This window comes from Pithys albifrons, chromosome 2, assembly GCF_047495875.1.
Source record: "Pithys albifrons albifrons isolate INPA30051 chromosome 2, PitAlb_v1, whole genome shotgun sequence".
NCBI classification, from domain to species: Eukaryota; Metazoa; Chordata; class Aves; order Passeriformes; family Thamnophilidae; genus Pithys; species Pithys albifrons.
Genome location: NC_092459.1, coordinates 22,654,003 through 22,726,091, shown reverse-complemented (window position 1 = coordinate 22,726,091; position 72,089 = coordinate 22,654,003). Strand labels below are relative to the sequence as shown.

At 37.4% G+C, this 72,089-nt stretch overlaps 1 protein-coding gene across 5 annotated transcripts; it reads right to left on the bottom strand.

Annotated features, from left to right (window-relative positions):
- Nucleotides 1-21,660: 21,660 nt before the first annotated feature.
- FAM83B (family with sequence similarity 83 member B) lies at nucleotides 21,661-69,139 on the bottom strand. Of its 5 annotated transcripts, XM_071548485.1 has the most exons (7): nucleotides 68,958-69,139; nucleotides 68,007-68,167; nucleotides 63,663-64,166; nucleotides 35,047-35,211; nucleotides 28,755-28,879; nucleotides 24,730-27,080; nucleotides 21,661-22,104 (listed from the first exon to the last, which is right to left on the bottom strand). In XM_071548485.1, the coding sequence occupies exons 3-7, from the start codon at nucleotides 64,104-64,106 to the stop codon at nucleotides 22,082-22,084; spliced, it is 3,108 nt and encodes a 1,035-aa protein (XP_071404586.1). In that variant the 5' UTR covers nucleotides 64,107-64,166; nucleotides 68,007-68,167; nucleotides 68,958-69,139; the 3' UTR covers nucleotides 21,661-22,081. The 5 variants fall into 5 exon arrangements, with proteins under 5 accessions (XP_071404586.1, XP_071404585.1, XP_071404587.1 ...); XM_071548484.1 differs by lacking the exon at nucleotides 68,007-68,167; XM_071548486.1 differs by lacking the exons at nucleotides 68,007-68,167; nucleotides 68,958-69,139 and adding an exon at nucleotides 64,596-64,667.
- Nucleotides 69,140-72,089: the final 2,950 nt, after the last annotated feature.

Below are 72,089 nucleotides of genomic sequence, written 5' to 3'. Positions count from 1 at the left end.
TCTGCCAGCTATTTAGTCTCTTTCTCAAGGTACCTGATTAAAGCATATCAGGAGAGAACATAAACATGGAGCAGTGTGACCTGAAGCCCTGGAGAGCGTCCAGAGAACCTTTGTGTGCTGAAGAAGAGGAGGTGGATGAAGACAGAGGGTCCCAACGACCCCAGCAGGGGTGGGAACTGGGAGGGGACAGAGGTGGAACTGGACATGTGGACAGTAGTGATTGGATAGGTTATATTATAAAAGCTATAGAACTTAGAGCTTGCATGCGCGCGCGTCGATGTATTCCTGGCTGAGTGGGGTTGCTCATTAAAGTGCCTGTCCATTATCTTATCTCCTACAAAACTTGGCTCGGAGTCTTTTTTACAACTTTTACGGCAACAGTCCCTGTGCTTTGACAGAGCTGCCATGGAACCAGTTTGCACTCAGGAGTGTCACAGCAGGTTGAAGGCGTAGCTAAGAAACCAAGCCCATAGTCTCGTCTATAGCTGAGCACAGCTGAAAATGAATGTTAATTGAACTACAATTACTTTATAACAAGACTTGCATGTCAATTGATGATAGAAGGGAACAAATACAAAACTGATGTCCTGGATCACTGGACTATCCAGCCATAGTATCCCAGGACACAGAGCCAACTGGCTTTGAGATTACTGCAGCCTCTGTGAACAAAGCGTGCAAATCCTAATGGGGGCAAAAGTAAGCAGGTATTCAGAGGCTTTTCTTCATGACTTTACTTGAGTTGAAGTTCTAGCAAATTCACATTTAAACAAAACACCTGTTTTCATAGTGAAAGTAATTCCTCTTGTGCTACTAGCTAGCTGTTAGGCAGCATTCAGTTTAGCTAGACCTGCAAAAAAGAAAATGTGCTCTATGGAGAGGCTAAATAGGTATGAGAAGCAGAGAAAATAGACAGCTGGCAAGGACTGAGACCACTGGGAATACTAGTGCAGATTAAAATGCTGCATGATTTTATGAGCCAGAAGTCACTCTGGAACACATATATGCCCATGGAAGATAGATATCAGAAAATTAAGTTTTAGAAAAGTAAATAATATGGTCTCAAGAATGTTGCTCAGAACACTGTAATAGTGTTTAAAATGTTTGATGAGAGAGACTGTAGAGAGGTAATTCGGTGGCAGTTTTTCCTTATCTTGTAAAACTAAACCCAAGAACCACTAGAGACAGATACACTGCAGAGTTGGGCATTCTGGTTTCCACATTGAAAATCACAGATAAAAACTTGATGATAAGACGCTTGATTATTCTATGAGGTACATTAGTCTAGATTGTAGGACTGTCTGTTAAGAGAAAGTGAGCTTTGCCTTCAAATGTTAAAGAGTACTGGCAGGAAAAGATCAAAACCATGGTCAAAGTTATGATGCTGATAAAACACAGAAAAAATTTATAAAGTCAAAAGGGGAAAGATCCAGGAACAGGAGGCAACAAAACCATATTGTATCCAATGGAAAAAATAATAAATGTTGTAGGTCAGCACAAAAAATATTTTGGAAATATTTTTGTTCTTTTTTTCTAGTTTTGTTTTTTAGTTTTTCTTTAGTAAAACAGGGTTTTTCCAATTTTGACAGACACATTTGTTGAATACGAGGACCTGAATATGAAGTTGAATTTAATACATTATAAGACACTATGAAAGGCATTAATTAATACACTACATTATATTTGCACCTATGAGGAGCAGTTCCAGGCAACACAAAAAAGATGGGGTACTACACACAGTACAATAGTTCAAACTCTAGAGTTGGCCAGAACCTAAGATATAATAAACACATGAAGTTGCTTTCTTCTACTAGGAAAGTGGTACCCTGTGGGTGGAAGAGTGTATCTTTAAGAGGATCCAGACAGTAATACTAGCAGATTTAAGAGGTGACAACATTTAATGGAAGCATATTTCATACCTGGAGATAAAATAATGCCTGCAAGGAAATAGACAACCACCTTGTCATGAGCATCCATACAAGGCAAAATGCAAGGTGTGTGAAGAATATTTTGGTCACTCATAGAAGGAAACTTTTCAGGCCTGAGAAATCACAGCCTGTTTTCCAGAAAAAGTTGTGATAGACTGCTATAGTTTTAAGGTCAAGAACTACAAGGTTGCAACTACCAGCCTCTGAGAGCTAAATCAAGCCAGCAAAGACTGTGATAAATAATGACAGCAGATTTTACACATTGTAGTGTGCTGTTGTTAAGCTCATGAATTAATGGGTCAGAGTACATGCCAGTACATTCAAATGTATTTAGTACCAAACTGGAATCACAAAACAACTTACACCCCTGGGGGTCTCTATCAGCATCAGTGGTCCAAGCTGAAAGGAATATGATGTTTGTCAGGTCTTTTAAGTTCCCATGGTGTGACTATTTTCTAGTTAAGCTTGACCCCAGGAAGTAAGAAAACAATGCAGACTGCAATCAAATAAAGGATGGGAAAGATGTAGAAGGACTGGATCCTGGAGGGTGGAACACCAAATGCAGAAAGGAGGAAGAGGCTGGAAGTGCCATTATGACACCAGTATGTGTACATAGGGATGATGAGAACCTACCTGCATCCACACCTTAATTTGGTTTTACAAGCACTGACTCCTCTGATGTTATTAGTCCCTATGCAGCATACAAAATAAGAACATGCTGCCCACATAAAGACAGAGAGAAACCACAAGGAAGTCCAAATAGGATAAAAAGATCCAAGACTTGACCCTGATAGGGAAAAAAACTGGATGTGGACTAAATCTCATTTTCTCCATTGAGATGGAAGACAGGGACTTCAGAGGTACAGATATGAGATAAGCAAACAGCTTCACAATAAATACAGTGGTGATCCAGCTCAAATGGTAATATTTTCATAAATGGCTTAATAAAATAATACATAAAGAGCCCCAGTTTAGCCCCAAGAGTTTGGTATATAAATATATGCAATTAGGGCAGCACAGATGCACCAATTACAACTCAAAAATTCCTATAGCTACATTTGCTCCACACTGCACTCCAGCAAGTAAATATATTTCAATAAGGCTGACCTGTCATTCTTCCAGTCTCCACTGTGTTTGCACAAGCAGGCACTTAACTCAGTTTTAGGATAAACTATGTATCATCAAAATGGTTGTCTTTTTTTTAAGAATTATCGGGATAGACTTTCTCATTACCAGTGCCATGTAAGAAAATGCAAAAAATTGCATCTGAGTGAAGTAGTAAATGCATTTATTTTTCACAAGAAAATGATGTTTTGTTATCATGAAAGATGACACATCATTCTCCTCTGTCAATTCATTATTGCAAAAAGTTCTTATTCTTATGTATTGTCCAATGTAGACTTTAGATTTTGGAACACATTTAGTGGAAAATATAATAGTAGGCTACAGCAATCACAATTATTAGGGTCATAGAAAAGGGTTTGCAAGCTATCTCGAGTCTCTAGGCCACAAAACATTAACCTAACATGAGAATATTTGAGCAAAGCCTTCAGGAGTCAACAACAGCATCAAAAGCCCTTCCTTGCTAGGCAATTTGTAGGACGAGGCAGTGATACACTGAACAAATAGCATACTATATGTGCACTTGAACAGCAGACCCAAATGACATGTGTCATAGTCAAAATGCTGATTGTAAAGTAAGATACCATGACAGATAATAAGAAGCAGTCACATATTAGATGGATTGAACACCTTGATGCTTTTAAAGAGAGATTATTTTGTATTCTGAACTACAGTCTTCTTCTGGAATAGCAGAAGAATTAAATAATTTTGAGAAATTTCACTGATGAGTATTGGCTTAAAGGGCCTTTCTCCTTACTGCATTGGTGGTGAGAGAAAATAGGAAAATAATTCAAGTAAGAGCCACTCACCACTTCAGGACATGTGTCTTTTCTGCATCAGTGAGTATCTGACTTGGCAAAATGCAGATCTTCAGACTTCTCAGTCTTTGTGAAAACTGTCACATTAATTCAAATTACCAAGTTGAAGAGAATTCACATATCTTTTGTGGCAATGTTGGTATAAGGAAAGCAGGAAATGTCCTTCAAACCAATCAGATGACTGCTGTCTTTTGATTCTGAAAACTGATTTCCAGACTATAGTAAGCAAGAAATTGTTATTTCAATGCATCTTCTACTGTTCTGATAAAAATCAGTGTCTCCTTTCCTTCAGTCCATTCTACACACACCAGCATGCATATATATATATGCACATACATACAGAAATCTAATACAGATAAGTATTAAAAGCAACACCTGATTTTGCCTAGAACTATCTTGAAGTCGATGGCATGCTATTTCAATGCATCTGTTAGCATCTTATGTTATAGAAAGAAAGTTGTTTAAGGTGGTGATCAAATTAAACCATAAGTATTTTCTATTGAAAGAGCATTTTGATTCATCTAGCTATCTCTCTGGAAGAAAGGAAATATTCAAGAATGGGCAAAGAAGGAGCTTATCTAAGACAAGCATAGTACAACAAAACAAGTAAAGGAGTTTAGGGCTTCAATCTGCTATAAAAGATTTTGTTTAACTCGTTTGACTGTGGTACTATCTGCAGAGTTGGAGTTAGACCATAAGCAGAAAGAGACATACAGAGATAAAGAGTATGTCTACACACACAGACAAGCCAGGATTAAATCATATTCCATTTATTATCTCCTGATCTCACACAGTCTTTTTGTGCATAAATTCATAGGAATGTATGGATACTGACTCAACTCCAGAGGACTCTGGAAAGTAAGAAGCTGAGAACATTTGACACCCCATCGCATGTCTAATATTTTTCTTTGTAAATAGATGGATCAAGCACAGGCAAAGTCAGCAGCTTTTCTGACAACATCTACCCCAAATCACCCCTTCACAGGTATAATAATGGTTGTCTAGAGACAAGAGCAGAGTCAGTGTTTGCATTCAAAGGCTTTAAGATGGATGGAGAGGAAAAAGATACATAAAACTGAAAACACACGGTCACACACCAATAGTAGAACTATTGTCACATGATGCACAACTCTTCCCATTCCTCCTTTGTCAACCTCCACAACTGCATCTGGACAAGGTGAATTTTTTAAAAGAAAAAAATATATTAAAACTTTTTTATTCATGTTAGCTTACACATTTTAAAAATTGTCTGACAAATGGCTTAATGAACAAGTTTTCAGTGGCAAGAACACCCATGGGAATGGCAAGAAGCTGTGTCAGGGGAGGTTTAGGTTGGATATTAGGAAAAGTTACTTCATCCAGAGGATGTTTGGGCACTGGAACAGGCTCCCCAGGGAAGTGATGACAGCACTAAATTTGGCACAGTTCAAGGAGCACTTGGACAATGCTCTCAGGCACATGATATGGCTCTTGGAGGTGTTCCTGTGCAGGGCCAGCAGTTGGACTCATTGCTTCTTGTGGGTCCTTTTCAACTCAGCATATTCTGTGATTCTGTGTAATGGTAAGCAGTCATCATTATCTGAGAGTATTCACCATTCAGATATTTCACTTTAAAAGTCACCTTAATTCCGTTATCAGTAAGATAAGAAATGTTGTGGCTGATCCCCTTGTGTTATCCTCATGACTCACCTTGGCTTGAGTTTCATTGGCTGGTGGGTTAATAAACAACATGAAGAACTGTTCAGTCTGTCTCAGTGTTGTTTCAGAAGTCTTGCTGTTGTATACATGCTGTCTTTCCTTTCCATTGGCAGAGCTGGAATGAACTCTTACCACAGAGGGCAAACCTGTCTCCCATTTGGTTACTACTTAGAGTACAGCTTTCTCTAAGCTGGGAATAATACAGTTTGCAAACAATTCAATTATAATTAAGGATGATGTTTACACATTCCTTTCTGGTGTAGAATTAAGGATGAACACAGTCAAGAAAATATCATCTGCTAAGTTCAAGAAGACCTGTAGTAGGGACTAAAACTTTTCATATTCGTGAAGGAATATGTGTTTTCCTGTGATGTCAATAAACTCCCTTCTTTAGTAGAGCAGGCTCACGGGTCAGGAGAGATATATGTATGCCAATGAATTATACTTCTTTCATCTGCAGTAATAAACATGCCCGAGCAGTATTGCAAAGAGATAACTTAGGTCAGATTTCATACCTCATGACTTAATTGAAGGCCTGTTCTTCATTCTGCCCTAATCTTACATCTATTTCCATAAAGATGAAGCTTTTGAATGCATTCATCCCTGAATGACTTCCACTCCTTTGTTATTAGGTAGATGTGCAGCATGCAAGACAATCAGCCCAGAGAAATTCTGCATGTTCATTTTGCTCCAATGAATATGAGCCTTTTCAGACATTTTATAAGATGCACTTTCAGGTGACTCAACAGGGAGTATGCTTAAATGGATAGCCATGCCCATAATCAAGAGGCTTGACTTACAGGCTTCATAGTCCATACTGGGTGTGCCATCTCTGAGGACATCCTAAGAAAGTTTAGAGTAGATGAATAAAAATGTCATTCTAGTGAAATTTTTCCAGTCAAACCTTTTCTGCAACTGTGTTGGCATCATTTCTATGGGCATAGATTTTCCCCTCCTTAGAGATAAACATTTTGTGCTAAGGAGAGTACCAGGTCCCACTTTGAATTGTGAGTATAGAAATCTATTAGGTCATTTCAGAGTAGATTCAGAGAGGAAATTTTAGAAAACCATTGATCAGTTTCACTTTGATATAGTTCGCATTCTCTTAAGAGTCTATCTTGCAGACTAATTATTTATTAGATGTTACTGATACTTGTAGTTGAGATCTGAACCATGTGTTTTTAAGAGAAATACTGTGATTCAACATAAATCACTGCAGCACTTTATTAAAAAGATCAAAGCATATACTGAATCTATGTTCAGAAACATGAAGATGTTATTACAGAGTACACAAAATTTACCAGAGATGTGATAAAATGAATTCTCCCAGCACACAGTGAGTCATATTTTATCTTGGGTTGAGATATTCACAAGAAAGAAAGAAAGAAAGAAAGAAAGAAAGAAAGAAAGAAAGAAAGAAAGAAAGAAAGAAAGAAAGAAAGAAAGAAAGAAAGAAAGAAAGAAAGAAAGAAAGAAAGAAAGAAAGAAAGAAAGAAAGAAAGAAAGAAAGAAAGAAAGAAAGAAAGAAAGAAAGAAAGAAAGAAAGAAAGAAAGAAAGAAAGAAAGAAAGAAAGAAAGAAAGAAAGAAAGAAAGAAAGAAAGAAAGAAAGAAAGAAAGAAAGAAAGAAAGAAAGAAAGAAAGAAAGAAAGAAAGAAAGAAAGAAAGAAAGAAAGAAAGAAAGAAAGAAAGAAAGAAAGAAAGAAAGAAAGAAAGAAAGAAAGAAAGAAAGAAAGAAAGAAAGAAAGAAAGAAAGAAAGAAAGAAAGAAAGAAAGAAAGAAAGAAAGAAAGAAAGAAAGAAAGAAAGAAAGAAAGAAAGAAAGAAAGAAAGAAAGAAAGAAAGAAAGAAAGAAAAAGAAAGAAAGTATCTAGGTTAGCTGTAATTCAGAGAGGAACACATAAGCTAAAAGTTAGATCAGTGGAACTCAGGTCTTTGCTCCCTCCACAAACACCCATACTGGAAACTGATCAAATTGAAACAGAAGCAGGTACTGCTGTGAGAGAAAGGAACACGGAAGAAAACTTGAGTTCACAATTTGTAGACCAAACACATGTCTAAAACCTAAAATTTGTTCACATACCCTATTGAGTCCTTGGAGCTATTGGAAAGACTCACCAGCTGACAGCTCTAAGGCATCTCAGCGTTAGTCCTATAAAACCACCTCATGAATACACATTTGACAGCCATATCATGAGAATATTGAGTGGGATTTTAAATGTGGATATTAAATAATTACAACTTCACACAAAATAGCAACCTTACCAGCACTAAAAGAATATTTATGGATTATGACTGTGAGTAATGATTTCAGTGCTGGTGATCCTGACTTACACAATGGTACAGTAAATCTTCCATGAGGGACAAACACACATGAGACTTCTGTCCAACCTCACATCATTGAAATGCAGAAAAATCACTGTGAAGGCAAGTGGATTTGTTCAGATGTAAAACTAGTGGGAGAAGTAGTTTTCTCCAGATCTTGTGATAATCAGTAATATGCAATATTGACAAACAATGCTTGGCAAACTTTGCACAATAGCTGTACATTTAAGTATAATAAAACACTTTGTCTTCACTATTTGTCTTTCCTGCATGCTGCTTGTAAGAGGTTCTGAAGGGTTAACCACACAGTTAGGATGCAAGTTGATGCACGGAAATGTAGTCAGCTGTTGGATGAAGCATCAAGAAGTGAGCAGGACCATTACTTGAGGCAGTTTTCCTGCCTAGAACAACAGGAAGCCTCATCTCCTGGATATGAATTTTTAACAGCAGACCTTTGAAGTGACTTCAAACACATCAGGTGATCAAAAAAGATAGAGGGAGCAAAGGGAGAGGCCGACTCTGTGTCACGGGAAAGGTTGGGACACAGGGAAGAACAGGCTTGGGTTTGCAGATGAGAGCCTAGCCAGCTGACCTGCTCTCCAAATAACACACCAGTCTCCCTCAAGAACTGTATTATCAACTGCTTTCAGGGAACATGCTGGTTTGTTTCATAGAGAAAAATGGTCTCTACTGCTGATGGTCTCCACCTTGTGAGAGTGGACACCCTGACTTGCCCTGCTCTGAGGCCATGGGGTGAAAGAAGGATCCCAAGGCTCTACCACCATGTTTAAGAGAGGTTGCTCTTTTACAGAAACTGTACCTGGGCTAACTGTGATTTCTCTGTGAGAGCATTTTGATAAAATGCTAGCAAAAAGCAAAAGTATTCTTTGGGATAAGTGCACAACATATATCCTTCACATCCCCTAAAACTTATCCCAAGACATCATTCCACAGAATATTCTTAACATGGAGTGAAAAGGAAGCAATCATTTCCTTCTAATACAGAAAACAAAGTTTAATGCAGCTGCAACATCACAGTTGGCAATTACAAAAACATTAGAGATATAATTAAAGAACTTTTCTGAATGATTTATCCATTATCTCACAAACTTATGAAAAATCTTATTATTAGCATATTTGTAATTTGTAAGCCACACTTTTGAAAAAGGCCTACTTAGAAATTTTAACTATCTGAATTAGTACTTTATTGTGGCTGGAATATCAATAGGACAGAAAAAGCCTTTGAAACCGTCTAAAACTAAATGTGAATTAATTTCATTTAACTGACATGTCAACTAGGCTATTTAATTAAAGGAACATCTATTATTTGGAGAGAAAAAGAAAGGAGTAATTGATACAAATACACCATAAAGCTATTATTTCCAACACAGAACAACGGTGAAACCTTTAAGTATTCATTTATTATTTGATTCCACTCATTGTGCTTCATTTTGTATCTGACTGCACAGGATGGTTTTTTGTGGGGTTTTTTAGTGGAAGGGGGGGTCTGTAATCACTCTGTGGAACATTTGTGATGCTCTGTGGAGCAACAGCAATTCACAGGTCACAAGCTGAATAATGCTTAAACTAAATAAGGAAACATTGAATCTGTCAAAATAAGACAGAGATGGCTTACATAGACAGTCTGCAGATCAAATGAAGTTATAAAATGCACAATACAGCTTGCACATTAAACCCAAAGGTTACAATAAATAAATACTGTGCATCCCTTGAGGATGCTCTCACAAGGAAGACAGTCTGCCAGGTGAGAAGAACAGCAACAGCTCCATGTGCAGCAGCAGGTACAGCTTCAGGCTTCATGCAGGAGGGAGGAAACCGAGGCTTCCTTCTACCCACCCTGCATAACACTTCTGTGACTCCTGTGTCACATGCCAGGAGGGACAAGCCCAAAGTTGCTGGTTGCAGGATTGAGAATACGACACACCACACTGTACTGATGTGCAGCTTCCAGAGCTTCAGCAGAGCCACGATGATGCCGGAGGGCCATGCAACAATCAGCTGTTTGAAAGTACCCAAAATCACAGGACAACAGAAAAGGGATGGGATCATTTCAAAATGATATTTACAAAGTCATTCCAGTCAGTCATGTTTGGCTGTTGTTTATGTTTACTCTTTTGTATGTGCAGCCTTATTTGTAAGTCAGTATTCCCTTTTTGAACTGGTTGGGCTGGAATTTCCACTTCCAGAATGACTGAATGCAGTGGTCAAGCCACTTGGGAAATTTTTCCTAATATTTTCAAGTCTAAATATTCAGAGAAATAGCTCACTCTGGAGGGGCAAAATGAAAACAAGAAACAACAATGAGAAACAAAATCCTTCTTAAAAAAAATGTGAGGTACTGGCAGAGGCTTGGGGATTAATTTCAAATCTTTTGAGCAGATGTCAATGAGGAGACGAGCTGTGTCTTCCAGGCCAGAGGTGTCCCTGGGCAGGGTTACCAACCCTAATCCCCATGCCATATCTCCCAGTGAAAAACTTGTATCCAGGCACAGCTCAACCCTCCTCACCTCTCAGGTTTCAGTGTCTTCACCTGTTGTTAACAAGTGTACCTTGAATGCGGCTCACTGGAAAGCCGTTCCACAGAGAAATCTGCCTTCATCTATGGCCAGTGAGAGAACACGTGGCTGATGAAGGAGTATGGTGAAACTCTTCCTGACTGCAGAAGATGTGTGTATCCTCTACCCTCTTTTCTGGGTGGGTTATCCAGTAGCTGCCATCATCCTGCTCAGTTCCATGGCAATCACCAATACCATGCCTCCTCCCCACAGCATGGCATTGACTTTGCCCTCAGTGCCATGAGGAGAGGAAGATACATGGATCCCTAGCATTTGTCAGCCTGTTTTCTTATTTTGGCAGAAAATTATGAGAACAAGAAACCAAAGCAACAAAACAACAGAGTGGAGTTAATCCTACAAATGAAAAGCAATGTTACTTTAAAAAGAAATAAGAATTACCCTTTTAATGCCATAGTAGATTTATTAAAGCAAAATCAAGTATGCTAATTTAAGGCCATCACTGAATGACTGCAGAATAAGTCATGTGCAAGCCTTCTTAGTTAAAATTTCAAAAAGCCATAGATACTTATTCAGAACTATACTGCTGCAAGTGCTGTAAATTAGAATGACCAATTTACACAGCACAGTTGTTCCCATCTTTTTCACAAACCTGTAAAGTTAGACCCAACCTATTCAAATAAACCAAGTTGTAAGCTATAGAAGTAGTTCCACCAAATGATGAAGAAGAAACTTAGTCATCATTCTGTCCTGAAAGTTATAATGTGTTTAACTCAGAAAATTTAAAATTGAATACATTAGGGGCAATTTAGAATCTCTTTCTGGCTAGACCGAAAGGAAATGAGGCTGCAGCAGCCAGCTGTACCATGGGCACAGGGGAAGTACTACACCTCAACCCTGGTGTGATGCAGACAGGAAGATAGAAGATATTGGGGTGTTTTTTTTCCTTTTGCATTGTAGTTACTATGTACTGGGAGAGCAAAAAAAGACCAGAAACCAGATCAGCTAAAGTACGTGCAGCATAACACCCATTTTATTCACTGATCGAAATTTTTAAGCCTCAAAAACCAGTCTGGTTTCTGTCTGACTAGAAAGTCACTGCAGCCATGTTGGCTGTCAGTATTACTGGTTTTTGACCACCTAAATTCTGATGTAGTTGCCCCTAAGAGGCCCAGATCTTGCTGGCACAGAGACAATCATCACCTTTCTCACATCTCTGCCTTTAAAGTTTCTGTTAAGCTTTCCTCCATTTACTGCATTCAAGGTACTTGGTTGGTCCATTGTGCCTGGTTTCTGTCTCCCTGATTGATATAGAAAGCTTGCATGAAGCTGAGGGAGAACCAGTAGGTCCTCTGGAGTACCCCCATAGGAGCACCACTGCTGAAGATGAGCAATCAGGTAGTAAAACAGGTAAGGACAAAAAAGAATTGTCTATTTATTGAGAAATTAAGTCAGTGGAATAAGGAATCCTGCCTTTCAGTGTTTGTATCCAGCTTCCCTTCTTTATTTTAGCTTAGAGGACAAACAAAAGATACAAAAATGGGTTTGCACCTTGTATTTAGAAATCAAGCCTTAGCTGGCTGCATAAGAAACCTGTGGAAGAGTTGCTTACTCTCCCAAGTGCTAGTCCGGTACTTAATTCAAAAATATTGCTCATCCTGAAAATCAGGACCTAGGACTTCCCTCTCATAGGTATAAATCAGCATGGCAATTGCCTCAGTGTTATTTAGATGTGGCAGCTGTGGGCTCTAGTATTAGCTGGAAGTAATGAATACATTATTGACTGTGTTTTATAGCAAGAAGAGTCCATTCATTTACACTACCTTTACTTTATGATTGGTTTGTAGTTTTTCATCTATACCGGAATATGCATGATGTGCATTAAAAATCCCCAAACTAACCAAACCAAAACCAAAAAGATGTTGGGAAAACTCTGTCATCATGTTGCTGTTTTCTGTACCCATTTATGTGGTGATTATCCTTTTATTGCCTGCATCATCCTCATTCTGAAAGCAAATTAATTGCATGTTTCCTAAGTATTATTTCCTGTAATTGATTACTTGCCAAAGTAAACCTCACAGAACACTCCATTCTAACTTGAAGGTCAGTAAGAAACCATCTGCAAACCCAAGTCTGTTTATTAATATGCCCTTTATTCTGAGGCTAAAGAACAGGGATATCTGAGCAGGCTGTGAACTGTGGCACTTCAGATACTTTAGCAATCTCATTATACCTGCAAAATTGTCTGTAGCTTACATATTTCTCTCGAGTATAATTATGCATTGATGCTCTTGCTATGCTGTACCCATAAATGCCTGGGTAGCAGTGTGGGGAGAGAAGAAATTTCTTTCAGGAAATGAGGGAAATGTGAAGACCAGGACTTTTACCATGATTGCGTGTGTGAAATTGTCCTCAGACAAGGAACATCACAGACCAGACCTGCTTGAGACTTCTTAGAAATGCATACAGGAATAGAGCTATTAACTCACTGCACTGACAAGGTCAGATTCCTGCATCTTATGGTTTTGTGTCACTCTGTGTGCTTTCCAATGGAGAAGTGACAAATCACACCACTTGTTCCTGCTCTGGCCTCCTCAGTGTTTCTTCTTGACACAACAGTTTGCTCCTGTGTGAAAAGGGACATAAAAAAATATTGACAGGCAAGACTTTTTTGCTTTTTCCCTTTTTGTAATACTCAGGAACATGTTTCAGTTTCTCAAACAGCCTCCCCATCAGTAACAACAATCTCACTGAAGCCTCATCAGCAACAAGAGAAAAGTTTTTGGGACTGGGTTTCCTAGCTATTTAACCTGACAGTGCATGAGCCAGGCCAGGACATAGATTTGATCTCAAATCTACCTCTAAATTTGAGCTCCGCACCCAAAATAAACAAATAAGAACAGTTATAGGGAGGATAGGGATACTTACAAAGCATTTGGACAGGAGTCCAATGCAGTTGCTGAGAAGTACTGAAAATACATGGTGAGACTCTCCCCACACTGTGTGCTGAGCCAGGACAGCCTCTGCCTCACCTCAGTGCTGCTCAGTGTGCATAAACTTGGCTCTCTGCTCACATAAATAACAGAGAGCTGTAGCTTTTGTAATTTTCTGAGATTCATGCTTAAAGAGTAAAGGCACAGGTAAGTGTGTTGCTCTGTCTCAAATGCTGGCCTGGGCTTTACAAGATTTTTAGTTGTCACCTTGTTTCATTTGTTACTTTAAAGCACTGCCAATTTGGCTTGCTGCTGGCAGGGAATTAAAATATGCCAACGTACATTTTGGCTGCCTCAAGCAACTAATATAACTTTCCCATCTATGATCCTTTTTCACATTTAATTAAGAGATTTATAGATCTGCACACAAGTATTATGATTTTAATGCTTTGACCCACATTTCCTCTCACATAAAAAATATTTCCAAAGAGTTCAAGGGTATAATGGCTCTTGTTTCTCAGTAAAAGGAAAAAAGTATTCTATCACTTGTGAAGGAATATGCTAAAATATGCTTTATGATATACTTCTTGAAACTTAAGGTACATAAAATTTGCAAAGTCATGCCTCTTGTGTTTATATAATTTTGAAACCCTAGGCAGTCATGGTAATGGAGGGAGTTATTTAAAATTTGAAGGAAGAGGATCTATTAATTAACAAAACCTTTTTGATCTCGGGAAATGAAAAATTTAAATTAAAAAGAATTAAGGGGGTTTTTTCCACACACACACAAAAAGAATACAATAGCGCTTGTTTGGGGAAATGCAACTGAAGTAAATGTTTGAATTCAAACTGTCAACTATCAACTTCATTTATTTTTAATCTCTCAGTGTCGAGATTAAGATTGTTATAAATAATTGGCCTGAAAAATAATCCAAACAAATTACTGGCTTTTTGATTGAGGAAAATATTACCTGTCAACGTAAAGATTAGAGACTGCAAATTTTTACCTACTGAGAAAGTAATTTCTTTTGAATTATAGATCATTGTTGAATATACTTGTTCTCCTTAGAGCGGATCAAGCTGTAAAATAAGTGCATGTGGGAACATATGCATGTGTGTGTTTATGTATATGTACACATATATATATATATAAAACTCTCAAAATATTAGCTCTGTAACAAGTAATACTCCTCAGGAAAAATATATACTAGTATAGATTATGATTTTCACAGTGGGGTAAGAGGTGCAACCTAAGCCCACAGGTTTTCAGTGGAGAGGTCCTGGTAGAAAAAAAAAGTTTGAGCAAGCATGAGACACAAAGGAGGCTTCTGGTTTTCACTGATTTTCATTGCTTTTTTTCTCTATGGCCACATTGGTGGTGTGGGTACAGAACAAAAAAGGACAGAAGTGCTTCAGGTAAAATTGTGCATGAAAAAGCCATAAGGGAGTTTAGTTCAAAAAAAGCTGATTTCTGGAACATCCATTCTAGAAACCTGAAGAGCGAGACACACCTCATTTTGCAGCTGATGTCTTCCCAGCAAGTGAGGACACTATTCTAGATCCATGATTTGTAGTCCTGTCTCTGCCCAATCTGTTTGTAGCATCAAAGCATGATCCCTTAGACCAGAACGTAGAGACTCCACTGTGAGTTACTTGATGGAAAAGAGGTTGAGTACAGTGACATTTCTCTAGAATATTCCTCCCACCACTAAGAATTAGCAGTGTAGGGACCATATGAGCCTGACAGGGGTGTCAATGAAGTAACTATAACCTAGGCAGGTTACTTATTTAAGTGTCAAGTAACCAGTGAACAGATGTCCTCCTAAGGGCTTTTTATGTGAGGCATGAGAATAAAATCTGCTGTCAAACAGGCTTCTGATCTTCCCAGATCTCTTTTCCTCCACTTCTTGTGTATTTTTTCCCAAATGCTTGCCCTGGCCAGGGAAGGAGGAAGAGAGGATATGAATCCTGAGATATGCACATCACCCTTACAGCACTTTTCTGACAGGTGTATTAGTGTAAGAGTAAGTATATGGCAACCAACTACTTTCCTATAGTCTGTATTGATTTCTGTAATGCTTCTAATTAGGGAAACAACCATGAGGAGTTTCTGAGAGTATCCTGACTCCAAGGCCTGGCTGCCTCATTGATTTATTCCACTTACAGGCTGAGTTCTCTGCATCACTTTGACGTAGGCATATACGGACTTGAACAGACTTAAGAGCCAGCTGCCTGTCCCACTTCAGAAAGCACTGAGATACTATTCTGATGAACAAGTTGAACAGAACAATTGCGAAAATCATGGCTAACAGGTTCAAAACTGGCCATTGTACACACACGGAGTAATGGTTAATCATTTTTGTTGTTTAAGTGTTGTCTACTTACTGACATGTATCACAATATAATGTCCCAAGTACCACTAGCCACTACTTCAAGATGAAAACCAGCTGGATGTCACAAATACATTGTAAAAGTTTGTAAACTTTGAGATAGATAGGGAAAAGCCATTTAATATATACAAAGATCTGCAATTTTACAGTCACTGAACAGAATCACAGAATCACAGAATAAGTTAGGTTGGAAAAGACCTCTGAGATCAAGTCCAACCTATGGATGCAAACCTTAGCATGATTTTAGTTTGGAACATGCTTGTATTGTACATGATCAAGTTTGCATACCTAGAAATGGACTCTCCAAAACACCACATTATTTGTAAACTCAAGGCAGCGGAACTGAATGGAGGTAAAATGAGGAGACAGCAATGTCTGTAACCATAGCTATTACCCACATGCAAGGGCAGTGAAGCCCTGAGCTTTCCATCTGCCAAAAGGGGATGACAGTTCTAACTCAGCTACGAGGAACTCTTGGAGAATCAAGTAATTCTGCCATAACTCTAATTATTATAATTTTCAACAAAGTTTCATCAAAAAGTGGCACATTTTAACTTTCAGTAATGAAGGGCATGTAAGTGCTTTCCTGCCAGAAATCCTCTACTCATACATTCATCAGTCTTGTACTCTTTAGGGTATAGGCATAATTTCCTTCTCAATTAAATTGACATGTCCCCAAAATGAAAAGGTTTTGGGTTTTTTTGTTGTTTATTTTTAATATTTACCTAGCAATGATGAAATGGTGCAGAGTTGCTGGCAGGGCAAGTTTAGGTTTGTCCTAAGTGAGGAAAACATGAAGGAAAGGAGACGAGGTAGTAATTATTATAATGACTTTTGTGTGTGGGAACTGAGAAAGAACTTGAGCTCAATTAACCAAGATGAGTTTACTTAAATTACTATGTAAGTAGAAGTTCCTGTACAAGTAGGAGCCTCGGTATTACGTGTCCAGGTGTGTGCATGGGTGCCTGCAGACACCACGCCACAGCACCGACCATCGAAGTTTTCATACGTGGGAAATGAGTAACCACCTCAATGTTTTATAACCTTTACCTTTTGCACTTAAAAGTGTGAACTTCCTCTCGTCCTTTTCATTTCCTTACTTCATTAAGTCTAAATATAGACCATGTTCTGAAAGGCCACTATGTTTTCTACATTTTTCAAAGGCACCAAGAAAATATTCAGGACTCAGATCTATTTCTCATGAGCTATTCTGCAGTAGCATCATGCACTCATGCATGGAGTTGACTGAAACTAATTTTTGAAATCCATGTGATGTAAATTAAACTTTTCAATAGCAAATACAATGCAAAAGGTAGGCAAACAGATTTCTGAAAGATGTTTCATGTAAATAGGGAAGAGGAAATTCAGGTGGAGATAGGAGGAAACAGAAAAGACTATTGAACCTGACACCACCACCAAGGTAGAATTAATAGGAAGGCAAGCAAATGCAAAATAACACAGAAAGGAAGTGATACAAGGCTTTAAAAGTAAACATGGTTTACTAATGCTGCACATCCCTACCCTGTTTCATTTTTGATCCAATTTACCTTCATTATGTTATACCAATATTTTATTCCAGAAATTTTTAATTAGCAATATTGGCTTAACTCCTTTCTCTGTGGGTTGTGTGGACTCTTGGTCCCACAGAAGGTGCAGCAGTTCTGCAAACAGTGGTGCTGTCACAAAACAGCTTTGAGACCACAGTTCACAACATTTCACTCAACATTTCTGATGTCAGCATTTTTTAAAAGATGTTTTAAATTTTGAAATTAGAAATGGAATTACAGCATGAGCCAGTGAAAAAAAGAACACAGAAATGAGCTTAGCTTTAAAAGAAACATTTTATTTGGTAAAAAATAAACACAATAAATTATTTCAAGACAATTTTGGGGTTTTATCTGTACATACACAGTATATCTGTAAATTAGCTGCTATGAAATACAAGAATTTCAGCTTAAGAAAAAAGGATTAACATATCAAGTAGTTTTAAATTAAACCAGCAGCCTTTTACATTTGTCAGTATTGAAATCAACTTGATGGAATTCCCTTCCCATAATCCCTATCCCCCACAATTACCCAGGAATATCCATTCTGGGTCTTGAGTGTTTGTAGCATCCCTCATGCTTGTTTTGTATCATCTAGATGAATATGTCTCAGCTTTTTTTAACCAAAGACCATCTGATTATTATTTTTTCCTGCAGTGTTGGTGCACCAGCTTTCACTTTTAACTAGTAAAATGTAAATTATGAATATTCACTTGTGACTTCATCTTCTGATTTTATTTGTTTTCTTTGCTGTCTGTGGAAATATTTGCAAATGCTTTTTAGTTTTGTCTGGTTGAGTTTTTTTAGTAATTTGAACTCATCCATGTCCCTTTTGAAATTTTATGGATCAACAGGGATCCACAAACCCTGCTCTAAAGAAGATTATATAAACACTGAAATCAGAATAATGATATTTTGACACAAGCATACGTGACATTTGAAAGAAATATATCAGACATGATGTCTAAATGTGGTGTCACAATAGATCAAAAGAAGACATGACCCAAATGAAACAACAAACTATATAAGTCTACAGTTTCCCAAAACACATCAGCTAGGGTTACACTGAGATTTTTATACCAAACTCTAACAAAATACATATGCCTGGTATGCTTTATCCTGGGACTGCCTAGTTTAAAAAGCTAAGCTGCTTTTTTGTTGTTGTTGTTTCCTTGGAACAGTTCTTCAGAGTAACATCCAAGAGCTTTGGAAGCTGTAGACACTCAGTCTGAATTTTGAGTATGGTGATTGCTAAATGAGGCAAGAGCAGGCAATATACAACAGACATTTAAGAGTTCTGTGTTTGAATGCTAATTAATTGGTTGCAGTAATTTCTCAAACACAGTAAAATATTGCCACTGGTGCTTAGTCTTTCAAATATTTCTACTTCAGTTGTCATAAATTTTGTGTACTCTGGAGAGAAAAGAATCATTTTTTTTCCCAGAGTATTTACATATGGAAGCAACACTAATAAAATAAGCATGTATCATGGCCCCTTCATCAGAAATTTTTATTTTTCCCTTCAACTATATTTTGCACTTACCAATTAATTTTTAGATAATCTAACATATTCAGTCAAAGAAAGACGCACAGCCTTCATCGAAGCTTTTTCTGAAGGGATGTCAAGTTATTTTTTGTAAATCAGATTCTCCTCCAGAAATACACAAAGATATTTTGAAAACTTCTGCAATGACATACATGGAAAAAAAAGCATTTATGTCTTTTGAAAGAAGGGGCAGGCAACTCAGGAGGAGGACAAGGATATTGTGAGGCTATGCAGGGAGAAAATTAGAAGGGCCAAAGCCCATCTGAACTTAACCTAGCCACTGTCATAAAACAATAAAGAAGATTTCTATGAATACATCAGCATTCTGAGGAGAATCTCTATCCTCTCTTGGATGTTGGGGGAAACAAACTGACAAAGTATGAGGAAAAGGCTGTGATACTTAATGCCTTCTTTGTCTCTGTCTTTACTAGTAAAACCAGTTTCCTCCAGGTACCCAGCCCCTGATCTGAAAGACAGGGACGAGAAGCAGAATGAAGCCTTCATAATCCAAGGGTGAGCTACCTGCTTTAGAAACACACAAACCCATGGGGCTGGATGATATCTACCCAAGGGTACTGAGATACTATTCTTGGTAAGAGTGCTCACCAAGCCCCTTTCAATCATTTACCAGCAGTCCTGGCTAACTGGGGAGGTCCCACATGACTGGAAGTTGGCAAATATGATTTCCATCTACAAGAAGGACTAGAAAGAGGATCCAGGAAACTACACACTGGTCAGTCCGACCTCTGTGCTGCGGAAGGTTATGGAACAGATAATCCTGAGTACCATCACACAGCATGCATAGGACAAACAGAGGATCAAGTCCACCCAGCATGGTTTTAGGAAAGGCAGGTCCTGCTTGACTAACCTGGTTTCCTTCTATAAGGTGGCCTGCTTAGCAGATGACAGAAAAAGTATGCATGTTGTCTACCTGGACTTTAGTAAAGCTTTTGACACCATTTCCTGTGGCACGATCCTGGAGAAACTGTCTGCTTGTGGCTTGGATGGGCGCACTGTTCGCTGGGTTAAAAAAATGTCTGGATGATCTGGCGGTGAACAGAATTTCTATTGGTGGTCAATCACAACGGTGTTCCTCAAGGTTCAGTGTTTGGACCAGTCCTGTTTCGTATCTATACTCATGATCTTAATGAGGGATCAAGTGCACCCTCAGTCAGTTTGCAGATGACACCAAGTTGGCCAGGAGTGCTTAACTGCTGTAAGGTAGGAAGCCTCTGCAAAGGAATCTGGACAGCAATACTGTGGCCAGCAGAACCAGGGCAGTGATCATCCCCCTGTACTCAGCACTGGTGAGGCCACACTTCAAGCACTGTGTTCAGTTTTGGGTCTCTCACAAAAAGACAAGGAGGTGCCGGAGCGTGTCCAGAGAAGGGCAAAGGAGCTGGCTGGCAAAGGGTCCAGAGCACAAGTTTTATGACTTCACTAGTCAACATCACTAAAACAAAAAAGCTTTTCTAAATAGCAAAGCAGCTCTGTTCTGAGCTCTCCAAGAGCAAATGTTTTCTTCCATCCTGTTTCTCACTACAGAGAAGCATTCTCAGACTATGCAACATCTTCAGCATCACATCAAAATGTGAAAAGTGTAGACCTAACTGTAATTCTTAGAGTTGAAATTTGTGTAAAATTTCAGGCCCTGAAGAAAGATACCCAGACATCTATCTGTAAGCACCTCTCTGAGATGAGTGAAATGGCAAGACGGTCTTTTGAGCATTGCAGTCTCCTCTCTTGTTACTGGGGTGCTAATAGTATGTGTACTTATGCAATTGAAAACAAAATTACTGCACCTTCATGTTGCTCAAACTCTCCCGACTTAAGTGAAAACAAACTCAAAACCCTCCAAATACTGTACCATGCTGTACAACATTGATAGGGGGATTAATTTACAGTAAGTACCACAGTAACCTCACTGATCTCTCTACACAGTTATAAAGTTGCAAAGATAAATGTTGGTTCTATAATTTACCAATAAATGAAAAAAATGTATTTATCATACAGCTTAGCAGAGCAAATTTAAATTTTATTTTTACATAGTTTTGCAATGGATTTTAGTATTATTTTTCTTATGATGTGTTATAAACCATATTTGCTAATACATTTCAGAGAGCTGAAAAATGATCAAACAGTTGTTTTCTCTGAATAATATTTTTTCACCTAGGTACAAACACATATTGCCTGATAAGTTTTTTGTTTCTCTCAAGGTTTGTAACAAATACTACTACCTTTATTTATTAGGTGGAAACTTACTTTTTCTTAATTTATCATCTTTCTTCCCATCAAGTTCATGTTTGCTAGCTTGAATAAAAAGTGCTGTGCAAGGTAATTAATAAGAGAACAACCAATAATTTTGCAATCTGAGAGGCAGTAAAAGCTGTTTATTTATGAAGCTGAAGAAATGAAGCAATTTATTCACTGGGTATTATGAGTGTATGTAAGGGTGGTTTATTGGTGATGCAAACTGTATGAAGAGCCTGTACTGCCCTCTACTACTGATGGTGTTCCCAAGGGCCAGCTCAGCATTGTATAACTCTGACCAACTTTCACACAGCCACCCTCACACACCTATTACAATACTACTGGAATTTTATTTAACGTGGAAATGACATGACATTTTTTTATGGGTTCCACAAACCCAAGCTATGCGGCCAAATGACCGTCACGCATGGCAAGTTATTACCTCACAGCCTTACAAAACTGGGAGTGTATTGGGTGTGTGCAGGGTGTAAAACTTGTAATGTGCAAAGCACATTTAGGACACCTTCAATGAAATGAATCTTCTTGGAAAAGCAGAAACATCAAGACAAGCTTTGGGAAAAAGAAGTTACAAAATATAAACTTTACTTTTCTCTCCAGAAATCTGTACATACTTTTTCTTTGCTGATGCAAGTACCTTCCCGCCCCATATTTTCATTTTTAATTTGTGGACAACTGGGCTCCCATGGAGACATGAGGCAAATCAGACAGTACTGGGTGAGCACTTTCCCACCTTTAAAATACATTCTGGAGGGAACAAATGAACACTTGGTCCTCCCCGGTGTTCTTCCCAACCTTCAAAGCTGTAGCTGCAGGCAGGGCTGTTCTTTTTATGGTGTCAGATAGAGCCTTGTGCTCTCCAAGCAGCATTGGGTCTTGTAACATTTCTAAAATAGTGATGTCAGTACACAAACTGTCTGATCATACTTCCCCTGAGGTCCATGGAATTCATTTCAATTAACCCTGGATCAAGTCTTATTCCTATGGGGGATCTCTGAAGAGATCTGAAAATGAAAAAAAAAAAAAGCTACCTCTACTGAGATTTTTTTTTTTGCATTATCGTCTATAAGCAGGCTCTTCACTGAAGGGACCTAATCTTCTGTATGCACAAAATAGCAGTATATATCTATAAACATGGATGACTTGGGAAATTAAAATATCTGGCTTCTCAGGATTCTCTAATTAGCAATCTATTTTGAAAAATACAGTAAAATATTTCCAAATTGTATCAGTACAGATTTCCCAAAGTTTACTACAAAATGGAAAGCACTGTCCCTTTGAAACTTGCCCCAGGACCCACACTCTCCCTCTCTCATTTCCTCCCCAAATATAGTTCTGCCTACAATTGTATGTCAGTGATTGCAAGAGTATGAGGGAAAACTAAAGATCCTCCTAAAACGTCCCCACACCATTTTTAGCACCACCTGCACTGTCAGTTCAGGTACTATCCTGGGTAACTGTCTGCCCAGGTAAAGAAATATTAAGAGTTTTAAAAAGTACAGTAGGACATTGCTATGGGCTGTGTAGCTGTGGAAGTACATTGTGCCTATGTTGGAAACATGCCTGGAGTACTAAGACACTCCTTGTCTTGAGGCTGAAAATGTTACCTTTGTGGCGACAACATATTAAGTACAAAAAGTACTAACTATGGCATTTCATCAAGGAGTGAACAGAGTCACCAGTGTTCATCAAGAAATTCATAAAATCTTTTCTGTGATCACAGGTAGAGGGACCTAAACTTCCAGCAGAGGATCAAAATGCAGGACTGTCAGTCTCAAAAATAAATACCATCCTCACATTAGAACAGTTACTGCTATGATGCATCAACCTAATAAAGTTGCCCGAGAAACAGTTTGAGTAAAAAGATGACACTGCTTCATTGAAATCACTGACAGTAACTACAGTGACTTCATAGGAGCCAGAGCAGTTTCTCAGTGAAAAGTAGATTTTCATACAAAATTTCTTCTCAGGGCCACAGGTAGATAGCTGATGCATAAAATGCCTTTTTGGTATTGCTTTCTAAAGACTGAAGCCAAGACCTATTCCACAGAGCTGTGAACATAGATCTGTGGAACCTTTCAGATCTAAGAGTGAAGTTGTCTCCTAAAACATGCTCCTGAAACACAAAGACCTTGTATAAGAATACTAACATTTCAGCAGTAAAATTTCCCAAAATTCTGAATTTGGAATAAAACTGTCATGGAATATCTGGCAGCTAAATGGTTATAGAGTCCTTCTAAGACACAAACTCCACATCCAGGAAGGCCTAAGCCAGATGGATGCTCTGGATGCACACTGCAGACAAGAAGTGGATGCCATGCTGCTGCCCAAACACATCCCCATGTCTGTGTTTTTTGTAAGCACTAACTTGTAGTCATCTCTTATTGAGAAATTTTTTATGCTAAAGAGACTCAGATAAACAAAATGTGTCACTTAGACTCCAGTTAGATGTCTAGATACCTTCACTGAAGTTAAAATTTGCTATTATCACCCTTCACTGATACTTTCTTTGGCTTAAGAGAAGTGCCTTATTGTTTGATGTTGTGAATTTTACAAATCTCAGTTTTAGCTGCCTAATTGCTCATGGCCTGTAATATTCATCCTGATATAAAGCTGCATTGCAGGGTTGTGTTTGCAATCTCTCTTGTACACCTAGTCTTAAGAATTTTAAAATTATTTAAAATATAAGGTATAAAAGACGTAGTTGCAAATATATCTGTCAACATTTAAATGACTGTTGCATGTGAAACTCAAAAACTTACCTGAGAAATGGAAATCCACAATTTTTTAACAAATGTAACAAAAAAGTGGGGTTTTTTTAGTATACATTACAGAATACTGGCATGTTATACAAATGTAATCAACCCACTGAAATTTAAACTAGTTGCAAGTTATGTTCAAGGCACCTAGTTTATAAATAGTTTTTTTAATGTTCATTCTACATTCACACTACTTTAACCATGTAAACAAGTCTGTGAAAGCTCAGATTAAGGTCACTTTCAGATTTGTACGCCAAATACTTCAGAAAAATATCATATTACATGGAAAATTCAATAAAGATAGATAGATCCATTTGTTGCACAAACAGTTCAATAGATGCTATGGGGTAAATTATCAACAAGATGAAACCTAAAAGAGGTTTTCAAAAATTAAAGGTAAGTATCATGCAATGTATTAACATACATGTTTAAAATTTGAAAGTCTACATAAATGCTGAAAAAATATAATTTGCTATTCTTAATGCTATCCTATTTTTAAAGGGCAAATCTTTGGAAACAGTATTACCTGAAGTTTAAAAACATAATCTTTTTTGTCCCATGCTTAATCTTACAATATGCTAGAACATATTTTCTTCACAAGGAGATTGTATAAAATTAATCTTACAATATAAACACTATAAACAACTTCCTTGAGACATCTTCTGGCCATGGAATTTCTGTAAAGATTAAAGTATAACAATTCTAGGATAATATTTTTTAAAAATATATACATTCATTCTGATGCCCTAGACCCAAGAAGAAACCCAGGTAATCTCTACAAAAGCTGGCCACTAGTCTTTGTCCAATTAAGATTATGTCCACCTTTGCTAGTCTTGCTATGTTTCAATATAATCAACAAGTTTTACTTGCTTTTGTGTAGGAAGTTCCCAAACTTTTGCATAAATCCTCTCAGCTTGTTCTCATTAGGCTGCAATGGATGGTAAGCATTTGAGTTGTAGCTGACCATGTGATTACTTCTGCCATAATTATTCCCTAGAGTCTTGCTTTTGATATCTGAGAGATGTGAACTGCTGTTGGCTGCATTTCCTGCAGGTTGGCTAGCATTTTCCATCTTGCAGAATGGCTCAAAGCGACTATAAACACGTCTTTCACTCAAACGAGATCTCAGCTCCTCTTGCTGTTTTGAGCTTGCCTGCTGTGGAGTCACTGAACTTGCTCTTTGAAGAGCAGAAACAGGAGCACTTTCAGAAGTAGTATTTGTGGAGACTTCCTTCACATCTTGATACTGAATCTGTTCGGTGTTAAATCTTGGGGTAGATGCATCTCCTGCAGTTTCAATGAACTTAGTTTCCAGGGGGCACAAGAGAGGACACTTTTTATTGCTTTCATCAGACGGAGGTTTTTGAGATTTTGGTGACTTTGGAGACTTTGGAGACTTTGTTGGGCTTCCAGTGACATCTTCTTTACTTCTGTTCAAGCTACCTTGAGAATTTGATGATGTGTTTCTTTTTCTCCTTGGGGAACAATCTGTCTTATTTTCAGAAATCTTTGGTTTTTGATTCTCATCTTCAGAAACTAGTGTGTCAGAACTACTACACATTCTGTAAAAGGCAGGACCTTTGTTTTTTGATAAGTTTTCCTTCTTGTCTGGTGTGAGATTAAGAAATGACCGCAACTTCTGGGATCCTTTCTTTAGAAAACTTGGGGAATTCTTACTTTCTTTCTTTGATGTGCAATCCTTACTAGACTCCTCCTTGCTAGCTTCAGTGAGAGCCGCCATAGATATTGCCTTGCTAGCAGTTGGGCTCTTTAGATCTCCTTTCAGGTTCTTTTCCTCCTGTGGCAAGTGATTGGTCACACTGTGCAAACTTTTAGCACTCTTCAGCATGTCTTCTGGAAGTTTTGGACTAACTGGCTGCTTAAGTCTATGCCTAGTCAATGTGCTGTAAACATAATTGGATGCATGTTTGTTGGCATCAGGGTCCAATATGGACTTTGAATTAAACATGGGAAAACTTCTCCTTTTGAGCATATTTTCATTTTGAATGTTCTTCAGATTTTCTGAATGTTTGTCTGTACAGAGTGTTGTGTACAAATAAAGTGATGAGTCGCCAGTTGCATTTGAATTTACAGTAGGTTTTGTGTTGTCTGCAGTATGAATTCTGTGGTTTTTTGGTGCATCTGATTTAAGTGGGAAGTTTGTGCTAAGATCTTCTAGAATATTATCTGTTCCATTTTCCACACTCGGAGAATGATTAGATGTCCCTTTAGGTGTTGCACTTCCCTCTGACCCAATTATAGTTGAATTTGAAGAACTTGCACAGCTGCTTACTTCCTGCTGTTCAGGTAAAGTTGGCTGAAACACCAATGATGATCGCAAGCGAGAATGAGAATACAGCGCATGAGCTTTAATATTTTCAGCTGTGTCATAGCTATCATATCTGTCACCCAAGGCCGACCCATTAGACTCTACTGGATAATCTGATTGATCATTCAAATAGGACTTTATTCGCCAGTTACGCAGGAATGATTTTGTTGTGTGTTCGAGAGTCGGCATCCTTTGCTGCAGATGGCGGATATGATTGTCTGTCCCATTAAAAGACCTCCGTACAATTGAATTTCTTTCTGCAAGATTTACCTTTGGTCGTGAAAAGTGATCAGCAAAACTTTGCTGGGGTATGTTGTAGTTATTTGCATATCCTCCTCGGAGTGAAGAAACAATACTAAGGCTATCAGATGGCATTTTCCAAGTATTTGATGGATGGTTGGCTCTGTTAATTGCTCTATTGAGCAACAGGTAAGGTGTCCTTTCTGGCTTCTCCCCAGCATAACTGTGTCTCTTCCAGTGCTCATTTTTTTCACTAGGTTGATACTGCTGGACTGGATTTTGCACATTAAAACCTGGATGAAATGGTTGCTTACTATAGGCTTGATTTCTCAAGCCATATTTATCTATTTCATTTACTGCATATCTTCCACGAGTTTTCCAGCAAACGGGATCTATCTTGTGAACCTTGTCTTGCCTACCAAAAAGGTTTATTTGGCTAGAAACTGAAGCCAAAGAAGCCACTGAGTTTTGGTAGGTATCATTATCCCAGAGTGTCCTGCGACTGTTTACCCGCACTAGTTCTGGAGCAAAGGAGCCAGGAACAGAAGAACGGGCATACAGTGTCCTGAACTCTTCATCAAACGATTCAACGAGCTGTCCTGTGATAACTTGAACCATACTGAGGTTGGTTTTTTCAAATGACCACATAAAGCTGAAAGAAGAACAAATGACCATTAGATACAGTTTTTTGAGATATTTACACTAGTCCTTCTGGATAACAAAGCTTTTCCACAAACCCGGGGTTTGTAAAAAAAAAACTTTCTAAATAAATAAATAAAATTTGGGAATGATTCATGTAATTCAGGCTCAGAAAGTCTAATCTAATGCCAATCAAACTCAGCTGAAGACTTTCCACTGTCTTCAGTGGGATCAGGAATGAATCTATAACACAGTAACATTCTGTGACTGAAGAGTGAATACAGGGGGTATAGTTAATCCTGCCTTAGTCTTTGTAGAGATGATTTTGTTCCATTAGATATTTGTACTTCACTGTTCTACATTTGTGAATACTTTTTAAAAATACTTTTTATAAAGGCAGTTAAAAGGGTAGTTATAGACTCATTCCTGCTCCCACTGAAAGCAATGTAAAGTCTCCAGCTGGGTTTGATTTCTGGATGTTAGAAAAGAGGTTTGTTGTAATAACAAAAATAACTTGTTGATTTAATTTTTTTTGCTATTTTCATAATTTTCAGGAAGTAATAGGGTGTTGAGTTTAAATCAAACCATGCTGCATAAGTTTTTTCTACTGATTTTTACAATTAAGAATCATACATAATAGTTGAAAAAACCCCCTAAACTTTCAATTGACTTCAGAGTGACAGAGTTCAGAAAGACTCATCTTTCCTGTTCTTAATCACTACATTCTTTTATAAAGCAAGCTTAATTTCTACAAAAATTCATGATTCCAGACCCTGTGGTGCAAGGCCATAAAGCAGTGCTGTTTTTCAAAATGAAATGAGAAAAACTATCACATTCTCAGAGACCCTAGCACTGTATGTAGATGTCAAAGCATGCAGACTCCCTGTACACTCTCACACTGATTACTTTATGAACTTGGCACTTACCTCACTATCATTTATACATATCAATCTGAATTTGGGGCTGCCTGAGTCTTGGAGCAAATAAAAGGTCAGATTTTCAAAAGCTTACAGTGGTGGAAATCTATGAAAGGCAGTGGCTGTGGATGTGGTACCCAGGCACTATGCTGGCAGAAACTAATTCAGTAGGCCAAAGGAGAAAAGTGTAGCATGAAAAGAAGGAAAATATTTAATAATGTGTTAGCTAAAACTGTCCTTCCTTTAACTTAGGCTTTTTTCAGCTCTGCAAAGCTGTAAATTCTTCCAGCCTATGCTATGCACACATACACAGGAAATCAAATGGAAAGCAGACTAAAGAAATTCAGTCAAACAGAAAGAGTGACTTAACTTGGGAAATTCTGAATTTGACCATTATTGAATATCAGAGAGTCAGACTATAATGTTAGCTTTAGAAGATTATTACATGGAGGAACTATCCAAGACAGCTTATGAAATAAATTTTGGCAGCCTCTTCTGGAGTGAATGTTAAATAAGAACGGTTCAGGCAATATACGACAAAACAGGATTTTCCTTCTTTTTAGCAACCGTCCAGGTTTCTTATTTGTGAAAAATGAACGGAAGGTCTGTTAAGCTAGTTAGCAATAAGTATCCTTGATACCCTTTTAAATTATGGAAAATAAAATGTGCATTCCTGGAAGAATTTTCACAAATAGAAAAAATCCAAATTGGACATAGCAGCAGCACTGAGATGATGGGTTTGCTAGGGACACTTCAGTGATTGATCTTACCTGTAAGAACCATATATGACCTTCTTACAGTCAACAAGAATAAATTTTTGTTCCAGTTTTCCATGGAATTTTGCTCCTGTTTTAGAATAGTAATCTTGTCCTTTCACTGTTCGTACCCTCATGTTCTGAAAAAGACAATCAAAATACTTTACTCGGTCTACTATAGTCCTAATTAGCATCTAAGGGGTTAAAATTCAGAGGAACAGTAGGAGAAAAGTTACATTATTACCTATTCATAAACTCTGCAGGGAAGTAAACTCTGATCAAACTTGCTGCCTAGGGACTCAAAATGGCAATTTAATGCTTTGTCTACACGACTGATGAGACTCCCTAGGCCACAGAAAGTAAATTCCACTTTTCCATACCCACCACTTCCAGAAATGAGGTTCTGGCACAAAAAGTATTCAAGGGAAAGAGATTTTGTACTGTAAAAAAAAATATCTTTCCATCACCTGATGCACATATTTATAGGATTTCCAAGTATCTGAGATTAAATCATAAACAACACCAAGTGCCAGGATTACTTTTAGTTTAATTGAACAAGACTGCTGTATCAATGAACACATACACCTAACTCTGAGATGATCCACTGAATGATACCACCTGGTACCAGAATCCCTTGACATTTCACCAATGGAAAGATTTTCCTAGCAGCTTTGCGCCATGAGATCAATCACATTTTTAAACTGAGAGATGCTGATACAACATCCATATGCTGATACCACAAACCATATGCAACATTTAATTTTGAATTCTATTAAGCTTTATGTTTTCCTCATGTGAACTCAGCAAATGTTACTTGGGAAATTTTACACTTTGGGCCTCAAAAATGAGGTAAATTTTTATCTCAGACTACTGATGAAACTGATTCAGCTAAGAGAATGTCTCTTTTTTTTCCCCCCCTTTCTCTCTCCTGTCACTTGTTTCTTTAACACTATAGGAAAAAAAATTGAAAAAAGTGTTACTACACCTTATGGATGGCATTAATAATAATTTTCAAAAAGTTCTTATGGGGATGTACAACAAAAGCTTTAGCAGAAATTGTTACACAAAGGTGCTTACTTATAGAAAAAATAAAATTTATATACAATGCAAAGCAACTACACCATCTACATCTTGTGGCTGCGAGTCACAAAATGATTCATGAGACATAAAAATACCTTGAAATAAAGCTGTGAATGATCACAATATTTACAGTAGTTTCTAGGTTTGCAAAATTTTTTTCTAGTAATGCTAATTCCAGTGGGAGTGAAATCTGTAGTTTAGCATAAGCAGTAAGAAAACAGGATCTATATGATTATTACATAGCCTGTACATATGGAAATGGTGGAATGTAAGACTTGTGAATAAAGGGCAATGTCTTGCTTCACAGGACTGCTATGAAGATAGGTTGCAAATCACAGTGGACATGCTCTGTAAAGGTCAGGTATAGGTGGATTAGGGCTGTTAATGAAGCAAATGGAAAAGACTGAGTCCATGGTAACTTCAGCAAAATCAGGAGGATGAAATCAATAGGATAGCTCAGGACAGGATAGGACTATTTCAGATGGAAAGGACCTACAATGATCATCTAGCCCAGCTGCCTGACAAATTCCAGGCTGACCAAAAGTTAAAGCATATTATTAAGGGTGTTGTTCAAATATCTATTAAACACTGACAGGCTTGGGGCTTCAACCACCTCTCTAGGAAGCCTGTTCTAGTGTCCTTAAAGAAATGCTTCCTGATGTCCAGTCTAAACCTACAGTGTAGCTTTGAAACATTCCCATGTGTGATGTCACTAGATGCCAGGAGAAAGAGACCAGCATCAACTTCTCCATTTCCCATGCTCAGGAAGCTGTAGAGATGTTTAGACTTACAAGGGCAGTAAGTCTGCTTTATGGATTCCAGTTATATAAGCCTTCAGTGTCTATGAAAGCACTTACACATTTACCAAAAACATGTGAAGTTCTAGTTGTTAGAGGCCATAGAAATCTTAAGAATAATGTTTACTACAATGTAATGAACTTTATCTTTCCACACAGAAAATTCAAAAAGTTAGGAGAAAACATCCATGAAATGAAAGCACATTTCCAGATAACATATACTTCCTAAATCAGTATATATTTCAGTTCTTGGATCTTATGGTTTAACTCAAGCTATCCAAGCTCTTTACATTTCATTCACCATTCAGTGAGCTGTTACTTAGCATTTTTGTCAAGCTGCGTTTGAACACAACTGCAACTCACTTAAATGCACAAAGAGAGCATTTAAGAATTACTTTTGTTTGTGAACTGCCTTGCAAATATGCCAAAACATAAAATTTATCTCTTAATTAGATAAATAAAAGAGGTATTATCTAGAAGTGCTGTCAAATTTAAAAGGTTAAGATTTTAAAAGTGAAAATACAGGTGTATGCTTAGGTCTATTTTCAGAAACAGCTACAAAATAATTAGTAATAATTTGGAACCTCAGGTCCCTTTCCACAGCACCACTACTCAGCTGGGTCTATCCCAGCCTGTGCAGCATTCCTAGATTATGTTTTCCCAGGTGCAAGACCTTACCCTTGTCCTTGTCAAATTTCATAAGGTTCCTGTTAGCCCATCCTTACAGCTAATCCAGGTTCTCCTGCAGGGTGGCTCTCCCTTCTGAAGTGTCCACTTATCCACTCAGTTTGGTACCACCAGCAAATTTTGTTGGAGTTTCCTTAATCCTATTTTCCAGATCACTGATGAAGATATTAAACAGCATTGGGCCCGGTATTGATCCCTGGGGGATTTCACTTGTGAGAGATTGCTAGTTTGAAAAAGAGCTACTGACCATACATGTGCTGTGCAAATGCTAAGTAGTTTTCAAGTTTGTTTCTATTCTGACTTTGAATCTGATTCAGTGATCACTCAAGACTTGACTGAAGTCTGGCCCTTACCACAGAAATTTGCTTACAGACACAATAACATGCTGTGCATGACTACTCAGTAACCAAATTTGACTTAGATGTGGAAGTACTGGAAAACTTTTGATGATTTTGGTAACACTGGTGAGAATAAACAGGCTGCAAGCAGGTCTCAAGAACAGCTCCAACTATGCATTTAAACATTCATATCTGGGAGCAGACTTCACAAAAGGAAAGTAAAACAATTCATCAGTGATTCTATTTTCTCCTTCCTGCAATTCATTAAAAATCCTGAGAGGAGTATCAGGAGATAGACAGTTCCTGCCAAATTGCTTTTGATATTCTCCTGTAGTAAAATGATTCTTCATTATTGACAGAGAAATAAAAATAGGTTTCTGCAGAGCACAGAAGTCTCTGCCACATGTCTCACTTCATATCAAATAAAACACAAAGATCTGTGTCAGATCTTTGTCAGAAACTAGGCTTACTTCTTGTAGGCAACAACATATCCTAAACCACCACTTTATCATTTCTAATTCAAAATGCATTGATCATTCTGGTGGCTCTGGGGATTGTTGTCTTGCTGCTGCATTCTGCAGCACAAATCTGTTTCACAGTTTGTTGCTGGACCTATCACTAACAGAGAAAACAATCTCAAAAAATTTAGTAATTAGTTTCCGAAAAATCACCTGAAAGAAAGTTTGAATCTGTTAAAACTCTTCACCTTTGATGCAAAGGAATTGCTGACTGAACAAGTCAGACCAGTGATAAAGTTCATCAAAAGAAGGTAACGTAGAGAAAAAAGAAAAACAGAGAAATGCAGTTATTACTAAGGACAAATATAGTACAATCAGGAAACAAAAGAAACCAGGGGAAGAGAAATGGGAAAGTATAGGAATGAAATTATTTATCTGAATTGAGTTCCAGTGGCAATGTTAAGGTGAACATTAAGTAAACAACCCTCAAGAAAACAGGTTGCAGGAAAGACTAAAAAACTTCTAACTTCTTATTCTCCTGGAATTCACAAAATAGTGACAGAATATACAGTCTATCCATTTCCTCAATTATATCTTTCAATAAAAAGGGAAACATGCCCTGATATGAAGTCAGACTACAGATGAGAAAAGCTGGTTGCGCAGACATTCAATGCGGACTTGTGAATAAAATCCCTTTTTTTTTTCTTACAGAGAGAAGACTACTTAATTGTAAATCAGAATTAAAAAATACAGTTTTGGCTATAATTTCATCTCATGTTTTACTAATTCAAAGGGAGACAAAAAAAGACAATGTGTAGAGTCCAAAAAGGTTTACAGAAACTCATCATAAGTGTATGGCCTAAGAAGCATCAGCCACACTCTGACAAGACTGAACCAAATCATGCTAGAGAATAACAAGACCAATGTTGGTCCAACATCTCCAGGAAAACAAACAGATCTATACAACTTTGTCCTGCTCGTGCCTTCATTGAACAGAAGGAGAAGACTGAAAGCCGAGTAAAAAAAAGTTGATGTTTAATTTTTTTCTGAACTGTGAGGTGACGGGAAAAAGGGAAAGGGAGAAAGTATCTTCAAAGCACTGACTGTTCTTTATGTTCAACTGCAGTTTATCCTCTAGAAAGGCAGAGTAGTTACTGCAGGAGTAGTAAACTGCTATTCTCAGAGCAACAGTCACTGGGAGTAGCACTTGGATGAGAAGACCATTAATTTGAACAACTTTATTACAAGCTAAACTGGAAAGCCAGCACACAACAAGATTACTGCTTAGCTCTTTGGCATATATTTTTTATTTTCTGATAAAACTGCAAGTACTCTAAGTAAACTTTGCAGAGTGAAGATGTATTTTATTTCTCCCACTGTTACAAAACAGAAACATATAAAACACAATGTCACTGAAGAGGCCAAGTCCAAATTCTCCAATCCACACTAATCCATACAAAAGACACTCTAAATATGTATATTAACTCTTTCAACTATGGGTCTATAAAACTGTATTAAAAAGACAATCTTGAATCCAGTCAAAAAAAGCTAAACTTTTGAAACAGTTGTAGATACATATTGCATTGAATTTAATTTGAAAATGCATACTATGGAATTTTTGAGATACCACTTGAAAGGCATGGTTGTAATTTCTTTTGTTTTGGAAGGACATGTATAGACATATGTATAGACATAGACCATTTATTCCATGTATAGACATGTATTCCATGTATATAGACCATTTTTGGCAACCTCTATGGCATAATTAACCCAACTAATCAGCAGATGGTGGTATCTCAAGTTCCAGATACTTTGTCAGTATATATTGCCAAATACTGGCTTCTTGAAGGCAATCACGACCAGCATTTATAGGACAACAAGGTTTTGGTGTTTCTTTCCAGAAGTTCCCACAGCCCTGTATATTAGGCCACCAGAGAACAATCCCACACACTCATACACAGGAAAAAAAGCATGGAAAAGGGAGTGGGAATACTTTTAAGGACTCAAGTCAACACTCCAGACTAAAAATGGGTATAAAATACAGGTTTGCTCTAACTGTGTACTAAAAATTCCTCTTTATCCTTACAAATACACCCACCTCTATCTGATTTTTGGACTGGGTTCTTAATATAGATGCTGCTATTTTATAATATTTTTGCCTGGCATGCACATGGCTTAACTAATTACAGCAGCAAGGAAATGCAAATGGAACTATACAGAAGTTCAGCCAAGGCAGTGCTCAGAGCTTTGCAGAGACTCTGACAACATAATTGGAACTTCTTCAGTACTATCAGTAGTAGAGTAAATCTATGAGTAGTTATGAAGCATTTATGTCAGTTCAGTGCAGTTCACGGCTTATATTCTAATCCCTGTTAAACATCAGGGCAGTGCAGGACATCTTGTGAGAAATGTAAATGTTAGTCATCTTGTTATTTCTCTTAGGGGAGAAAATGACGTATTTAATGTTTAAAAGAAATACTCTAAGACATGATGCATGACATGATAATATGGATTTTTGGCAATAAAATAGAATCTTGGGCCTCTTAAAGAATTTTATTGCATAATCTTAAAGAAAAATATCATACATAATTCATTAATTTGTATAAGTTTTATGACTTTATTTGCAGGCAACTTTAAGAGAAAGGAAAAAAGGCTTAGGTTTTCAAACATGCAGTATTTCTAAACACACAATAGTGGAGAATTATTTTATAAATAATATATTAAAATGATATCTTTCTATCAAATACTCTTGTTTTGACACTTGAAAAAGATGCTTTCTAAAGAAAAAATATCTGTAGAGAAAGTTCTGCTGAGAGCTTACCTTTTTATAACTGATTGTTGATTTGAAAAGTCAGTATTTGCAACCATTTTTTCAAAATAGTAACTTTTCTGTGGGCTGTGGAGAAATAAAGTGAATGTTCATGCACAGGAAGACAGGAAGCCTTACCCTGAGCCTCTGAACTTGACAGCCTTGTTTCTCTGTCATCTTCAGAAAGTGACTGAAGTTTGACTCATCAAGCAGGAGATACACAGCAATCCCTCTAGCAGATGCCTCCACAATCTCTCTAAAAATATCCACATCTGTAAACATATCCATAACAATGGCAATGACCTGAATAAAACAGAAAAGACACAAATTATTGTATTGTATAAATACATATATAGAACTCTGCATGGAAGCTTGCACTGAGAAGCTAACACATTAGTATTTTTTTACACATTGAAAAAATCTATTTTCCATGTGGTGCCACTTAATATGGAAGGCTTTTCAAAATCATTGTATCTTTTTTATGAGAAGTCAAGTGATTGCTTGTGTGACATTTCCTACAAGTATCAAAGTCTGTGAAAACATTGTGTTGTGGGTTGTCTTGGTTTTGGCTGGAACTGAGTTTATTTTGTTCCTAGTAGCTGGCATAGTGTTGTGTCTTGGATTTAGCATGAGAATATTGTTAATAACAAACTGATATTTTGGCTGTTGCTAAGCTGTGCTTACCTAAGTGAAGGACTTCTCAGCTTCCCATGCTCTGCCAGCAAGCAGGTGCACAAGAAGCCAGGAAGGAGCAGAGCCAGCACAGCCACCCCAACCTGGTTGCAGGGATATTCCACACCAGAGAGAGTCATGGTCAGTATATAAACTGGGGCAGTTGGTTGTGAGGGGAAGATTGCCACTCAAGGACTGGCTGGGCACTAAGTCAGTGAGGGGTGACAAATTGTAATGTGCATCACTTGTTTTCTTAGGTTTTATTTCTCTCTCTCTCCTTTTAATTACAATTATTGTTTTCATTATCAATAGTATCCTTATATCATTATTATATTTTACTTTGCTTGAATATTATTAAACTGTTCTTAACACCCAAGTTTTTTTTTTCTTTCCAATTCTCTCCCCCATCCCACTGAGGGGGTGAGTGAGCAAGTGGGTGAGAAAAATTTAGCTGGCTGGGGCTAAATCATGACATGGGTGTGTGCAGCAGTTGGTTATATGAAGAAAAGGAAATCCCCTGAAAGACTAAGGAAGGAAAAAACTGCAACACAAATACAGTAGGAAAACCCTAAACCATTAAATATAATTGCACTGTGCATAAAAAAAATCAGACGCAGGTTTTGTATGAGGGACTTCTTAATCTTTCATAATTTTCTCTAAGGCTAATGGCTCAAGACCCTGAAGTAACCAGTAAGAAGACCCTGGAGAGCTGGAGGAATTGAGGACTTCAGGATTGGAACTGATTCAGCACTCTTACTGGAAAAAAAGTTCTGGTGAGAGCTTGGTTCAAGAAGGTTAGACTGCTGAATACCAGCTACTGATGCCCTTCAATCCATAGGGATAAAGTAAGCATCTCTGATTGGAAAAAGCAATGTCCTTCCAATGGTATTTTGGAGATATATATGGAGATGTTGTACTGCTGACATATCATTAGCAATTTGGAAAGAACTAGTGTTGAAATGTTAAAGGAAATAACAAAGAAAGAACAGCTGTCCATATAACTTTTAAAGATAATACTTTTATCTACTAGCATCTTCATGAAAAGTTCTAATGAGATGTCTCAAGTGCAAATTCAAATGAAATAACGCCCTTCACAGGTATCAAAGAAGGTTTCACTATTTTCATTAATCTTTCAACCACTTGTACCTCAACCTCATCCTATTTATTTATCTGTCTCGTTTCACTTGTGTCTGAGAAGAAAACTGCCAAGATAGATCAGTGTGGTAGGTAAAAAGAACAAAAAAGAAAGTATTTTCTCAAATAGTCTATTTCATTACCTGTCACTCTTCGTCTGAACTCCCTAATTTCTTCCTAACCTTTCCTTTTCTTCAGATCTTCAAGAAATGGGTGCTCATTACATTCTGGATCAATTTAAATGTAAAACAAAAATCCTGCATGGATTCATTAGTGTACATTGATATGAATACATGAAATATACAAATTCCACAGTACAGCCTTCAAAAAATCATTCTAACACTTTCCTATGGCAGATATCTAAGAAACTCATATCTTTGTAGCATGTGTGGTTGCAAAGACTGACAAATTGGAATTATGCAGGAAAAACCCCACAAGAATTAGTAAAATAAAAAAAAACCCCAACACTGACAAGAATGGCCATATCTATCTTTGTGAAGAGGAAGGAGAGAAATAATACATAAGTAAGCAGGTCAGTAAATTGGTGGCATGAGAGGGATGTATGTGCACTACTGTGCAAATATTTCATAACTTGGGAATGAACAGGGGAACCCTTTTTATCTTCACTAGTAAAATTAAACCATCTAGCTTATTAGATCTGGAGTTTTTCTGAAAAACACCAAGTAGACTTACAAGAAAATGTAGGTTTCACTTCCAGAGTTGGAATAGAGATTTTATTTTGAATCCTGAAGTTTGTGCTGGCTGTACAGTCCTTACCAGAATTTAAGTATGTACAAGCAAAACTACAGTCATGATCAACTGAGCATCCATTTGTGCAGTCCCTGCAAACCAGAGATGACTGTTGTTGAATGTCTCATTAGCCTGCCCATTTACTCTTGGCAACACTCAATTAATCTATTCAACACAAACATAATTAGGCTCAATTGCTCAAGAAGAGTGCCAAATTTGAACAATACATATGACATACATATGATACATACCATATGTAAAAAGTAATTTACAGTGATAAGGTCGTTTTTGTTTACTGATTTCTATAAACCAAACTAGCTCTTTGATCATAAACTATAGATTTTGACTTAGAAAGAGAAAATTCCACAAATGCCATAGAATATTCTGACCTTTAAATGTATTAAGCCTTTTTTTTTTGTTTCCTTTTTAATATTGGGGGAGGGGGTGTACCTTTCCCCATACACTTTCCTACTTTGCAGCAGAAGGGAGTATTGCACTTTGGAAAAGAAAAAGCCAACATGGTATTCAGGGTTCCAAGTTTTGATTAATTAAGCAGACCAAGATTAGGATGTTACTTCAAAAGAGGTATTCTACCATGTGAACCTACCTTTAACTAAAGCTGTAACAACAGCTGCAGGATTATTTACTTGCTGTATCGCTTTGGAAGAAAAGATCTTGTTACTGTGCCTTTGCATTTGCTTTTGCAATTTCAGAGCTAATTTCCACCCTAGTACTTCTAAGAAGAAGCACCCTAACAGTGAATTCCAGCAATGAATAAAAACAGATAGCATTCAAGTTGCAGAAAATAGGTCAGAAAATTGACTATTCCATAAATTCTGTTTCTCTTGGGCATATCAACACTATCCTGAGTCAAGAAAATCACCTCAAGGCAGAGTGCTCCAGTGTCATACAGTAGGCTTCCTTATAAACTGCCATTTTCCATCCAAAGCATATTTGTTTCCCAAAATGCAGAGGTATTTTCAAAGATGCTTTTGTAGTAAATACAGTGGGCATCTAACCCTTCCAGTAACACTGGATGGGTACAGCAGTCTTCTGATGAATGCACCAGAATTCTCAGAGAACTTTCCAAATCCTGACAAACTGATTATCACCCTGATCAAAAATGACACTCATTTGGGAATAATTAAGCATTTTACATTTTCAGGAAGGAGAAAACAGTTGGTGGAGAGGATACTTGCTGTGCATAATATTGTGTAACACTGAAACTATACACAGCAAGAGGGATCACCACCTGAATCAGTATTAGACAGAAGAGCATATTTCAGTAATCAAGTAAAAATTAAGACAGTGAAGAAAACAGGTTTTTATGCTAGTTTTCTTCCCCTAAAATGAAATTTAAATAATCTTTAATTCTCACTACTAATATTTTCATCTTATCTACATACACTTTTTTTTTTTAAAGTGATGAATGTTTTTGAAAGTAAAATTTGGTTTTAATAACATTCTTACAGAAGAAAAAATCTGCTGAAGCTAGTAAACTCAAAATTACTTCTAATAAAGCTTACAATTTGTTCAACTTAAATAAGGCAGCAGTAGAGCCATATGCTATTCTTACTACTATCTTGACACTAAGACTATAGTTTGCAATAGAAAAGTAAAGCCTCACACACTACTTTAGCATTTTAAAAATATTTATGTGTGGGCAGGAAATTATAATTTTGTTGAATAGTGCTATTTTTATGCAACTATTCTAAAACATATTTTTTTTAATAAACTGATTTATTTAATTTTCACCTTAGTAAGGAAAGTACCATTTTAAAACTCATTATTCCTAACACACCAGATCATTTTAATAAAAACTTCTTTTCACTCTTTAAATTTTTTAAATAATCAAGTTCGGAAAATGACTCACTCCTACACAGAATACTATTGGCAAGGGTCACAAAAGACACATACACAGTTGTTTTGAAGGTTGAACCAAACAGCTACAGCTCAAATATCCTGCAAAATTAGGCACATTCTTGCAAACCCGGAGATTAAGTACAAGGTAACATGGCAACATTTTGGATATTGCGACACTATAAATGGAAGCTGACACTCAATTCTGTTGCATCTATCACATTACAGAGTCAGCTATTGCTAGTTTGGGCCCATTCATGTGCATTATATTTGCTTAAATGGTTCTCACCTTCAGAAACTAACTCTATGCAAAAGCTTACCTAGAAAGAAACTGCCAATCCTAACAGTTATACCTGTAACTAAACCTCTTCTGAGCATGTCCAGGGGAGGGCCACCGAGATGCTCAGGGCTGAAGCATTTGCCCTGTGAAGAGTAAATGAAGGAGCTAGGTTTGTTCAATCTGGAGCAAAGGTGGCTTCAGGAAACCTTACAGAAGTTCCCAGCGCTTTTACTTCAGGGAAGTTCTCAAGGAAGTCAGGTTCTTCAAGTGGTGGCAGGACAAAAGGCAACGGTCAAACCTTAACAAAAACAGTTCTGGTTTGATCTAGGGAAACCCCTTATTCCCAGAAAGACAGCTCAGGAGTAGAGCAGGTTGCCCAGAATGGTTGTCCAGTTTCCATCCTTGGAGGTTTTCAAGAGTCAATTGGATAAAGCCCTAGGCAACTCAGTCAGACACTACCACTAGCCATGCTATAAACAGGAGGTTGGACTGGATACCTCCTGAGGACCCTTCCAACTGACCAAGTCTGCAAATCAATGATTCAGAGATCTTCACTCCCATCACATTCACAATGCAAGCAAATTTTGCCATGTTTGGTAGGAATCAAGTACTGTGAGGCTTAAAGAAAACAAACAGAAACTATAAATAAAAACCACTGAGAAATAAAGGAGTTTTTTTGCTTTACTTCTCCCATTTTTGCTAAATAAAAATCAATGGATTTTGATCTCATAGCAGTTATAAGACATAAAAATCCACCTTTTAATGGGTATGTACTGAAGTTCAGGCATAGATGTAATGAAAGGCCTTTACTGTTAGAGCTCAGTAAGTCTATTTTGTGAACTACTGACAGTTTCATTATCTCAATATTACCACTCCTTTCACAAGCATTAATTATGATTCTTTAAGGTATACACTGCAGCATGTGTCACTTAACAACTCCTTTGCTATAAACAGTAAAAATACAAGAATTCTCTAATGCAACAGCTCCCTCAGGTCAGGATTTACTAGAGACACCAATATCAATAACTTAGTAAGGAATAAAGCTAAAGATCTACCATACGCTGTAAGAGTATTGATTTCTTTTAACCTACATGAGGCTTACTTAGGGCATGATATGACAAAAATCCATATTGCTGTGCAGTGCTTCTGAATGTCATCACTCTTTCTCACCCCAAGGCCAAAGAAGCACATCTCAGACAGAAATTTAATACTGTTTTCATTGACCTTTTCTCTGGTACTCCAGCAAATCCCTTTTCACAGATCTCTGTTTTAGGGAGAATCTCCTTGTGGCACACACTCAGTGCTATCCAAATCTGGCCTTTGATCTCAGAGAGCAGGCAACTGCTGGTGCTTGCAACAGTGCAGAAAGAAGACATGGTACTGTGTACCTTGCTATTAGAAACAGAAGGCAGGCAGCAAATTGACTAGGAGGCTTTCAGGCACCATAAAAGAGAGAAAAATTTCATGATCAGTGCAGACAACCTTCCCGCTAGTAAGCTATATCGTATGTCCCACAAGTTATTGTGTGTTCATCTAATTATGTTATGCTGGTTTTTATGGTTGAGGGTCTATGCTTCTGCAATTTGTATTAGAAGCATCCTAATAAATCATCTGTAATCCTTACTTTCTGGCACGTTGCTCACACCAGAGTGCTTCTAGGAGGAAAGTTCTTTAATTTCGTATAAAGTTAAAAATTGAAGACCCTGAAATGCTTTGCACAACACATTCTTCCTTGCAATATATACTTCAAAACCAGTGCGAGTTGCACTGGCGTAACCCAGGTCACCTTTGTGCTGGATGCATTGCTGAGGTCTCCCATAGCAAATGTAATATATCAGAAGTCCTGTAAAAGTGCCAAAGAGCAGTATAATGAGGGGAACCCTCCTCTGCAAATACAGCCTAATACAATAATATAAATAGCAATCTAGCATCTGAGTATGATCCATTCTCCTAAAATTTCCATAGAAATGTAATGGAACAAATACTGAGATGAATTATACCTATGCAACTTCATAAAATTAACGTCGCTACTTGTATTGTCACTACCTGTACTAATCATAATTGACTCCCTGCAATCTTGCTTAATTTATTTAATTTGGCTCCACAGTAACAAAGCAATAGAGAATAACCATGCAGTGTACTTTGAAATGTTCTTCCATTATTGCATTCTTTAAAAGCAATTTAATTAACTACAGGGTGAAGTCTGGCACTATTACAGGCAGCTACAGTACCTCAGAATCAGCTCTCCTAACACTCACTATCCTCTTTTCCTCCTTGTGCTCCAAAACATTTCCACCATTAATTCAGAGGATAGAAAAACAAGGCCACTCAAACTGAGTATACCTTCTGTTCTGATCACCAAACCTCATTTTATGTCACATACTACCACACAACCTAAGCTTTTAAAGTGAAAACTAAGTTTACATGGAATAAAAATTAATTTTAACATGTACATTAAAAGTAAACTAAAATTCTAGAAATCTCCTGCAATACAATAAGGAAAACCAATGTAAACTATTCTTAGAAAACTAAAAATGCAGATAAACACGTAAGGCACTACATAAATAGTTTAAGTCTATTTAACTGTGTAGTCCACAGGGTAAAGCCTCATCTGTTCTGTCCCAGAAACACATACAAAAAATGTGTGACAGGGGAACAGTCCAGCTACCGGTATTGGGGGGAAATGTTCTGATTCTGGCAGCAAAGAATAAAATGACAGCAAAAACATGAGCTCTGAAGGAGGATGTAATTTTACTTTGAAATACACTGGGAAGATCAACTTTTTACAATGAACAATCTTCTAACTACACAATTCTGCCTTTTGCTCAACTTGGCAATTTTTTTACAGCTTGCCACGTCTAAAAAAACAGATCAGAAGATCAAGATTAGCTCTTCAAAAACTAAAGCTAAAATCAACACAAAAGTAAAGTTTTCTGAAATGCAGGTAAGACTGTTTCCTCCGAAAAGTACTGTACAGTAACCTTCTGCATTACCATTCAGAAAGCAGCTGCGGGCCGCGCTAGGAAGTCATACGTGTACCATCCTATAATGATGCCTTCTGGGTTACCTCTTCAAATTCACACAACTGGGAATTTTATCTTGCAAAACATATGGGGGTGAGCTACATTAATTCTATAAATGTGATCTGTATCTGTGGGTTTGGTAGTTGCTATTCTGGCTGGAGGATTAAAAGAATTCAATTTGAGGTGACCAAATTACAGGAGACACCACCTCCCTCCAGCCAGCAGCAGAGGAGATAATTCTGAAGCTTTACTTCCACACATGCAGAATTGAGTTTCAGCAACTCTTGGTAAAGAGAAGATGGAATGGGATATTCTGGAAATTCTTCATGGGGACTTTCCAAGAAGCACTTATAAATCTAATCCTTGAAAGAAAGGATCTGCAAAGAAACAGCTGCTGCCCAGCAACTGGCACACCGTAGAAAAAAAAGAAATATTTACCTAAATCTGCAAAGAACTATCCAGCATGATTAAAACAATAAGCATTCACAATGCTCAATTTTAACACCTTCCTTCCTGCCTGTAGTGCTCCCATCAGTAACTAAACTGCTTTTGGTATTAAACAAGCTGTGTTCTGTCACTGAGAACAAAACTGGGTGGAGGTCCTACAGAGAAGTACGTAAGGTAGCACAGAAAATCCTTGGCATGATGGAGGGAACATATTAGGGACCTTACTCCAGATTCCCAGTGCCATGTGGGCTGCAGCTGGTTGGGTAGCAAGATTTTAATATTTGTATTTAGCTCTTCAGAATGTTCATATTCAGTTGTTAATTTGAGAAGCTGCCAAGCTGTTCCTGAGGAAAGCAAACAGAAAGGAAATGCCAGGATTTCTGACAGCCTAATACTCAGCTACACTACAATGGAAATTCATGACAAAACTAAAAGGTACTTCTCTAGCCTCCAGCTTTCTCTGTGGTGAATTTCAAAAACTAGTTGCTACAGAAATTTTTTTTTTTTAGAAGAGTAGTAACAGCTTTAATATGCAGGTTCTCATGGGGTCCCTTAATATTTAGGGAATGTTTAGGCTACTTGAATTAATATTGTAATATTATACTTTTTAGTTTAAATTAGTTTGTAAGTAGAAGCACTCACTTATTCATATGTGCAGTATTTAATGACTGCCCAAAAACAAACAATGCACAGGAATGTGATAAAAGTTAATTATTTTATTTAAAAGTGTCAGTAGCAATTAGAACTAAAGCCTTAATGACTTTTACGTTTCGATATCCCATGCAGGCTCTTTCTGTGATTTCCTTCAAGAAATCTTAAAATAATTGGCTGCTTATCAAAAAGTCAATGTCTGAGAATTCAGCTAATCTAGGTAACAATTCTTGAAAATATTTTGGGGGTTTGCCACCTTTAAGAGTATATTTTGGTGAGGTTTCTCAGATGGGGAACTGACTGAAGGTCTGAGTCAGTCTGACTTCCACTGCTCCACTCGGTTACCTCAAGAATCCTGTATAAATGCATTTTCAACACTGAACCCTGTTTCCTGAGAGTTTACATATTGAAAAACACTAGACAATGTACAGAAAATCACAATATTAATCAACATTTAAGGCTGTAGACTTTAAACTATACAAAAAAGCAACATTTCTTAAAGTATACAACTTTGCTGGCATTTGCTAATTAGACACTTGGAAATAATAAAATATTCTTTCAGCCAAATGCAAATTTACAGGAAGAAGAGATGATTCAGACTGACTTTTCTAGACTGGGAAGGATAATTTTGCTTTTAAGTTTGCTTATGCAAGAACTGTGCACTGTTTTTCATCTTTGAGACCTTAACAGTAAACATGTTTCTAAAACTAAATAAAATGAGAAGAGCTGAGTATCTAATATTGGTATTTTATAAATAAGCTACATATTTAACATATCCTGCACAGGTTTCAATGCTTCTACTAGCATATATATAAACATATATAATATTTTTCAGACAAAAAAAATGGAATAAAACATAACTGCACTGCTCAGTTTTATAATAGTGCCCCAAATCCCTTGCTCTTATTTACAAGAGTATGTATTACAGGTACGTAGAGCACAGGAGAACAAAAACAGAAAGGCAGGTAACTTAAGATGGAGTGGAAATAGTACTTCCATAGTAGAGGCTGAAAAGAAAATAATTGTCTCAAAAGCACAAAACATTTTTATGTTTCTAAGCACATCAAAATTTTGGTGGCTCCAAGTCGGCAAACAAATCTGATGTGTTTCAGAATGGCTTATGATTCAGAAAGATGGATTTTGGATTTATATGCAGTATGTTAACCCCACAAGGATGGCCTATCAAACATTTTTAGTACGTGGAAAAATAAAAACATACAGTTGCAGATGACTTGTAAGCACTGCATTGTTAAGTCCATGAGTTTCTTATACCTGGGTGACCTTGCATCAAGTAAACACAAATTCATAAGACTAATATTTTCTAACAAGAAGGAGAGAAAACAAATCTATTATGATAAGCAGTGCCCAACTGGAAACAAAAATTGCCAGATTTCAAGTAAATGGAAGCCTACAGACAAATAAGCATGACTTGATTATATACCTGACTTAATGACCTTAATACTGAGAAACAAGTCCTAATTATATCATTAATTGTTGAATGTCAGTCCCCTATAGACACTGGAAACTTTCTCTTCCAAAAAGCAATTTCGTAATCCTAAGAAACGCTGCCAGTGAAAGTGTATCATTTAGAAGAAAAAGAGGAATAAAAAATTGGAAGTCCTTGCAGAAGACATAGTTAGATGTCCACAGAACCCCAACTGAGACTAGAACCAATTCTGGTTAAAACCTCCTCTAGTTCACGGTATAGAGAAGGTAATATCAAAGTGAAGAAAGAAGTCCTCAAAAGAGGCTCTAGTCAGTCTTCAGAAAGAAGTGCCATAATTTGTCTTTAGGTTAAGAAGGAACATTACAGTCTAGTGCAATAAAGTAATATTTGTTGCAACTGCAATTAGCAGACCTGTACAGTTTACACCTAAGACAGCAAAATAATTCTGCTGTTGTTCAAACTTTTGAGTATCGGGGACATAACACTTATGCCCAATATTCAAAAAATAGCATCATGACCAATTTGGTTACTCAGCCTGACTTCTGAAAGGAAAACCAACACAAGAGTCAATGAATACAGAAATAAAGGCAAATCATGTATTTAGGGAAAGGTAAGTAGGAAAACACCTTTCAAAATATTGCTTATTTCATTAATTTTCAAAATTATGCTTTTGTATTCAGCTTCATACACATGATTAAGAGTCAGTAACAGACACAAAGTATGCACACTTAAGGACTGGTTAATGGCTACATGTTTAAAGCAGTTATCCAGTGAAAACATTTTGATTGCATGCATTTCTAGCAGCTTCTAGGTCTCAATGATATTAAAGATTTTCAAAATGGTGTGACAAAAGTGCAAGCAAAACTACTATAATTTACATATTATTAAGGCCTATTTCTATTACCGTCTTCCCTTACTTCTCTCGCTACCTTCCCCTTACTTCCCTCTACTCTCCTTCTTTCCTCCTTTCCCTCTGCCCCTTAGCTTCCTTAACACTTAGTTTCTCCCTTCCTGTCCCTTCCTTCTTGTTTCAAGGGAGGAACTTCAAACTTATTTAAATTTGAGATTGGAAAAAGCTCTAATACAGGATACTGATTGTGGGCTTAAAACGTGTTCCTATGCATTTTATACAAACTTTAAAATATCCCACTTTTTATGATCATGCTGTTATGATATCCACAATACAGCTTTTGCTTCCTGCTACAGATGCTATTTACTTCACCACCACCAATTTCAAATCCTATAGATGTACCTAAATCTGTTTAAGGAAGTCAACTGAAGCAGTAATATGGTTAGGGTAAACCAGAAAAACAGAGAATCCAGGCTGTTTAAAATTATTGGTCACAGGTTTTCTGCAGGGTTTAGGCCTGTGAGATTCTCTGTTCACTTTATATATAACCTTTACAATTTTTCCAGTTTAGAATTTTTAAGTGAAAATATCATGCCTGGACAAACACCTGTAGTAAGATGTCACTAAAAAAGGCAACAGCAATAATGTCAGACCAGGATTCTAAAACATGTATTACATACATAATATATGCTTGCATGTGTCCATATGGCACATAATTACATCTGAATGCCAGGTAAACAACCCGACCAGATGATTTAAACTTTTTATTTCTTTTTTAACATGCTGCCAATTGAGCAGGAACCTACCCTGATACTTGGGAGAAGCAGATTACACCACCTGCTCATAGAGCAGCCACAGCAACTTGTGCAACATACTGCTAATGACTGTGTGCTGGCAGGCTTCATTTCAATTTCACCTATTTTAAAGACAGGTTTTGAAACTAATTAATTAATTGCTGTCTGCAAATCATGTTGAGGTCCTCAGGTGAAACCCATTACCCTGGCATGCTGGATTATTTATTATAGATTAAATGAAAAAGGAAAAAATAATAGCATACTAGTCTGAAACCATCGGCAGAATGTCCTGAAGATAAGAAAAAATTAATCTACTAAATAAGTAATTATGTGCAGCATTTCAGGAAGAAAACAAATTCAAATTTTTATGCACATTAACATATGGATCAAGAGGTCTGAAAGAGTAGGGAAGCAATTATAGAACCCCTGCTCGAATCTCCTGAGAAGAAAACAGAAATGAACAGCTAAATAATGCTACAATTCTTGCAGCCTCAGTGGCATGATTGGAACCAAACAAAATACTAAACAAAATTTAATCCCTGAATCAAATACAGCATTACAAGTAAAATCATTACTAGATGAAAGAATTATTACTTCAGTACCAATGCTATGCTTTAAAAATATTGTATTTTAAAAAAATTTTTAAACACTCTAAAATGTTTTTAAGAGAACTCTGACAGTTTTTGGTGAAAGGTGAATTTTCCAGACAGTGAGGTATTTGAGAGAGTTCCAAGTCAAGGGATAAGAAAGGGAATTCACAGAAAGAAGTTTTTAAAAAAAAAGAAACATTTCTTTCTTATTTCTTTCTGCCAGGTTTTTGTTCAACTGATCTTTTGTCTCTATGTGAGCTGACTTCTGAATAATCATCTTTGTCAGACAAGTCATACAACTTAAGAACTATCTTGGTGACACTTCATTATTTGTAAATATAGTTAGCATCAGCTTTCACTAGATTGGCATAGAGCTCCTCCACAAGGCCACAGAAGTATTAATTCATCATTTGCAATTTCATACTGCAATTATGCAAAATCACCGGAAAGACTATTTGATCTTTGTGATAAAGTCTGCTCAGATAGTTATAATTCTCCTTCTTTGACAGCTACTGTATTTGCATTTAAATATAAAAGTTTATTTTTAAAAATTAGAAGTTTCTTCAGTGTATTTTCTTAAATCAGAGTCCTAGGCCACTTCCAGGACACATCTGGGGAGGAGTAGAGACATGGCCAGGCTGCAAAAGTTCTGCAATCCAGACTCCAGCAGCCTCAGCCCCAGATGGGCACAGTCATCCTATGCTTATGGTCTGCTCCTCTCATTTTTCTCATTCTCACTAGGATAGGACTCCTAATAAAGCACTCACTCACAAATTAATAAAGTGAACAGTTATTCAAATAAATGACTTATCAGTGTGCAAGTAACTGAACCCTTTATACTCAATTGAGCTAGTCACCAACATGACAAGTTAATAGCTTTTTACTAATAGGTAGAAGAGAAACATGTTATCATGAGTCTTCCATTGCACAGCTTCATGTATGTGAGAGCATTCCCCTTCCTACATAACATTCCTCCTGATGTGCATTGCATGCCATTTCACACAGACACCTAACCTCCATCTGGGTAATGATAATCAGAGATCTAATCAGGAAGTATGCTGAACATCTGCAAGAAATGCAAAGTTCCTGCTGGGGCAAGGGGGTTTCCTTTAAAACATCACAGCCCATACCTGGATTTAAGAATGGAGAAACAAGAAAACCAATGTCAGGAGTACCTACTGCAGTTCTCCAGTGGCTTTGTTTGCGAGATTTGCTGCCTATTTATGCCAGTGAGTCTCCTGCAGCCACAAAACATTCCTGTGTTGAACAGCTGTGTAATTTAAGGGTTTATATGCTAGCAAATGTGAGGGGTAGAGAGGAAAATTCACTTGTTTTGCCATCAAAAGCAGAACCTTCTAAAAAGTTATAAAGGTTTAAAAGGCAGAAACACAACTGAAAAAACCACCCCTGGATTTACATTAAGCCATGCTCTGTTGGAAAACTGGCTCTTCAAAAATGTGTGAAGCATGCTAATAGCTTAATATACTAGATAACTTTAGTTGCCTGAAATAAGGATTGAAATGAGAATCTGTCATACACCTCTGTGGAGGAGAGGTAAACATTTTTTTCCAAGAACACTTTGGAAAGTGTTGTTTTTTGATGCAAACCAGTGCCTTTCAAATAAACACTTGTTCTTATGAAGTACCTCTCTGATCTCAGGAAAGATCTTCCCTTGAGTAACCTGCCCATTCCAAATTCATGCCAATAAGGCTCTCTGTACCACTCTGTTGTGCATTGTGTGCATATGTGTATGCCTAGAATCCATGCTTTCTGTAGCATAGTCTGTACCTGTGCATGTAGAGGACTGCAAGCATGTACACACACACTGACTGAAAAAAATATATTTTTATATTTGCCTCCTTTGTCTAGACAAAAAGCTTCAAAACAGCACTGTATTGACAAATGAGTGGGAAAAAACAACGGTCGTTTTAGATGTAGTAACGGGACAGCTTTTATCCTTTTTTTCTTGCTCACTTAAAAAGGTATATATCTTTTTCCTGTTCTTCTGAATCTGCTTTCAGATGTCAATGTAGTATGCACTCACTAGAGATATGAGGTACAGCTGTCAGGAAGGAATTTTGCAGAGAGTTTATAATTTTTGCTCAACTATGACTAGTAGTTGGTAATTAAAAGATACTCAAGTCTCTTTTCAATCATAAAAAATGCAGAATGTTTCAGATTCCAGCTTAAGCTCTTGAACTGTGTTCACTACTCCTAGTACATGAGTTTCCCAAACTATTTATGGCTGCGAAAATCACTCTGAGCTAATATTCATGCTAATAGATGAGGAGTCTGTGACCTACAAGGAATTTGTCTTTCAAGTCCTAACTAGACCAAGTATTTAACCACAAAACGTTTATATTCAGCAAAAATAAAAATATACAAAATATAATGTATTTTTAAAGGACATAAAAGATCTTTGAATGGATACAAATGCATGGAACTAGAAAAGCATGTGAATCACTCCCATTTTAGCTAGTTCTAAAAGATGTTATCATAGAAATATATTTTTAATAGACTAATGTTATTTATGGGCTCCCAAATCATCCATGGTGTAACTGAAAAAACAGAAACCTACTGAAGTCTGTTTCTGCTACTTCTTTATCATAAAAGACTCTGGCAGAATTACCAGAAAAAACAAGCAGCTTTTTTAGTTCCTCTTAAATGACTTACAATAACACTTAAGTGCACACAGAAAGTTTTTCATCTGTAAAGTGCAAACCATTTCATAAATGCAGGAATAATATATTGCAACTATTTTTACCTGGGAAAATGAAAATATATAGGGTGTGTATGTGTGTGTCACACTGCTGTCCTGTACAGGGACATCTTAGTCAGCCCATTACTAATTAGCTTTGTTATTGGAAACAGTGTAGTCACCCTAAGGTGATGTTCTGAGGAGCTGAAGACGCCCTACTCCTTGTGAATCTGCACTAAACCCTGCTACGTGAACAGAGGCCAATGACCTGCATTTATAAGAGAGGCTGAGCATCTCGAAGTCCCTATGAAAGCAATCCCTGAGGCTACAAAGCAAGCCAAGCCTCACCTCACCCTCCAGTCCCCCATTTGAAATACTCTGCACCTTCTCTTTTGTCTGACTGTCATGTTGAGTGGTGAGATACACAAGCAGAAAGCTGAAGCTTGCAACATGGGTTTCCTCAAGTAAATTCCATCATTTAGAGAAAAGTGATTGTAGAAAAAAAATCTGATCTCCTGACCAATTATTAATTAGTTACCCCAAAGTGTTGACTGTAAGACTGGCACTAAAGTGTTTTAAGGTCAGATTTATTCTTAGTTTCAGCTCTTTGAAGATGTAACATTGTCAGCCTTGTGCTCTGCAGGGAGTCAGATGTCATTACCAAAATGGTTCCATCTGACATCAAAACCTATGAATCTCTTGGTTTTATGAACTCTCCTGATTTTGCAGTCTGGAAATAGCTGCAATAGAGAGAGCCTTAAAAAGTGAGTTTTTAAAGGATACAAACATTGATTAGAGGCTCATGTTTACCCAGCTCTTTTTCAAAACAACTTCCAGTAAAATCAATTAGAAAATCATATCTGAAAAGGAAAGCAATGACAGGGCTCATGAAGAGGACACATGAACACAGTACAACCAGTAGCATATAATCAAGAAGTAAAGAAGATTGATTTATGAAAAAATGCATTCATTAAAATATCAGAAAAACTGCTAGTCTTAAGGGGAGATCATGTCTCTATGAACGAATTCAAAACTAAAGCACTGCCACTGGATTTTGAGGGGAATGAACTTGGAGCATAAGAACTCCCAGTGGATACAATGCAAAAAGTCATTAGTTTCAAATACCCAGGCACAACACAACCAAAAGCATGCCTAAAGAAACCAAGGAAATAAAAACTGCAGATGAATGATTCTTTGAAACACCAAAGAATTTTTTCCAACTTGAAAACAAATGAAACATTTAATTTGAAATTTTCTTGGTTTTGTGGTTTTGAGCAGATTTGAGAATGGAAGGAAAAAGAGTGTATAGTTTACTAACAAAATCTTTCCTGGACAACCTGCTGACCTTCAAGAGCCAATGACTTTGAAATGAATTAAAATGTCCTAAGTGAAATACCATTCTCAATTTTCATAATGCATTAATTTAGTTAAGTATGTTCATAATTACCATGAAAGGTTTTTGGCATACATCATATTAACAGGTGTTCTGCATTTCAGCCTGTGTGGTGCAATATTTACTGTGGCAGCTGCTGACAGCAAGCTTTTCAATGAAATTGCAGTGTGTGTGTGTGTGTGTGTGTGTGTGTGTGTGTGTGTGTGTATTTATTTGTGTATTTATTTATTTATTTATTTATTTATTTATTTATTTATTTATTTATTTAAATGTTTTGTGACCTTTTAAGGCAGACTGTTTAAAACTTATTTAATATCACTTTTTTTCCTTTTTTATTCATTTTTTTAATAGGTAAAGACATTTCCTCTTTTTGGTTTACATAAAATATATATATATTTATAGCCATAAAATTGACCAAATGGGATGCTTTATATTTTTACTGTTTCAGGCTGAAATCCAATTCAGAGCCACAAATAAGCAATATAAAAACAAAACCAGAACAGCTCAATGTTTGGTACTGACATTGTAATTGCTACAGACTGTATTCACAGCTGTTGAAAAATAAAAAATATCATTCAGTGAATTTTTACCATAACTCAGTTAGTGGAAGTCACTAATTAAGAAAAAAAAAGAAAAAGAAAGTACTGCATTATTTTTACTTTGTATGTTACAAAGCTTTCTATATTTCCAAATTTCTCCTTACTAGAGAAGTAGTTTAAAGTCTGGTCAAGGTGATTTCTTTCATAATGTCAAGCAGGAAAATTTAGTGTAATTATCAATAACATCTCTACTGTTAGAACAGCAATGCCTCCAACGGGCATCAACAAGAAGTTTTTGTACTTTTGTGTCCGATCAGAGACTTATTTTCCTAAACTTTTTGACACACATAGAGCCAAGACTGATCAAAGAATCTGCCCAATTTTGGATCTATGTAGCAAAGAAAAATTATGGTTAAACCTATGTCTTTTTCTTTTTGCATGCACTATATATATTATGAATCCCCAAACAAGCAGCTTTGAGGAAGTTCCATTTGAGTATTTAAAACCAGAGTATCTGTGTGAGCATCAGGGTGAACTGAAATGCAGCTAACAATGTTACTGTTACTTCTTTAAAATAAGTCAGAAAGATTTCTGTATTTGGAATTAAAACAGCTTTTTGTTTCTCATTCAGTGTCATATTTCCACAACAGATAATCCTATATGGGTGTGCCACTGGAATGTTTCAGTCAATGTACCTTGCTGGAAACTTCCCAAAATCTTTAAACACCTAGCTTTTTGTGGTATTTTCAAACTCATTACATTCTGTGAAAAAAAGTCTGCCAAGGATCATCTTCTAATGCTGCTTTCAGAGACAGTACTCAGCTTTGTATCTTCAATGCCTGCATTAAAGTACTATTATTACATACTTCAGAAATTAGTTATTGTGCCTTTTCTAATTATCTGTATTTTTATGGACAGTCTATTATCTTAAAAATAGACAGATGGGTTATTAAGTAGACAGTAACACATTAAACTGAAATGCTTTCTTCTTTTACTTTGAATATCAAAGGACTACTTTGTATTATTAAATGTAATTAATAAACTACTGAGATAGTAAGAGCAATCTCTCTCCATAGAATTTAGCAGATTATGAAATTCTGATCCCTAGAATTTTTTGAAACACCACTAAGAAAAATCAAAATAGCTATGCCTATCTGTGTACACACCATTGTGTATCATCATCAAGTCATAACTGTCCATGAAACTATTTCTCAAGGTGATTGTTTTGTTTTAATTTAAGAATATGGAGTATTTAAAAAATAAAATGCACAAAATATTTTGGACAGTTCTATCTCAACAACTAAGTTTCAGATCTTCACTATTTAATGTTTTTGATTTTTCTTATTTGCATGCCAGCATGCATGAAAAATGCATGAAAAATGCATGTGTGCTTTCAATATATATTTTTACTTTCATTCTTGCATTTCTTTTGAAGGGAAGAGCCTATCTTCTATACCATTCATGTGCATCCATTCCTTTGTGTTAGGCTTCTGCAGGACATGGGCCTGACTGCAGGGATCAGTAAAGGAGGACTGAGGAATGGAACTGCATCTGGGGAAGAGAAAACCTTCCACTGGTTTCAGTGCTTTGCTTGGGTTTCAAATACTCAGTTATTCAACACGGTTTTTATTTAGAATAAAAAAATGACAGCAGTCTGTTTAGACTATTTTTTTTAGTTGCTCACAGTGGATGCAATCAACTGATGATGAAGTTCATTTTGTACTACAAGTGTACTGTGGCACAATTTAAGAGAAAGAGATTAATTAAACATTTAAAATCATATTCTTAATGATACATGGTCATATCCCTAGGCATCAATCCTGCAAACACATATGTATGTTAAGTTAATGGAACCTCTCATGTACACAAATTAAAGTACTTAAATCCTCTCAGGATTAGGGATCTAATTTTGCTTGAAGAAGAAAAAAAAGTGCCTTCTTTGAGCAGATATTATATTTTTGTCTTTGCCCTTTACTAAATATCCCCCCAAAAAATTCTTTTCAAGTTTCAAGACTTATTATTTGATAAAATGAGATGAAAAATTGTGCATAGAAGTCATTGTTGTAATTAAATAGCTTAATATCATTTCTGATACACAGATGCTTGATCTTTAAACTTCATAATTGTTGCCAAAAATATCAATAAGACAGTCCTATTCAGAAAATACACTTCTCCTAATATTTAAGCTGTTAGATGTACAATTTATAAGAGAAATCAGAAACCTAGCAATAAAACTAAGTGATTTGACTAGCAATTCAAAAGCATTGCTGTGTTTCTAACACCATGATGGTGTTTCACAAGTTCTTACTGGGAGTGACAGAGGATGGGAAAAAGACACACAGTGCTGCAAGCACTGGCTTCAGGTGTGCTGACTGTCACCCTCCAAGGCAGCCACATTTCTTTATCAACCTAAGAGGGAGATCACATTCCCAGATGTCACATCTGGAACTGCATTCCAGAAAGATGCCAGAAGTGTCTGGAGCAGGCAGCAAACACTCCAATCTGTCTGAGGTGCACAATGAAAGGAGAAAGGACAGAGGAGATAGAGCTGGAGTGGAGGGGCAAAAAGGGAGGGGAAGGTAAAAGGAACTACAAACAAAAATGTACAGATTTCCTATCGTACTGTAAGTATGGTCACCTCCGTATGCACAATTTTCGTGCCTTACTTCTATCCCTTGGACACAGATTCTCATGGAGTTACTTCTGACTGATGCACACCACCACAGAGTAGAGTTTGGCTGATGTGAACATTGGTTCATCTTTGTATGTCTTAAGCTGTCCCCTTTTCTCAAGAAGAAGATCTAAACGGGGTTTAGTCACCACCCTGATTTCTAATGGTAATCAACTGAAAGAACTAGCAGAGATCCCTGTTCCTCCTTCCCTAACACCCAAGGACAGCACACCTCTTCCTTCCTTTTTATTTCTTCAAAAAGTACTTGGAGTCCACTTTTCCCAAATCTTGGTTAGTGAAGCCTGGCCATGATGATGACTTAGAGTCCCAGCTTTGCAAGGCTTTGACACTTACACAGTCTAACTTCAAGTCAAAGTACTGAGCCTTTACTTGCGACAGAAATCATGTAATGTGAGATTGCAATCTTGTAGCACAGCAATTCAGATCCGGACTGCACTTTCATCATTAAAATTATGCATAAGAAATCAAATCATCTGACTAATTACATTTCTGGTGCAAGTGGCTTACTGACAGGCAGTAAGTCTAGAATTCATTAACAGAATAGATGATGATATTACTGCAATCATGTTGTGCATCATAAAATCTATTATAAAATATAATGATATTACTGGTCCTCATGTAATACTAAAACATGAAATAGGGAGATAGCAAATAGATAAATAGAAGAATCAGTCATAATTCCCAGCTTCATCTCTATGCTTAGTTTTCCCATTTCAAAACCATATCCTTTGTGCAAAATAATACAGTTTTTGTTAACATTTTAAACTTTCTGTAGACTTGTAAGAGTACATACTATTTTAAGAGGTAGATCTGTAGATGGTTATATTTTTAGGCCCATCCTTAGCAAAGTCAGGTTAGTGATCTCTATCAAACACACACGCTGCCGCATACACCTGCCTATTATTTAAAAGAAACCCACACTCTTGACAGTGACTTTTCAGACAATTATTGCATGCCAGTGCTAATCCACCATTAGTCAGTGCCAAGAAATTATCAGAAGACAGTTTATTAATGTGCTTTGTCATGCTAGATGGAGAGCTTGTTGCTTTGACAAGTGGTATCTCCCTGGCATTTGAGGCAAATCAGATTTGCTGGCTTAACACTGTCACTTCTGTTTTCTGCCTTTGTTATCTCTGATCAGAAGGCACAGCTCACTTAGCAGGGAATTCTGAACAGCTAAAAGAGCTTAGTCCCTTAGTGGGCATTTTCTGAGAAAGGTCCCACTGAGAATCATACTTTTTTTCTGTGCTGGTTATTTCATCTCATCCTCATTATTTCTAGCTTATCGAGTATCAAAAGCCTAGCAGAAAAACTAACTACAATACTTTCTGTGAACTGATGCTACTCAGATTCACCTGAATTCAAAGGCGATGTCCAGTGCTTTACCTAGTACTTAAGTCATAAAGGAAGTTTATTGAGATTAAGTGCACCCTGCTTGGCAGAGTATCTGCAGCTCCAGGAAACAGCACGAAAATAAGGCTATTATATCTGCCATTTGAACAGAGAGCACACCTACTTGGCTACCTGAATACACAACCCTGCACTGCTCTTTGAGCCTGACTGCTAGTGGATGAAGCAGATATTAAAGTTTTCTTTTCATCTCTAAGAGAAACAGTGCATAACTCCTCATATTATCCTATCACCTGGCTTCATCTCTGACAGCAGGATCCCTGGCAGAAGTGAAAACGCCTGAGGAGATCTGGTTTGCTGCAGTTAGCAAAAATCCCTGGATAAGACGCACCACACAAGTTCTCTGAAGGCAGCTTTATGCCCATGTGCCTTGTTGAGGAGAGCAGGGGTCACCATGGATCCTGTTTTTGAGGAATCTGTTCTGGTTCTCTCACATCTTACACCTTCTGGGAAGTCAGTGCAAACATTCCAGACCTAGAGACAGAACTGGTTAAAATAATCTGCTCCTAGATAGGGTATGAGAACACCCTGTGTCTGTCTTTAATTACACTCTCCTTATCTTAAGATAACAAAAGAATTTATGCTTTTACAAATATTTTTGAAAAGTAAGCTCTAAATAGCTACGGTTTCCAACTGTTTCAGAGAAGTATTTATGTTCCTCAGAAACTAGAAATTAACTTTAAATGCACAACTGTGATTTTTATTATCAATCAACACCACAGAAGCAAGAAAATAAAAACAGGCCCCTACTTGCTCTGAGCACTGTTTGCTAATGTGTAATATTCTTAGGCTTTTGGTTTATACCTGTGGGTTGTTTTTTCATTTTTTTTGAATCACAATTTATATTCATTTAATACTCGGTGTGGCTCAGTATTCTCATCTGTGAAACTGCACACACTTTGGTCATGTTCTTTGCTGGCTAAGTATATAAAATCTAAATCTACTGTTTATATTGTAGTAGTTATATGTCTGTACTGGCTGGTACCAATGAGGAAGACTAAGATGCCAGTAACCTGTATGATTTACACACATGAACTGAAACATGATGATGTTTACAGCTTCAGAAAATAAACACCCAAGATACAAGAAAAAATGATAAACAAAGGCAAGAAAAGCAGAAATGGCTAGTTTGATTGCTTCCACTTCCTTATAATGCAAATAACACTACTAAAAATTCAATTGGCTTACTGATAAGTTGTCTTGGGTTGAGCTGGCTCAACCCAAGACATAAGTGGACTGTAAACTGAAAAATTGTTAACTGTTGATCAAGCAAACCATGGCCAGATCTTGCAATTATTTATTTTGAACAGCTCTATTGAAGTGAGTAATTTTATGGATGTCTGCAGATCTTACTGTAAAGTCACAAGCTCAGCACCAGTTACACCCTGTTACTGTTGTGACTGCCACTGCTTCCTCCCTACCAAAGGTAAATTACAGCAGGATTTCAAAGAGCAAAAGTCCTCTAAGGTCTCATGTATGCTGACAGCATTTTTAAAAATGTGGACTTTAACTTCTACTGTAATTTTATTGTATCTTCATTAGAAAATAGTTATAGACATACTTCATCAACAGGCCAAAAGCAAAGGTGATTGTACTGCTGTATCTGGCAATAGTTGCACTTCTTTTAGAGAGGTAAATAATAAAGTGCACTTTGACCCCTCTGTCATCTGTATTGGAATACTTGTCGTATTCCTCAGGGAAAATAATGCATCATTAAGCAAATTGTTCTGAAATAAGTATAAGTAAAGTAGATACTTGTAGTGAGATCCAATATATAAGGCAACATATTAGATGCAACTCATGGGCATTCAATCCCACTTCCAAATGGAAGAATGGGAAATTTTTAACTTTTTTGTTTTGCTCCACGTCCGAACTTCTCCACTTTCTATGTAGTTTCTGTCATACTGTTTTACAAATACTACTGTAGTATTGCAGGTGTCTGCACACCAACCTATGTTCTTTTAAAATTCTACCACAGAGAGTAAAATATTTTAATATCCCAATTCTGATATCTAACAAAAATTCAAAGGTTAAAATCACCAAAAATGTGCATCACTGGCTATGTTGGAAAGTTATCACAAGATCAAAAGCTATGCAAAAACTCCAAGAGATGAAAAAAAGCTTATGGCAATATGAACGTGAAGTGATTAAGCCCACAGTTCTTCAGGCAAGATTGTTTCCTGGCTGGAAAAAAAAATAAAACAACAGAGATATCTTCAAGACAGGAATTCAAATAAACAAAAGTAGCACTTAAACATTATCATGTTTTTTTTGACAACCAAGAAAAAGAGTGGGGCAAAGAGCAAGGCATGTGTCCTCTTCCAACACATGGCATGTAGTCTGTGATTAGAAGAGCTTGGGCATTATTTCACTTTCTCAAATAAATCTATCAAGAACTAAAAGTCGTGTTTCCCCTGGCAACCATACACATGGCTGCCATGCTGGTTTTCAGCTATCAAGAAGTCATTTAACAGAAGTTGAGTGGAAGTGAATGATGAATTCACCCTTCAGCAGAGCAGCTGAACCAAAAGGCACCTGCTGAAATCCTTGTGGGGCAGAATATTTTCACAGGGAAAATGTTGCCTGTAAGTCTTTGCTGGAAACTGAGTATTTCTCTGTTACTCTCAGTTTAAAAACTGATATCCACTGATTATCAAACCCTTTACAGATAACATAAAAAACATCTGAGTGGAACAACTACTGCATTTACCTATTCTCTCTCCCTGAATTCAGCAGATTGCTCTGGCTTTTATGAACAACAAAGCACAGCCCCTCTCTTCTGCTTGGACTGATGCCATTAATGAGCTAAGACAAGCATTGCCACAAGCACAATTCATTATCATTGTTCCAGTCTGTGTTCCAATTATATTTAAAATAGTTGGCAAAGAGTATTGTTGAGAGAGTAATATAAGGTTGCTCAACAGACCCATATTCTACAAGTTTCCTTCTGTACAGAAACATCACTTTTCATATAAAGATGTAAAGAATTTGATTTTATTTCATACTAGACTGCAGCAAGTACTAGACTATTTCTGTATTATACACATGACCAAATGAGATTGAGTGAATAACAGTGAATTATTGTGAATAATTAATTAATAATGAATAATAGCGAATAGCGAATATTTTTTCTGTGACACACAACCTCTCACTCTTGCCTGAAACAACATAAAATAAAATTAAAAAATCCAAAACTTTAAACTAAAAATATATTTTCCTTCATATATATTTGTAAAGTGAATCTACTATTTCTGTTTATTTAACTAGGTCCACTGCTTTAGAAAACAACACAAGCATTGCATTTTGTACATAACTCCCTCTCACAAGAATTCAAAGGAAGTCCTTTTTTTCTTACTAAGTGCTTTTCTACAGTGTGTCCAGCAAGACTAGTAACAAGTTACACGTGTTTACAATGTGTAACTTAATTCTTTCTGAAGGGTCCCAGTTTTGCAAACTTTTCTCACAATAAAAATCCCAATCATGAGTAAGTCAGCAAAAACAACTACCTTTTTATTTTTCCAAAATGGTAACAAAATAACCATCCAAATTTTTATTTAAGCTTCTAAGCAATTATAGTTTTTTAAAAAGTCTCAAAACTATCACTGACTTTATGAACCCAGGCTTAAGACTGCTAGTCTATTTGAATAAAATAAAATCAGTAAAAAGTATTACATATTATGGTATAGCATGCAACTTCCTACAATTCATCATAAATCCCAAAAGTATGTCAGAAAAGTCTTTCAGTGTTTTCTGGATTGTGCTGCAAACCAGCAATCATTGAGTTATCTAAACAACATGGTTCTTTAAAAATAGGAAGAGCGGATTCTTATTTTGATATCAGTCTGAAAGACTCAGCTATGCATTCTCTCCAAAACTGTGTAGCAAATTCTCTGTGGTCGACAGAGCAATCCAGTTAATGAAGAGAGACACACACTGCCCAGAAGGACGCTTTGGCACTCTGTCCTGTCCTTTCCCTGTCGTCTCACCCCATCAATCACACCCGAGAAGATAGTACAAGATGTTTCTTGCACATATGTAGAAGCCTCATAACTGATAGTTTTGAGGCAACTCTTAGGAAAAGTCATACAGGGGGAGGACACTTCATTATTGAAGCCTCTGTATTACTTTATAGTAAGAGAAGGAAGTATCACATTAGCCTGACACAGATGAGCAATCATCGTGATATCATTTCCCAGATGAATAATCTTCTCAGAAAAAACTGCTAACATTATCAGTTGCTGTTCAGACAGCCCAGCCATGATGAATCAGGCTGTAGGAGCACCTTGAGCTTCAGAGAAGCCGGAAATCTGCCAATGATTAAAGGTAGAAGACTCCAAAACATAAGAGAAACAAGGCTACTGTCTTGTTTACAAAAGTTTGTCCATCATTACGTTCAGACAGACCTTGAAGGCCTTGTTCCTCACATCACATCAACACATGAAAAAGACTCGTGTCTCCCCAGCTGACACAGTCACACCAAACAGTCTTCTTGTATGAACACAGGTTATGTTGACAGAGGTGGGTGGTTGGCAAGCTGTATCATTTGGAGATGAGGTCTAGTTATACCAATTGTAAACCCATTTTGTTGACATCTTGGTTTGACCTAAGGCACTCTGCTAACATCTATCCCACAGAAGTGCTGTCATATAGGTGTCAACGTAATGCCATGCAATGTACAATATATTTTCCCTGCTCTCACGTTAAGTTCAGAAACATGTATCACAAGCATGCATCCATTTGTCTAGGATTTATCAGTATTGATCCTTTTCTGTAAGCAAAATTCCATTATTGTATCACCTGTACTTTACTATGAAGTTGATGTGCATAATTTTTATGCCAATTATATATTTAAGGAACACATGACAAGATTTTCTTACACCACTTTTTCATAGTTGCTGGTTTGAATCTACTGTGGCCTTACAAATGATTTTCCTCTTTAGCCAGGAAAAAAATCACTGTCAGCAAGCAAGTTGCTTAATGTTGTTTACAACATGTCTTCTTAAGGTCAAAATTAACATATGTAATAATCATTTTAAGGAGTGACACTGTGATGCATCAAGCATGAAAGAGGTCAAGGATAAGTCCACTAATAGTGTCATCCTTATATGTCTCTCAATATCCAAAAGAATCTAGGTTTTAATTGGCTCAGCCTCTTTCATGAATTTTTGGTTTCTACATAAAAATACATATCAAATGGCTTCCTTCATGGGCTCCATCACTGCAAAAACATTCTCTGTCTTGTCTTTGCAGGAGCTGGTTTTCTACTGCACTGAGTGTTCAGGTGGCCCAGGGAAACCAGTGCTTCAACTCGGGCACTCAGGTTTGTTGCTTAAAGTTTAAGTGGTATGATTATGCCCACCTCCAACAGCCTGTTTACTTTCACACACAGACTTGTTGAAATTGCATAGATTTAGCTCTAGAGTCATGTTGGTTTAACATGATTTCCTGATTTATTCTTTCTAGGTTTCTGTTTTCCATGTGCATTATTTTCCTATTTCCTTTGAATATTCTCATAGGACTACACATTTCCACTACTACATAACAACCTGTTTAATATAACTTCATTTTTATAAGTGGCTTAGGAGAAGTATGCTGGCCTGTTTATGAAGTGTTTGCCTATTGTAAGCATGTTTTAAATACCTTTACTTTCCTTAGTAAATACATTACCTTACTTAGAAATCCTTTTAACTTTTTATGCATCTGCAGACAGAAGAGACTGAACAACACTAAGTCTTTTAGATTTAATTGCTGCTCCCTGAAGCAACCAACCTATATCACTGTATCAAGTGTTATGGTTGTTGATGTTGAGGTTGTACTGATCAACTAAACAAACCTTTCAACAGTCAGATTTGACAGTGACACACACAAAACATCCTCTTTGTAAAGCTGAAGCACCACAAGCACATCAGGGAGCCAGTAAACTATGTGTTTAACCTTTTTGCAAAGCAAAGCAAGAATCACACCTAACTTTTTTCTACAGCTGCATTCAAAGGAGGCATACTCCTTAAAAAGTTATTACAAGTCAACACCACCTTTCTTTACAGACAGCTGTTTCAGGGACAGGACTGCATGCTGATGGGCACAAAAAGCATGACAACTAATGGGAAATGGTCTTTCTTTATGGCATTTCAAGACCTTGTTGGAAAACTGAACTAGTATTTGCAATAGAATTAACTGTGTTTTGTGGTTTTCCCTTACAGCGGATCTACTGGTAGGTCAGGAGCTGCCATTCAAAAGAGTATTTTGGGCAAGGCATGGTTAAGTCTCACTACATACTAAAAGAGAAAACACCAAATATCACTCTAAAATGGACAAGGAGGGAGAGAAGTAATTAATTCCTCCTTGAGCATACTGTCACTCTAAAGCATAAACTGAAGGATAAAAGGCCTAGTGATATCTCTATTACCACAACAAATCATATGTTTTATCTAGATGCGGGAAAGATATTTTAAAAAGACACTGTCCTTCCTTTCCCTGCCCTCTTCAGTCCATTTCTACTGCACACATTTACATATATATTTCAGCCACTGATGTGTTTACAGATGCATGTAAGCTAGAGCTCATCCTACAAATTTAAAGCTCATAGTCATGCAGAATACAATTTTATTTCACGGAGAAGAAGTGAGAGTGTGACGTACTTGCTAGGAATACTTCTGAAACCTTGTCATATCTGTTAGAGGTGATGTGACCCAGCGTCAAACAGATCTGCATGCTAATACAGCTTTTTGGTGGATTTTTTTCTAACTGACATGGTTTTAAATTTAAAAATTTAGAACTTAAAGGTTTCAAAATGTCACACTGAAAGCAAAAGGTTAGTACATACAGCAGCACCCTGACACTGAGTTGTTAGCCAGGTGTGCCACAGGAAACTCAAGTTACAAATGCCCCTAAGTGGAGACAAGTACATTTGGGGAAGTGTCTGCATTTCTAGTCATTAGTCAGAAATGAAGGTCAGGTACCCAAGGAAAACTATTTCCTTGTTGCCTAAGTCTAGTTTTGGTGGTTTTTTCTAGTTCTGAACTCTCTTTAAGTTCTGCAGGGACATGCAAAAATCACAAAACCTGAGACTCTCAGGGTACATAAGTCAAATGTACATCAACATGTTTTCTCCTAATAACTGTCTGCCATTCCAAACCAATGCATGTTCCCACTTATGCAAAAGAGAAACTTTAGTATATATCCTGAAAGTCATATAGAATAATATCTCTTGAGGTATATTCAACTGAGATCAAAGAAAAAGTGCACTGATTATCTAAAAATTTCTCAAGCACTGGTCAGCATTACAGTAAAATGGTAATTACTCATTATAAAGGTAATATTCATTAATCCCTCCAATTAACCCCTGATCCCTTTGAATTAAGGTTAATAACATTGGTGCATGATCTCAGTCTGTGAAAACCCTGCTGTCAGAATTGTAAGCAGCCAAATAATTTTCTCATGCCAGAAATAAAATAATAAAAGCTTGCAATAAAATAGCTGCTAGATTATTATTTCCACTTTTTTTCCACTACTTTTCATATTTACCTTTCTTGCATCTCGTATCATCTTCCGAATAGTTTCCTTTATAGTGTAAGGCTGTGCTCGAGGTGGATGAAAAAGCAGATCAATATTTGTGCCACCAGAAATTCCAGGCATGAGATAGGGCCAACCTAAGTCAAGATTTGGAGCTTCCACATCTGATTCAATTGGCCAGTAGGTTCCCGAGGAGGAGGTGTCATCAATGGCATGGTTAGAGGAATAAATTGTGTTTTGGGGAAGTTTGTGAACATTGTTCAAAATATAATCAATTTCCTCATCTGCTAGGAACTCTGAGTATCTCTCTTTGGAAAGAAATTCTTTGTAGGCGTCTAAACCTCCTTCAATCAAAGCATCAATAGCTATTCGGTACCATTCCTTGTAATGAGGTTCAATATAGTTGTCTGATCTGCATTCATCATGTAAGGAGGATAGCAAAGATGAAGTTTCCATTTTCACTTATATTTTGTATAATGTCTCTTAAAGTCCCATTCATGAACTGATTAAATGTACCTGCAAAGAGAAAAAAGTAAGAAAGCAATCAGAATATTTCTAGAGGTCTATGACAAACACAGATATTAACTAAAATACTTTTCTGGTAATGTTGCTGTTTTTCTAGCAATTTCCAAGAATTTAAAAATGTTTTGAAAAGGCTCAGGGACTAATATTTGCCAAATGAATGTTAAAGAGGTCAATAAAGAGCTTTTATGTAAGGCATAACAAAACACATAATCAAGGGATTTGATGTTCTTACATTACAAACTACACCAGAGCTCATAATACACTGAACATCTGTACCAGTTTCACCAATGCATACCCAATGTATGTTCCAATACACTATGGTAAGTTGTGTTTCAAAATCCTCTTTGTAACAACTAGCAGAGTAGTGTTCAAAAAAACACTTCAGAAACCAATTAAATTTCTTACTTTTTGATGTATTACCTTCACAGTCATGCATCTCTTTTCTTTAGCTTCTTTGAAACCACAGTTATTCGGGTCCTTCCCCTTACGTATCTGTTCTCCCATGCTGATCTAATCCATTTGCTGCTCCCAAGCAGGACCAGCCTACCTCATTTCAGTGAGTTATGAGGAACTCCAGAAAGATTTATCCTCCCACATCTGGGATCAAACTCTGAATCAGCAACTTGATGTCTAGTTTCCACCCTGCATATTCCTTCTGCCAAAATGAATAGCTGCTTTAATCTTCCTATTTTTTTTTCCCAAAACATTGATAATGTTTACTGCCTATGCTTTATAAATTTCATTTTTTTTAATTTCATTTAACAAGGGCTGAAAGGGTTCATTTGTGCTGTGACAATGTGGGATCAAGATAGAGGGAGAATAAATAGCTAATATTTCTTCGTAAATAGCTAATATTTCTTCGTTATTTCTTCGTTTGAGCAACCCTGTGGGACACCAGCAACTCCACCATTCACCTTATACCTAAACTGCACAGGATTTCTGCAATGGGCAAATAAGTAACAAAAAAAAGACCAAAAAAAAACCAAACAACAACAACAACCAAAAAAAAAACAAAACACCCCAAAACCAAACACCAAAACAGCAGGGGTGCGGGGTGGTGTTTCATGACACTGGCACCAGCATGGCCATGTAAAATACAAAGGTGATCCATGGTAGCAATGTTTCATCTTCCAGAACTAGGGCGTGAAGCTTCAGACAAAGACTGCAGAAGTAGGAAGAACACCGATCAAGGGCAGAAGAGTTAGAAAAAGCTTATACAGTGGATAGCTTGAAAAGTTAACATTGGGTTTCCCTACAAACCTAATTAAATAGTATAGTAGTGTAACAGTAAAGAATAGTCATATGGAGTTCTGATTTAATTTATTGGCATACAAATTTAACACAATTCCCTCTTCCCATCAAAACCTTTCAGATATTTTTGCAAAAGTATATTTGCTTTCCACTGTCTGCTGGGAACAATTTAAATCTTCCAGAAAGGAAACATAAATTAGCTATATTAACCTAAAGGAATGAAAATAAAGATCTCCATATCTACTGATACTTCAAAAACCAATTAAATGTTCAATTAAACCAAGATTTATAAGGAACTTGGGAAGTCTGAGGTTAAAAAAAAACCAAGAAAGAAAACTCCAGATCTGAGCCTGGCATCAGCATAGCATATGAAATAATTCCATTTGAATCCTGTCCCTCAGCCAAGTAGCAGGGTAGATCTTCCCAGATAGAACTGCTTTCGAGCCTAGGGGAAAGGAGTGTTCCTGGCTGCTTCCAGAGTAGCTCTTTGTGGTGAACTGGAAAGCAGCAAGCAAAAGGGATCTGACTGCTCTACCCCCAACTGAGAACTACATGTATTCCTGTGACACATACTCAGGACTTTGTTCTACACTGCTTTCACAGGTAGAAATGAAATGTTATAAAATAGGAGTGATACCATTTTGATTTGCATAGATGCAGGTCCAGCCTGCGGTTTAAGGTGACAGAGAACTGTGCAAGGTGACAGAGAACTGAGCGCACATACAGGCAAGACCAACTGATTCAAAGGGTAAACTTTAAGAATACCATAAAATTAACAGTCACATCGGTGTTCCATGGAAGCCAATCATCTGGAACATGTTTTCAAGACATTTCAGATGAAGAATGAAGAACAAGCAAGAGTATAAAAAGGCAGTTACTCAGCTGAGTTGTTCTGAAGAGTCTGAACACTAATACAGGTAACTTTACTGATAATCCAATACAAGCCTCTTTAGGCCCTCCAGGACAAGTATCTTTCTAATCTATATAGGAAAACAGTCAATTGTGTTATGACATTTAAGAATAAATCTAATTTTACGAAGGCAAGTGAGAGATATTTCTAAAGTTCTTACTACTTCAGAATACATATATACTTCTGAAACAGACACTTTGCCAATGATTGCACATATACAGTCGAGAAAGATGCGTTTATTTCAAAAGCTTGTCTAAATCCATTTTCTTTTTCTCACTCTTTCCTTTGAAAATAATATATGGGAACAGGACTACACTTACTATGTATGATTATGCAATATTAAATATTGAATATTATGAACAAATAAAAGGAAAAAAATGGTTGCATGTGTGTTCTGGCTCATCTACATTTCTTTTATTTGGTTTGGTTCTTTGATTTGTTTTTCATCATAGTACAGTATATTGCTTGACTTTTCCTCAAAAATAATTAATGGATTGATTAATTAATTAATTGTGGAATAAGTGAAATATTAGCAACTTATGCTCAGACTTATGCTGAAAGCAGGGTATAAATATATGTATTCTTGGAGAGCTGAGACTTCTAGGGAAGCATCTTCCAAACAAGAATAATCATTTTACAGTGAACATCTTTGAAGTTGATGTTTGATTTACAAGTGATGTTTACAAAAGTAGTTTAAAGCAGTGCACATTTATTTAAGAAAGTAAATGTAAAATTTGCCAGCATGGAAATAAATCACACAACACTTGAGACAAATGAAAAAATTTTAATCCTGTTTTTTGAAATTAAGGAAATCAGCATGAGACACATTCGTATGAAACAAAAAAACCCTCCCAGATAAAAATAATGGCTTGAGGTATACTTGACAAAAGCTCTGAATGTCTTGACACAGGTATTTTCCTTCTTATAAGGTAAGAGCTACTTGGTAGAAACTCCCTATGAAACCATATAACTTTGGATAGAGAGGAAGAGGTTTAGACAAAATTCATAAAAAAACTTTTTGGTGTCCTCTTCAATCATGTACTATGATTTCTGTATAATAAACTTGATCCTTCAAGAGTCCTCCTCCGGTCAACAATTATATTAACAAGGTTGTACAGAATAAGACCCACCTCTGGAGACTTACAGATCTTTATCAGATTTCACATACGTGATTACAAATTTTACCACCACTGGGAAAGTTGTTCTTCATCCTCTGAGAAACAGCCTTGGCCGCTAATCCCAGCCCAGTGTAGCAGTCATTTTCTCTGCTTGGACACAGGGAATCAGTCACTTAAAACTTTTTTAGTAAGTGCCATTAATAGTCTTAAATTGAATTTAAACTTCAATGCAGATACTAAAACTGAAACTTTTGCTGAAGAACACAAATTCTGAATCCTGCACTGATGTGATCATCTAGTCCTTCTATTAACAGTGTATTTGGACTTTTCTAATGCCTGTATCAGGAACCCAGCAAGAAAAGACCTTTTCCTTTGAAAAGGAAGTAAATGTGCCTTTTTGTAGAAAGATATGCACATTCGTCACAAAAGCAGCAGATAAAGAAAATTATGAACTATTCTACAGGGGTTCCAGGATTACAGTCCTCCAAGCTAGTGCTAAAGACAAGGAACTCTGCGGCCCTACTAATATTCCCAGGATTTGAAAAAAATTACCTATTCAGCAGTTTTGGGGAGCAGCTCTAACCTCAGGCTTGTACAGCCGGTCCTTGGCAAGGTTCTGGCCATGGTGTTCTCCTCGGGATGTCCTTATCTCTTTTTCAATGGAACTGTCATTGCTTTGACAATTTCTGCATAAAGTTTCAACATTACCATCCCTGTCAAAGGAAATTTAAATCTCAGGAACAGCTTGTTGCAAGTCCCTCTTCTCAGGTATGGTTCCTGGGGCATCCACCTGAGTACCTCCGGACTGTGGCTCTGTCTAAGAGCCTCGCCACAGCTTAAGGGCCTGGCATGACCAGTCTTTAACAGACCAAACAGGCGTTTTACAACAGCTGCCTTCCACCAACCTTTCTATTAAAGAATTGTATCAAGAATAAATAATAATTACCTACATTAAGCAGTGACAGGCAATTATTTCATTATTAATGAAATTACAGTATTTTCCATGGAGACAAAGGACATCAAATCCAAGTGAAAAACAACACCGCAAGCGTTCCTAATGCTTTTCCTTTTTCCTCTTTCCCTTTCCCTTCCTCTTTCTTTTTCTTTTTTCCTTCAACCAGAAAGTTAACTTTCTCGTTGACACAGCCGGCGCTGGGCTGGGAGGCACCGCACGTGTGCCGCCCCGGTGCGGCCGCTCGGGGGCCGCTTGCGCAAGGCGCCCACGGGAGGGATCGCGGCGTGGGAGCCGCGGAAGCCGCGCCCGCTGCCGCCCACCCCGCCCAGCCCCTCGCCCGCCGCCGCCCGGCGCCCCCGGCACCGGAGCCAAAACGCTGCCCCCGCCTCCGCCTCCACGTCGCGACCCCCAGGACCGCGTTTCAGAGCCCCTCGGCGCCGAGCGGAATGTTGGCGGGGCGGAGGCTGCCCCGCCGCCGCTGCCCCTGCCAGTCCCGTCCCGTCCCGTCCCGTCCCGTCCCGAGCGAGACTAAAGGTAGAGCCACTTACTGCGCCGGTGCCCCACGGAGGGCTCTTGCCTCCGGAGCGGCTCGACCCGTCTGCTGGATCACGGCGGCGGCGAGTCACGGCGGCGCAGGGCTCATCGCAGGTACTTCCCGTCGCTCTCAGGCGCGGTGGGTGTGGAAACCAGTTACAACATGTCAGGACGGTGTCGCACCAAACCCGCTGCCGCGGGAGCGAAGCAAAGGCTTGTCTGAACTGGGGAAGCCCAGCCCTCCCGAGCGGGAGCGAAGGGCAGCGCCTTCCCAGGGACTTGGCGGACCCCCGCCCCAGCCCATCCCAGCCCATCCCTGCCCTGCCCTGCCCTTCGGGCCGGCCGGCAGGCACAGGGGCGGCCCGAGCCGCGGCATCGGCAGCCCCGCGGCGGCCCCGGGAGCGGTTGTGAGTGTGCGTGGGAGATTAAACTCAAAGCAAACGTTGGCTTCAAGAAAAAATAAACCCGTCGGCCTCGAGTCACGGTTTCCAGGTTAACTCTGGTGGAGCAAGTCAAGGCAAGGGAACGATACCCGTCTGAGACCTTCAAACTAGGCTACGTGGACGAGCCCCCTTTCCGTGGCTTAATTGCTTTTAAAGGCTCTTCTTTTGCTCTTGGTGTCTCAGGTGAGAAGCAAACCTGAAGGCAGAGCCGCCCATCCTGGCTGCGGTGCTGCCGGGGCCTTCCTGCAACCACTGTTGTTCTTACCTGCCTGCAGGCTGGGCATGCCAGAGTGGCAGTCCCATCTCTTGAAAGGTTTCACAGCCTCCTCTGAAAGGCTGTTCCAAAACATGAGCATCTTTTTAACAGGATCTTGCAACCACCAACACATCACATGTGCACAAGCACACTGAGGGGTTTTTCTCATTTTAAATTAGTGGCAGTAGGTAGAAAACTTTTTATAGACTTTGTCCATATCTACTCTGTGGTGCATAACTGCAGCCTTTTTCTTGAGCCATTTAAGACAATGCAGTGTAACCCTGAAACTTATGCTTTATCAGCATCAAGAGCCACTCTGGCTTTAAGCACAAACCTTTCTGCCTAATAGTAAGTGTGGGTTCCTGAAGGTAAGCATAGTTCTACTGTGATTTTTTTGATGGTGTTCTCTGAGAAGAAAAAAAAGGTAAAAGAATGCAATATGTGTACAATATATGTATATAAATGTGTAAGTCTGGTGGTCATAAGGGTGTGTCATTTTCTGTGCAGTTAATACAGGTAATGAAATGCACAAGAGGAAATAGCCAGTGACAATATACTCATGAACTATCCTTACTCATGGACTACAGACATAGGAGCGTCTGGACTAAATGATTACATTCTTCTCACACCCGAAAAGGAATTTCCCTGGTTTTGATGAAAAATACAGGGGGGAAATTGTTTTAGAAACAAACTTTTAAAATACACATAGAACGTAACAGTTATGTTAGTACACAGTACTTTTAATCCCATGAAAATATGCGGTCAGGAAGAAGAATGTGTTTCTGTGGAAACTTGTCCATAAAGAGGTGGGGCTATGTAAATTTTTAAAAGAGCATATCTATTTTCTAGAATTATTTCTGAAAGGGTTGGAAGGTAGATGAATGATCACAAAACCACCTTTGTCCTTGGCTGAATTGTTTGGACTTTTATCACATAAAATCTACAAGTATCACTGTGTCTTTCTTCTGGAGAAGTCAGTGGCTGAGTACCAGCTTAGCATAACCAAAAAGCTGTAATGAGATCAGTAATAGCTTTCTAAATAAGGAGATATGCATGAAAGAAAGGACCTAGGGTTTTTTCTACATTAGTATCTGTACAAGAAAAAGGGTTTTTTCTGTTCCTTTTTCAGTGCCCAGCTCAGTTGGAAACTGATCTAATACTGTGATATTAAGCAACATGCACACACACATCCAATACAAATGACCAATACAGTATAAATCAGTAACATTAGTATCAGTTATAATAAGGTTTTATTAAGGTTTTCTTATTACTGTTTTTACTACAGAGTCCAATGTACTCTCTAAATAGCCAGTACGTGATTATTTATCATGCCAACTTCAAAATTAACAGATAAAAAGAGTGCTGAAAAGCTATTAAGGAAACTTAAATGGTTCTTTATAAATACTGAGAAAACCTTTGCACAGACAGTAGAAAAATGGGATGACCAATGCTGTTGGAGATTCTTCCACACAGTTGAGATCTGCCTGAAGCCCATCAGTAGCTATACCAGACTAGACATTTCATAAATCCTAGCTTGGATAATGTGTTTTGGAAACCAACTATCCACAGTTAGCTGTCAAATAAAGAATATTTTTACCTGGCAGGTAGTAAAATTCTGGGTCTTGCAACCGCAGGAGTCAGTGGATACAGTAAGAGCAAGCTCAGTAAGCGCTAAAGCAAATTCTTAAACAATAGGTATAAAACTGCATTGTTAAAGGGTAAGGCAGGGATATGTGCTTCAGTGTGCTTACTCCTAGAGTTGTGGAACTGCAGCAGTTTGAGGGGAATGGACTGCAGAAACTGGCAGGGCTCTCGTTTGCCTAAACAGCCTTTCCATTTGTCTTTTGAAATGTAGCATTGGGCAAGACCAGTTGAAGCATCCTATTGGTTGGAATCATTTTACTGTAATCCTACTCATTCATGAAGCCTCAAAATGACAGAAAACGTTCTTATTGTAGACATAGCTTGTTCATGGAATAGAAGAATCAATATGTTTGATACTGCCATCTTGAGAATAATCATCTTAAGTGACCTGGGTACTCAGATAACAGTGCTGATGGATGATCATCTCTGTGACTTTCATCAGTTTCCAGTTCTTTTTTTAGTATTGACAGGTCATCTTGCCCTGTATGAGTCTAGCTGAATGCAAGCAGAAGATAGAAGTTTGTTATCACATATGCAATGACACCAGTCTAGAAGTTTATGATATGAATTATTATTAAGGATAAATATTTATATGAATTATATTTATATGAATTATATTTATATTCCTATTGCAAGCTTACTAAGATTTCATTTGGATTTACTGAAGGGAACATTGATTCGAAAGCAGTGAATGTTTATACAATTCATGACATCTATGAGCTGAGTTTTTATTAGATTTTAAACAGCTGAAGAAAGAGTACAATCCTGAAGATTCATAGTATTTAAAAATCAATGACCATCTA

Excerpts from the sequence above, each read along its gene's own strand:
- FAM83B (XM_071548485.1), bottom strand. The coding sequence starts at position 64,106 with ATGGAAACTTCATCTTTGCTATCCTCCTTACATGATGAATGCAGATCA. Across the intron at positions 35,212-63,662 it reads TGATACGAGATGCAAGAAAG|GTCATTGCCATTGTTATGGA; the intron begins GTAAATATGAAA and ends TGTTTTATTCAG. Across the intron at positions 27,081-28,754 it reads GTCATATATGGTTCTTACAG|CTTTATGTGGTCATTTGAAA; the intron begins GTAAGATCAATC and ends TTCTTCTTTCAG.